Source organism: Tenrec ecaudatus, chromosome 3 (genome assembly GCF_050624435.1).
Source record: "Tenrec ecaudatus isolate mTenEca1 chromosome 3, mTenEca1.hap1, whole genome shotgun sequence".
Lineage (NCBI taxonomy): Eukaryota > Metazoa > Chordata > Mammalia > Afrosoricida > Tenrecidae > Tenrec > Tenrec ecaudatus.
Genome location: NC_134532.1, coordinates 87,095,148 through 87,167,236, shown reverse-complemented (window position 1 = coordinate 87,167,236; position 72,089 = coordinate 87,095,148).

The following is a 72,089-nucleotide window of genomic DNA, read 5'->3' as shown; positions in this document are numbered from 1 at the left end:
AGTGTGTATCTACCCAGGAACACAAAATCTGGACCGTTATCCCCTTGGGTTCCCTATAATCATTGTTTATCACTCCTTATGGATGTGAGATTACTTTTTCCCAATCATCCAGTATAGTCACCCAAACAGCTATCAGTTTCTCCTCTGAAATGTACACCCTCCTCTCCCCTGGTCTTGGCTTGATTTCCTCACAAGGTCTCTTTCCAGTCCTTTTGGGGGGACATTGATTTGCCCCAAACTTGTATCAATGATGTAGAACTTCAAGTTGATGGTCTTCTCCCATATCTCCCCTCTTTGAGGATTGGCCAAAAATTGTGAGGTCTCTTCCTTTACAATGGCTGTTGTGAGATGCATAAGAGGGAGGTGATGTATGGTCTTGGCCAGTAGGTAACCTTCTCCCCTTTTGTTTAAGAATTGGTCCCTAAGAGTTGTTTAATTGGTATATCTCTGGACTTAGTTTTCAGAAATGCATAGTATTCCATTGTGTATATGTACCACAGTTTCTTTACCCATTCTCCCACTGTTAGGCATTTGGGCTTCTTCCAGTTTCTTGCTATTTTTATTATGAATCAGAGTTAACCCAATGGCATTGGTCTTGGTTTTATGGTTTTAATAAAATAATAGCTATATACTTTTCTATGATAAAATAGACATTGTTTGACACATTTTTAAGATTTAATTAAAGAAATAACATAAAAGTTAGTAAATTTCTAAATATTGTATTTAATATTAAACCATCATTTATCTACCAAGTGTTTGAGCCGATACAAACTTATTAATCAACAAGACTTTGCCTACTCAGTTTATTGAGTAACTTAGTAGCTGTAAATACTGAATTCCATTTTCTGCTTCTTGACCATATAATATGTATTTTGGTTCTATATACATGTAACATATTACAGATAGAACTGAAATCTATGTAATTAATAGACATGGCTCTCTATAAACAAAGCAAATCACGGTCTGAGTTATTCAGGCAATAGATGCATGCCATTTTTATTTTTGAATTAAATGTAGAACTTTGAACCTACTTTTATATTAAAATGCTTTCACAAAATATTGCTGTGTATTATATAATATGGGCATTATGATAGTTAAGGTTTATTGGGCCAACCTGGCAGATAAACACATGTGGGATTACTTGAAGGGCAGAGAAATAAATGGTTCTGTGAGCCTTGCCTTTCTTGTTCTCTGGTCTCTTGCTTTCTGATGGTCAGAGTAGTGTGTGGCTAACTTAGCTAGTTCTCTGCCTCAGCTGGCAAGACTCACTTCCTGAGAGACACCCCTAAGAAGCCACATGGGCTCACCCTAACGCAGCCCTGGGTGTTGGAGAAGCATCCTGGAGACCCCTACCAGCGCTGAGATGCTTACATGCTCACTGATTCGGCTTGCCTCCTGCATTTGGCATCATTGTGTGCATTTTGTGAGTTTGAGAAGGACTTTGCATTGGTGTCAGATATATGGGCTAATGTTGGACTTATGGGCTTGGACTGAATGGAGTTGAGATGATTTCTTAATGTACAATTACCCTTTATATAAAACTCTCTCTTATATATATGAGTTTCTGTGGATTTGTTTTCTCTAGTCTACCCAGACTAGCACAGACATACATATATATAAATTTGTTATTCTAAATTTCTCATATGATACAGTAGATACCTTCAGAAAAGCAATAAATTATATAAGAAATGATTAGGATGTATTTATTATTGAAGTCCATGAGTAAGATTTTTCATGTATCCTTTGGTTTCTATTTCAGTTATTTTGAATAACTTGATAGGTTTCACACATCAGGTAACACATTTTTATTTGATATGAATAGGTTCTGGTTGACTGCTTTTAATATATGTTTTAATTTATATCTCATGAGAACATACATTTTAAAATTTAGGGTTCTGAATTTTTAGTGAATAAATTTATTTCACTTTTTCTAATTTATAAAATAATAGGAGTAGAAACTGAATTAAAGTCTCCATAAGAATGCCAGTATGTTGTCCTCTTATATAAGAGCTTGCCTTTTGTCAATGTTAAGATTTAGGTCATATCCTTGTGCACCACCAAGGTCTCCACAATGGATATTATTAATATAGGGTGTCAATAGGAGGCTGACTTTAAGGCTCGCTAAAACAAATGGTAGACTTTTAAACTTATGTTATGATATGTGTAGAAGGAAAATGGATGTCTCCACATTTTTCAAGGTTTACTAATATTACAAGGTTTAAAATATTCCTTTTTCAAGATTTATTAATTAACGTCTATTCAGAGAGTAAATGCTGTAACACATTCATTTAGGATGTTATGCTAAACAAACTTAAACATAACAAATAATTATTTTTGTGTTGAATCGGGTGTATAAATAAGAGCATAATAAACAAAAATAAACCTTCAGATGTTAAGCATGTTTTAATATTTGTAGATATTGGCGTAATTTAAAGTTTTGAAACTGAAAGGCTGATCAACAACATGGCTCATATGATATTATTCTCTTCTAATGAATTCATGGATGAAATTTATTAATACATTTTTTAATGAAGTGAAAACTTCACAATTTCAGATTCTACAATATAAAACTAATCATTGCACTTATTTTCAGTGTTTCCTATGCTCTTTTGCTATTATCTATGTAATCAATACAATTATATGAGATAGTTAAGGTTTATTGTGCCAACCTGGCCGATAAACACATGTGGGATCAATTGAAAGTTGGAGAGATAAGTGGCTCAGTAAGTCTTGCCTTTCCAGTTCTTGGATCTCCTGCTTTGTGATGGTCGGACCAGGGTGCAGCTGTCTCAGTCAGTTCCCCGCTTCAGCTTGCAAGACTCACTTCCTCCAAGACATCCCTGAGGGAAGCCACACGGACCTACCATGATGCAACTCTGGGTGCTGGAGCAGCCATGTGGAGACCCCTGCCAGCACTGAGATGCTTACACGTTCACTGATTTGGCTTCCCTCCTGCAATCGACATCATTGTGCGTGTTTTGTGAATGAATATTCTTATGGAATTATTAAATGACAATAAAGAAAATAGAGACATTAAGCTTTATTATATGTGTATTTTGCTCCATAAAATAAAATAAATAATTACATAGATAACAGCAAAAAAAGCATAGGGAACACTGAAAATCAGTGCAATGATGAATTAATTTTATATTGTGGGATCTGAAATTGTGAATTCTTCACTACATTAAAAAACATTAAGAAAGTTCATCCTTGAATGCCTAAGAAGGAACAATATCATATACACCATGATGTTGATCAGCCTGATTTCAGTTGCAAAACTTCCATTTATGAAGATATCTACATATAGAAATAAAATTCCTAGCATCTGAAGGTTTACTTTTGTACACTCAATTCAGCACATAAATAATTATTTGTCATGTTTAAGTTTGTTTAGCACAAAATCCTAATTGAATGTGTCAGTGAATGTCATTGAACTGAAGTGGACTGATATTTGACATTTTGAAACAGAAAATCATATTATTTACTATGTCAGGAATAACACAAACAAGATAAATGTCAAAAGAACATTTCAAGATCTATTTTGAAAAACAGTCCTGTCTGTGAAAGTTAATCCAATTTATATAATTATTATTCAGACTTATGCACAAAATACAAAAGCAAGTGTTGAATAAATGGAAAAAATTATAGCAACATCTTTAGTTTAAAATTGATCGAACAATTCATCAGTATACATCAATAATTATTGGTGATTAGAATACAAAAATTGAAACAAAGATGTAGGAATAGTTGGTGGAAAATATGGACCTGGCTATACTAATGAATCTGGAGATCATTTAATAAATGATCCATTTTGCCAAAATAGAACCTTTTAGTTGAAAATATGTTTTTCAACAATACAAAAGGCAAATATACATGAGGACTTCTCCTGATAAATACACAGAAATCAAATTGACCACATCTGTGAGAATAGACTATAATCAGCTCAGTATCAGCAGCTAAAATTGGGCAAGTGACTGACTGAATAACAGACCATAAATTTCTTACATGGAAGTTCAGATTCTTACATGGAAGTTCAGAATCTGAGGAAACTTAAAAAAAATCCAAAAAAACCAAAATATGAATTATAGTGTTTTCCACTTACATTTCAAGAACGTATTTGACACAGCAAACACTAGTGACAGAAGACCTAATGAGCTGTTGAATGGCATCAAGCACGTTACCCATTTGAAAAGTAAAAGGTCATTAAAAAGCGAAACAGAATGAAAAATTCAAGATGGATACCAGAAGAGAATCTGAAATGTGTTCTTTATTATACAGTCGCTAAAGCAAATGGAACACATGATGACATCAAAAAGCTCAATAGAAATTTCAAAGGGCAACTCGAGAAGACAGAGCTAAATATTATAATGAAGCATGCAAAGATTTTGAATTAGAAAAGCAAAAGGGAAATCAAGCTCAGCATACTTGAAACTGAAGGAAATCAATAAAAATTTCAAGCCATGTGTTGCAATCTAAAGATTCAATGGACAACATATTGAATGATGTAGGAAGCATAAAAACAAGATGGACAGAATACACAGAATGATGATACTATAAATAAAAAAGTCAACATTCCATCATTTTAGGAGGTAATATATGAGCAAGAGCCAATGGTGCTGAAGAAAGAAGTTCAAGCTGGACTGACAGCATTAGCCAAAAACGAGGCTTCAAGAATTAATGGACTGCCAATTGAAATAGTTCAACAAGCTGGGTTAGCACTGGAAGCACTTACTGGTCAATGCCAGGACATTTGAAAGAAAACTGCTTGGTCAAAGGGCTGGAAGAGATGCATTTTTGTAATCATCTTTGTAGTCACTAGGGTTCATTCTAACGATAGGGGAGCCAACAAATTCTCAAAATATTGATGCTATCATTAACATCGCACGCCAGTAAAATTTGCCGAAGATCCTCCAAAAAGGGTTGCAGCAGTGTATTGATGAGAAGCTGCCTAAGATTTAGGCCAGATTCAGGAGGAAATGGAACAGGGATACCATTGCTAGAAGTTGCGAATACCAGAAACATGTCAAGATATTTGACTGCGTGTATTGCAATGAACTCTGAATAAACTTGAGAAGCATGGCCATTCCAGGACACTGATTGTGCTTGTATGGAAATTGTAAATGGATCAGGAGACAGCTGTGCTAACAGAACCAAGGGAAGATTACGTGGTTTCAAATTGGGGCAGGTGTGGGTCAAAGTTGTATTCCCTCACCATATATATTCAATGTTGATGCTGAACAAGTCATCAGAAAATATGGACTATTTATATGAAGAAGAATGTGGCATCAAGATTAGAGGAAAGCTCATTAACAAGCCGAGATGTGCAGCTGAAGCAACCTTGCCTGCTGAAAGTGAAAAGGACCTGAACTACTTGTAGATGTAGGTCAAGTCCCTTCACAAGCAGGAAAATAGGTAACACCATGTTAAAGAGAGGAAAGCTTGAGGTTACCAAGGACTTTGTCTTCCTTTGGTCCAGAATCAATGCTCATGAGATCAAATATTAGTTGCATTAGACACACCTGCTGAATGAGAACTCTTCAGAGATTTGAAAAGCAAGGATGTTACTTTGTGGACTAAGGTGTGCCTGGTTGAAGGCGTGATACTTCCAATGGCTTCATGTACATGTGACAAATACACATTGGATAAGAAGACTGAAGCAGGATAGATGCTGGAAGAAAATATTCAAAGTGCCAGGGACTGCTGAAACCATAAACCAATCTGATTAGGAAGATATAAGGCCAGAGTGCTCCTTAGAATCATGTATAGTTTTGTCTTACATACTTTGGACATGTTGGGAGTGACCAGTGCTGGCGAGGGACATACTATTTGGTAAATGGAGAGGCAGTGAAAAGAGGAAGCCTTCAAAATGATGATGGACACAGTGGCTGCTACAGTGGGCTCAAAATAAGAATACTTGAGAAGATGGTTCAGGACTGGGCATCGCTTGGTTCCTTTTTTCATAGGCTGGAACTTACTAGATGGAACTTAACAAGAACACAACCTGAGGTCTCATGTACTCAGTGGCATCAGGGTTCTGCAAAAGACTTTACCAAAAATGTGAAAAAGATGTTTTCAGCTTGGAAAAGTATCTTAGGAAGATCTAAGAACCCAATAACCAAACAAACAGAAGATCTCAAACTTTCAGATCATAACAGTAAAAAGGCACATAAGTCAATAAGAATTAAAAAATAAATGTTGAATAGACACATTACTCAAAAGAACATTCAAATGAACACAAACCACGGAAAAGATCTTTCACTGTATTAACCATCAGGGGGATATAAATATAAACCACAGTAAGATACCTTGTGCAGTGCAGTGACTTATTTTAAATGGCTCATGAAGCTTTTGTCCTTGTTCCACCAAATGACCATTGTTGTGTTTGAGTAAAAAGGTAGGAAAAGAAACGGATTGCACTCAATTGTGGGTGATTGTCAATAAGATGAATTGTGACTGCTGGCGGCATGCTGGGGATAAAATGAGGCATCTCAGAAGAAGGAATGGGGTGGAGGTGTCTCCCTACCAGCAAAGGAGACTCGTTAGGACTAGAGCACATCCTGTGGACACTTCCAATCCTGGGCATTGAATGTCTTGGTCCAGGAGACCACTTTAACACCAGAAGAGTGCCAGCTGCAGAACCAAGATCCATAGCATGAGTCCATCTTGGACTTCTTGCCTACGGAACAAGTCAAGTCAGTACCATGAGGTAGGAAGCTGCCTTGTGGAGATGGGGGCTTCTAGGCACTAGAGCTGAGTGCTTTCAGGCTAAGGCTTGTGGGAAAGTGGTGTACCTTTTGTGCACTTGCTAGTCACCGTAAAAGAGCTTTGTGACATTGCCAGAGCAGGTCAGAGGGCAGCCTTGTGGTGGAGAGAGATCGAAGACCAGAGAGAAGCCTGATTTGGGAATAAGACTGTTCTGCTGAGTAACAGAATCCTGTGCACCTGGAACCTGGTTGACTTCCTTCATTGCGTATATTTTCTGTGGTTTCTGTGTGGCCATTGAAATGAATTGTTGAACCTAGTTGTAAAGCATAGAATGCCTTGGGAAGGACAAATGGATATTTCAAGCATATATGACTTCAGACATTTGGCACAGAGTGTGGGCAGAAGTTGCTGCTGATGGTGATTCTCCTCCTCCGGTCAAACTCCACTCCCATGCTCTATTTCATTGTTTTTCATACCACACCATTTCTACCAGGTAGGCTAAAGTAAGAGAAAAATGACAAATATTAGAGAGGAGTTGGGGAAAGTGAAATACTTAATGCTTATGTTATGTCCCCTAACTTGTTGCATGCATCTCAAAATTCACTGCCATTGAATACATTCTGACTCATAGCAACACTATAGGCCGAGTGAAATGTCTGCGGGTTTGTGAAACTATGGATCTTTATGAGACTAGACTGTCTCATCTCTCTCCCAAGGAGCAGCTGGCATTCTCAAACTGCTCACACAGCAGTTATCAACACAGTGCACAGTCCATTAGGCCACCAGGCCTCCTAGCGTATTACACAGTGCTGGGACTCTTAGAAGCTTAACAGTAACAATGCAGTGTACTAACACTAGTCGCTCTTTGCCTGAAGAAACAGAAATAAATACGGACAAAATGGGAGGTTGAAATGGAGTGAAGCAAATTATCTCCATGAACAACTAGGACTTGCTCAATATTCAGAAAAATCGAATATTTCCTGGAAATGATTGCTGTACGTTCTGATCAAAGAGTCTGCTGTAGAATCCTTACCACAAAGGGAAATACAAATGGGAATCACAACTTTTCATGGAGACCATATTTTCGGGACCCATGCAAGCTGGATGAATCTTTGAAAGTATTCATTCTCCGCGGTCCTCTCAAAATAAGACAATAGCTAAAGTAACTAATAAAGAATGCCACAGAAGATTTCTCTGTCGAAAAGCAAGTATGGTTCTTGGAGAGCTAAGCCACAGCTGGCACAGGCATGTTGCTTTTTACTTCTTCATATGCAGGTGAAAATCATGCATTGAATAAGGGAGACTGATAAAGAATGGTGTATTTGAATTGTGGTGCCGGCAAAAAAATATGGAGAGCTCCATCGACTGCAGAAGCAACAAGCATATCTGTTCTGAAGAAGTACAGCCTGGGGCAATGTATGGATTGTGATAAGAGTTGTATGAGCCCCTAATGAAATGATTAAAAAATACAAAAGAAATAAAAAGAAGTATAGTCTGAATGCTCCCCAGGGGGCACACATGGTGAGATTTTGTCTAGAGTGCTTAGGACGTGCCACGAGGAGAGATAAGCCCCTTCATAAGACATCGTGCTTGGTCAAGTAGAGGGGCAAGAGGAGAAAGAAAGGTACCTTCACTTGATGGCACTTAACCACAGCCATGAGAACTGGATTTTTCAAGATCTACCGATAAGAGATCAAACTGGCAACTCATAATATCAGAAAGGAAATTTAGGGGCAGTGAGTTTATATTATAGAGGAGTAATAGTTCATTTAAAAGTAGTTCAGTGAAAATGCTTTCACAATTCAAAAATTTGTTTTAAAAAGTCACTGAATTATACGTATATAATTTTTTGTATGGGTATCTTTTGCTATATATACTCTGAAGACAAAAAAAGAGAAAGAAATGATAGGGTTAAAAAAGAAATAGTTACCATCAAATCCATTCTCATTCTTGACAACTCTGCTTCAGAAGAGAACAGTGCTCCAGTGGATTATTTCATATGGCTCTTCATAGACTTCATTTGCTTCCACCGAATGATTTTTTTGATGGGTCTAGGTAGAAGGTGGAAGGAGATATTGATTAGAGTCGGTGGTTCAGCTATACGTGATTGCCCACAGGATTAACTGTGATGGTCCTCCTACTGGGTTTTCTATGACTGAGCTTTCAGAAGTTGATAGCCAGGTGTTTCTTTCAAGGTGCCCCAAGGTCAAGTTTAGTTGGTAACCTGTTTGTTAGTAGCTGAATTCTTAACAGTTTGTGACAATTACTTCAGGTGCTTATACAAGTGTGCCTTTTTAGAGTCTGGGGTTCAAAAACTATATGAATTTATATTTATTTCTGATTTGATCTGTCAGTTTGTGAAATACTTTTGTTATAACTCTCCACTATTAATTTTGGGTTTCAAAAATGTACTACATTTTGATTATCATTATGATTACATGAATACACATATGTGTGACAAGTCCTATAACTATAGATCCAAGAAAGAAATGAGTTTTCCTACAGACAGGATTTTATTTTAAAAATTTTCCATGCCCTTGAATTCAGCAAACTAAAATACTTTTTCACAGAATGAGATTATGGTGAAGAAAGCTGGTCTCTAAACCTGTTCTCCAGATGTAGGCATTCGTTTATGTCTGTAGCAAGCATGACAACTCCATGTCATGAACATAAATGAGGGAAACCAATGATAGAAATACAATAACCCAAGGTATTTTTTCTTATTTAGTTATTTTTAAATTGGGGGCTGCTCATCTGTCCTTTGTTTTGTTTGTAATGTGTGTTAAATCCCTTGAATTATATAAGTTTGGGAGATTCTTCATATGATTTCATTGAAATGCAGTAAGAAACAAAATGTAAGTTGGTATCAAGAGCAGAATGTGGTTCCTAGGAAGACATCAGAATGCAGTTTAAGGAGCAACCTAGGGTAAGAATGTCAGACTGGGGCTGGGGCTAGGCATATAGTGCCACATTCACTCCATTCCATTTCCATTAATGGAAAGACAAGCATCACAGAATATAGGAACACTTTTCTCATACATTGTTAAGGGAGCTAAAAAATCAGGAGTTTGCAATTTGGTTTTACCAGATATTTTGCTTGTAAAACATAATCTTCAGGGAAAAAAGAACTGATCATCAATAAAAATGACAGAGCATGGACACTTATCCTGCATAAATAAAAGCCTCTGGGGAATTTACCCTTTTATGTAATTGGACATAAGCATGTCCATGAAGCTAATATTCACTGTTTCATCAGATTCACAGATAGTTATAATCCCCAGATGCTTTTGGTTTGCATTTGAAATGCCTCCTTATAATTCAGTGTGTGGAACACGAGTCTATATATTAACTTACACTGCCTCTGAAACAAAACTGGTACAATCCACTTTTCTTTATTAGGAGTGCATTTGGGGCAGGGATAGAATATGAGAGCAAAGATTATGAAGTGCAGTGCTAGCTTTTCTACAAACTTAGATGTGCAATTATGAGCAGGTAAGGCTCTGTCAAGACATGAGGCATAACTATGTTGTGTTTTCTAGTTCTCGTTTAATGGTTCACTGGATATGATAACAGGGAGCCAAGTGTTGTGCTAATTAGCTGTGATGTTCTCAGTGGTACACTGACATTTTAGGGTAAGTTGTCTGATGAAGATGTCTGCCTATGACATCTATCCTGGCTTTCTGCTCAAAAAGAGAGGGAAATACTATGGCTTTTATTAGGTAACTTTAGTGCTTGATTTTGATTGTGACTGTGTATGTTTGATAATCAAGGTTATATGATTAACTTTATTCTCTTGTCCTTTTTTCTTAATTGAATTAATACTTTTATTAAAAACAAAATTCAAATCAGGACAAGGACATTTACTCTGCCAATTCCTCTTGGAAAAATTATTATTCTTTAAATTTGCTTCTAGAAGGGCTCACTGAACAGGGAGCTAAGTTTGTGAATGACTGATTAATGTGCAAGCGGGGACTCTGTAGAGAACATATTGTATTACCAACCAGATTGGAAAATGTGTGCTGAATTATTGTTATGGTAATTATCCTCTACTAAATTTATCTTGGTGTTTAAAAGTAATAATAAAAAACTTGAATAGGTAGAATCAGTACACTTAACTGCTGTAATTAATAAATTAATTTTAGAAAATGATTCATATCAGGAATGAATTATAATGGCTGGAATTAAAAACCCTCTCTACAACTTTTAACAAACTAGGTTTAAATCATTATTGAAAAGAGTACCATTCTGACTTCACTATTATTTTTTTTGTACCTTGAGCTTGACTCTTATAGCTTATTACAAATTTTAAGAAGCAATTAATAATAAGTAATACATTGATATTATAGGATGGATTAAACATACTCATTTTTAGAAAAAATCATATCACCTTGCAACAGTTATTGTGACGCAGACACACATGTGTGAGTGCAGGCACATTCAAAGGAGGTGTTCACTCTACAAATCACCTCAACACCACTAGTAAGAGACTTCAGAGCTGATCACAGAAGTTATCGGTAGGGTATACGGATTAGTAAAGTGATAACACTGCAAAAAATCTTTGCCATTATACAGTATTCTAGGTAAATTTTATTAGAACTCATAAACTCATAATTAATTATAATCAATTGCTTTGGAATCAGAATTTTATTTACAACTACTTTATTTATCTTTTATAAACCTTGCTTTGAGTGTCTAGTGTTCCATATTTCAAAAACGTGTACCATGTTTTCCAAAAATTTTTACTGCTGTGTTAGTCCAGGTAGACTAGAGAAAGAAATCCAGGGAGACTCACATGTGTATAAAAAGAACTTCATATACAAGAGCAGTTAACTATTGAGCAAACATCCCAGCCCAGTGCAGATCAAGTGGTATTAGCCCATGTGTCTGATACCAGTCTATAAAGTCCTCTCCAGACTCACAAAACACATGCAATGGCACCAAATGCAGGATGATTGCAGCCCAGTGGGTAGAAAGTCTTTGGATGAAATGGCGTAGTAAGCATCTCAGCGCTGTCAGGGGTCTCCACGTGGCTTCTCCATCTAAGGGCACTAGCATAGTTCCATGTGTATTGTCAGTAGAGTGTCTTCCAGAGAGTGAGCCAAGAGAGACAAAGAGGTGTCTTCTGGTTCCAAGGAAGAAAATACCAGAGTTCCCAGAATTCTCAAAAGAAGACATGACCACATGGAGGGCTCATTGGCTAGCTCCTGATTGACAGGCTAGACTCCACACCTACACTCTTAATTCTCTCAAGTCCCAAGTTGACATCAGATTATGTAACTACCACAACTGGGGAACTTTGAGGAGGGCTGTGAGATACACAGGTACAAGAATAGTGAACAAATGCCCAGTTGCAGCCTCAGAACCACTGTTGTCTTCTAAAGTTGCTAAAGAATCCATAATTTTAATGATACCATAAATGAGGAAAATAAAATTATATAAACACCAGCATTTAAGGAACATTATAGAACTTTACAATGTTACATTACATCATATGAATTTAATTAATTCATATATATATACATCTTAGAAGATGTAAGGCCAGAGTGCTCTTTAGAGGCAAGGATGGCAAGACTTAGACTTACATACTTAGGGCATATTTTGAGGAGAGACCAGTACCTGCAGAAGGACTTCATGACTAGTAAAATGGAGGGCAGCAAAACAAGGGAAGGCCCTCGAGGACACGGATGGACAGAGTGGCTGCAGCAGGGTCCCCGGCACTGGAACCAATGTGGGATGGTGGCAGGGCCTTCAGTGTTCCTTTTACTGTGCATAGCATGGCTATGGGCCAGAACTAACTCCAGGGCACCTGAAAAAAACAACAACATCTATGCATACATCCAACCCAAACTCAATCCACTATCATCAAGTTTATTCTGACTCATTGAGACCCTATAAAGCAGGGTAGAATTTCCAAAATTGAAATAGAATTTCCAAAATTTTCACAAAAGCATATTGCTTTCTTCCTCCTGAGGATTGGCTGGTGGATCTGAAGCATCAACATTTTAGTTACCGAATCAACACTTAATCAACAGTGACAGAGTGCCTTATAATAATTAAATATTTCCAATTGTAACACACCATAAAATCATTTCTTTCTCATTGTCATTAAGTCAACCCCCACTCGTTGTTGTTACCTGCTTGTGAATCTTTTTCTGACTCAGAGGCACTACGTACAACAAAATGAACTATCTCCCTGCGCTGCGCCATCCTCACAATGGTTCTGATAATTGAGTCCAGTGTTGCAGCCACGATATGCATCCATCTTTTCTAGGGCCTTCCTCTTTTTCACTGTCCCTCAACTTGAACAAGCATGCGATCCTTCTCCAGGGACTGGTCTCTTTTCATAACATGTCCAAAGTATATATGAGGTTTTGTCATCCTTGCCTCAAAGGAATATTCTGGCTGTATTCCAAGACAGATTTATTTGTTCTTTGGGCAATCCACAGTAATTCCAATATTCTCTGCCAACACAATAGTTGAAATGTGTTGACTTTTTTTGGTCTTCCATATTCAATGTCCAAGTTCACCTGCATTTGAGGCAATCAATGAGCCCTGGTGTTATATTAGTTATCTGATGGGCTGTGATCTACTTGGAAAACAACAGCAGCTTCACAGGAGCAATATTAGGCTTTCTACTCTCTCACACCATCTTGGAAAGCCTCTGGTTGTCCCTGTGAGACAGTGTTGACTCGATGGCAGTGAGTTTCATTTTTATTAGGGGACAATTGAAAACACCATGGTGTGGGTCAAGTATACCTTAGTCCTCAAGGTTACATACTTGCTTTTCAAAACTTTTTAAAAAAAGTCTTGGCTGCAGATGTAACTAATGCAATACGTTGTTTGATTTCTTTACTCCTGCTTCCATGAGGCTTGATCGTGGGTTAGAGCAAAACAAAATCCCTGAAAATTTGAAAATAAGATGGAAAGAACACAGAGAGTAAATGTACCAAAAAGAACTATTTGATATTCAACAATTTCTAGAGGTAGTGTATGAGCAAGAACCAATGGTACTTAAGGAAGGGGTCTAAGCTACACTGAAATGACTAGCCAAAACAAGGATCCAGAAATCAATAGAATACAAAGTGAAATAATGCAACATATGGATGAAGCATTGGAAGCATTCACTGGTCTATTCCAAGAAATTTGGAGGACAAATATTTGGCCAACCAACTGGATAAGATTCACATTTATATCTCTTCCCAAGAATGGTAATCCAATATACCGAGTAAATTATGAAAAAATATCATTGACATCACATGCAAATAAAATTTTCTTGAAAATCATCCAACAAAATTACAGCAGTATATTGACAGAGAGATGCCAGAGGTTCAGGCAAGGTTCAGAAGAGGGCATGGAACAAGGAATATCATTACTGATGTCTAATGGATGTTCGTTCAATACAGAGAATATCAGAAAGGTGTTTACTTGTGTTATATTGATTATTCCAAAGAATTTGACTGTGTGTTTCATAAGAAACTATATAGGGCTTTAGAAGAATGGGAATTCCAAAACACTTAATTGTGTTCATGGAGAATATGCATATGGATCAAGATGGGGAAACATAACAAAGGAAGGCTGCATGATTTTAAACATAAACATCTTTTGAGTATTCTGTTTTCAGACAAGATCCATCTGATGTAATTCAGGATATCCCTTATTTAGGTCCTCCTCTGAATCCTGCTCCTTGTCATTGTATTGCTACATTCATTGTGGATGATCTTCTGCAAAATTTTACCAGAGAAGAAAATGGAATATCAAGGCATAAATACCAGGAAGGAGCACATATTAAAGAAAAGTGAAATTCTTTAGTGTAGTTGTAACCAAGTAAATAATGGTCCTACTTTTATTTCTAACGAATACATATTCAAATATGGAGCCCTGATGGTGCTGCATTGCTAACCATACTGTCGGTGGTTCGAAACCACCAGCAGCTCTGAGGGAGACAGTTGAGGCTGTTTGTCTGAAAAGCAGTGGGAACCCTGCTTAAGGCCATTATGAGTCAGAATCAAATTGAATCTAGTGATATATGCTTTTTAAGAAACAAATAGACAAAGAAGCATATCTAACTTTTTTTCTTTTTCTCTTCTTCTCTTTGTTATTTCTATTTTCCTTGTCCTTGAGTAAGTGGTAGTTTCTTTTAGTTTTGCCTCTTAAAATTTGAACACATCCTCAAAACAAAACGAAAACCTGATGTGCGTTCAGCTGATTTGTAACTCAGAGCTAGTCTATAGGACAAAGTAGAACGGCACTGCAGGGTTTCCCAGGCTATACAAGCAGATTCCACTTACTGCTGCTGAATAACTGATAAGTCTGAATCCCTGAATTTTTGGTTATCAGCCTCGTACTTTAACCAATGCACCCCAGGGACCTTTCCAGCATCACAGTGACCCCTATTATCCGAGGTTGATATCTTGAAAATTTGGGTGTCAGCAAAGTTTGAATTCATTAAGAGCTTGTTTGGTATAAGAGGCGGTTGGCTGGTCCAGGTGTTGCCTGGTATGTGACTATTCAGTTCCCTGTGCCTCTGCTGACCTTGCAGCTACATACATTTCGAGACAACTCAGTTCTTTATGACCTCCTTGAGATTCTTTTGAATGTTGCATGACCTTGTGCTTATCTTAGAATGTAGTGTTTTTATTATTCAAGTGTTTAGACAGTGTGCCAAGGTAAGAAACGTTTGCATAGATCAGATGTTCAGAATGTTTTTTGAAGCAAGTGCTTTGTTCTTTGTTTTGTAACCATTCCCTTGTATGAATAGTATAGAAACCAAGCTTTGAATTTACTGGAGGCTTCAGTCCAGCAGACTGTTGTCCTCCCAGTCCCATACTTTGTATATATATGTTTCTTTTTTTTCCTTTCATCCGCACGCCTCATTTCAGATGCAGTTTGGTGCGGGGTAGCTGGACTATCGCCCAGTTTGGGGGTTCAAGTAGGAGCATGCAGCTACTCTTACACCCTTTACTGAGGTCAGTCCTCCTTCTATCAGGAAAGGTTATCCTCTCAATTGAATGCATAACTTAGGGAAGGAAGTATATTTAGGAGCGAGCTAGGAAAGGAACACACACCTAGCCAATCAGAACAGCCGAATTCACCCTGGTGATCCATGGGCTGATAGATGTCACAGCCAGATATCCCTCTCACCCCAAAGTGTGAATTACTTAATGAAAATATAAATATGCTGAATACTGATTTAACTTTCCTTTTAAAATATTCTCCTTAAGGGAGACCTACTTATTTTTCATCTTGAGAAAATAAAAAACTAAAGAAGGGAATTAAATGCTGAAGAGAAACATAATTATAAGTATCATGTTCAAACTACCACAGATATTAACTTACTGCCATCATGTCAATTTGATGCTGACACTCTAGGGCGCAGTGGAACTGTCCCTTTGAGTTCCAGAGGCTGTAGAATTTTCCCAAAGCAACCCATCTCATCTTCCTCCCAAGGAATGGCTGGTGGATTCCTGCTGCTGCTGCTGCTGTGGGTAGCAACCCAACTCACAGACCACCATGACGACAGGCTCTCGTACTTTAATTTAAAATAGTGAAGCATACTTTATTTATTAACATTTCTAACTAGGAATAGGTGCTAATTTTCCTCAGTGATAAAAAGAGGGATAAAAATAAAACTTAACCTCTATTTCAGAAAATTTCAGTTAACTTTAACTATTATTTTATTTCTTAGTAACATGGGTTTTCAACATTTTCCATAATTTTGTTTTTTATTTTGTTCGAATTAAGATTTATCGCAGGCATGTTATGTCATTGGGGATCACCTTCTTGAATTCGTGTTAGATGTTTTCCTGGTTTTTGGTATATAAAACCCAGGCTTGATGCACCTGTGGGGACAACAAATAACATAAGACTTTCTGGAGGGTGGGTACCATGGTAGTGGTGGGGGGAGGGGTAAAGAGAAGACAATGTCAAGGAATTCAGTAAGGAAGACAATGTTTGGAAACTAGTTTTGGTAGCAATTATGCAATATTGTTTCAAGTGAATAATACGGTATATGTATTAGTTTCCATGTCATCAGTCCTTTTGTGTTTCAGAGTGGAACTGCAGTCTGTGGCTTCCGTGGCCGTGACATTTTAGGCGCAGATCACCATACCTCTCTCCAAGAACCAATGGGCAAGTTGGGACCTCGAACATCTAGGTTTGTAGCCAAGCCTTTAACCATTTGTTCCACACAGCCAGAAATAATTGATTATTAAATTAAACCTAATGAAGGATACAGAAATAGAAAGCTATAACCAATTTAGAAGTTGGGGAGCTGAGGATTGAAAACACTTCTGAATGGATGTTGTCTCCATTCTAGTTTAGACTGAAATTAAACTCTTAAGAAATCACATTAAACTATTGAGAAATTAAAGTAGTAATCAAAGCAACAAACATTGAGAATTTTGAGAGATTAGGGAAAGTATTATTCTAAAATCTTCCAACCAAATGCCACAGATAAATGATGCTTAAAATTGAGAAAACTATACTAAATATTTGAATGATAGATATAAATTTACAAAGGACTCTATTAGAATACCTAACCATCAGAAAGGCCCATGCTACCAATATTAGAATATGAACACATTGATACAACACATTATAAAAAATTAAAAGAAAGTAGGACAGTTAATAAATATCAAATAATGTATACACAATATTGTAACATTTAGCCAAGTAAAATATATAATTAATACAAAAGTGATCTGAGCTATAAATACAGATGTGATCATACATTTATTATAATAAAATAGAGCTATCAATTTGGAATTTTAATAAAACTAAACATAAGGTATCAATAGGAATTGTTAGGCAGATTCTGTTATTATTGGTGCTGTGTGATATAGAGTAGGCTCCAATCTAAAGTGCCTGAATGAACAGCTGACCAAAGCACTGCAAGGTGCGCCACCATCCAGAAAAATGCTCCTTTGCCTGAGCTCATTAATTGACACAGCCACTGTCAATCCATCTCACTGAGGGCCTTTTACTCCCCCCCCACCCCCCAACCATCCAACCGTGCCTCCACTTTACCAAACATGATGTCCTTCTCCAGAAACTGAACCATCCTAATAATATTTCCAAAGTGCAGAAGAGGAAGTCTTCTCATCCTTGTCTCTAAGGAGCACTTTGGCCTTGCTTCTTCCATGACAGATCAGTTTGTCATTTTAGCAGGCCTTTGTACTTTCAATAGTCTTCTCCAACATCACGATTGAAATGCATCTGCTTTTCTAAGGTCTTCCTTAGTCAATGTCCAACTTTCATTGCATGCACTTGATGCAATGGAGAACACCATGGCTGGGGTCAGGTTCACCTTAGACCTCAAAGTAGCACACTTGCTCTTCAATAGTCTAAATAGGTATTGTGCAGCAGATTTAAGTAATGTGTCTTTTGATCTCTTGACTGATGCTTCCACGAGTATTGATTGTCAATCCTAGTAAGACAAAATCCTTGACAACTTCAATCTTTTCTCCATTCACCAGGATGATACCTATTGGTTCAGTTTGAGAATTTTGGTTGTTCTTTCATTGGGTTGGAATCTATACTGAAGTCTATAGTCTTTCATCTGTATCAGCAAATGTTTCAATTCCTTCTCACTTTCAGCAAGCACGATTGTGCCATTTGCAAATTGCCAGCTGTTAATAAATCTTCCTATAATCCTGGTGCTACATTCTTCTGCTTATAATACAGCTTCTTTGATTATCTGCTAGGCATAAAGGTTGTACAAGTTTGTTGAGAGGATACAACCCTGATACACACCTTTCCTGATTTTAAACCAGGAAGTATTCCCCTGTTCTGTTCACATGAGTGCCTCTTGATGCACGTATAAGTTCCGAATGAGCACAATGTTGTATTTTGGAATTCCCATTCTTCTCAACATTATTCACAGTTTAGTATAGTCCTCACAGTTGAATGACTTTGCGAGGTCAGTGCAAGACAAGTAATTATCTTTTGACTGTTTTCTGCTTTGAGCCAAGATCCATCTGAAATCAACAATGCTATCGCTTGTTCAACATCCTTTTCTGGATCTAGCTTGAACTTCTGGAAATACCATGTCAATGTAGTGCTGCAACTCTAGTTGGATGATCATAAGCAAAATTTTACTTGTGGGTGGTATCCATGATATCGTTCTAAGTGTGAGCATTCTCTTCGGTCACCTTTGGGATGTCTACAAATAGGGATCTTTTCCATTCAATTGGCGAAGTAACTCTATTCCTAATTTCCTAGCATAGGCCAGTGAGTGATTCTTGAGTCCTGGAGCCTTGTTTTTAGGTAATGCATTCAGTGCAGTTTGAACTTCTTCCTTTAGCACCGCTGATTATTGATCATATGCTACCTCCCCAAAAGGTACGCTGTTAGCTAGTTCTTTTTGGTACAGTTTCTCTGTGTATTCTTTGAATCTTCTCTTGATGGTTCCTGTATATTTTTCTATAGCATCTTGGAAATTGCAATTCTAGGCTTGATTTTTTCCTTGGATTATTTCAATTTCAGATCTGCTGAGGCTGGTCTTCCCTTTTGGTTTTCTAATTCTACGTCTTTGCACATTTCGTTGTAATATTTGACCTGGCATTATGGAGCTTCCCTTTGTAAGTTTCCATTCAGCTCCTTGATCTGATCCCATTAAAAAAATTATTTGCTTTAGCTAGTATACAATTTAGAGCAAATTTCAGACTCTCTTGTTACACTCACTTTGATATTTCCTTTGTTTCCTGTATTCTTAATTACCTTTTAGTTTCCTCGTGAATGATGGCCTTGATATCCTCCCACTCTTCATCAGGTCTTCCATCTTTAATGTTCAGTGCATCAAATCTGGTTCTGGGATCTTCTCAAAATTCAGGTGGAATACACTCGTGGTTGTGTTTTGACTCATTTAGATGTGTCCTAATTTTCTTCAGCTTTATCCTGAGCTTACATATGAAAAATTGTTGGTCTGTTCCACAGTAAGTCCCAGGTCTGATTTAGCTACTGATATTGAGCTTCTCTATCTTGTCTTGCCACATATGTAGTCAATTTGATTTCGATGTATTCCATCTGGGGAAGGCCTTTTGTGTTGATGAAAAAAGGTGTTTGTTATGAACAACTCATTGGTTTTGCAATATTCTATCATGCAATCCCTAGCTTCATTTCGATTACCAAGTCCATAGTTTCCAACTACTATTACTTCCTTATGGTTTCAACATTTGCATTCCAACCACAAATCACTCTGAATGCATCTTGATAGCATATTTAATCAATTTCCAATTGAATCCTTGGTAGAAGTTTTCACTTTCATCATCACTAGCTTTTGTGACTTGTGCATAGTTTTATTGATTGACTCTCCCTGAAGGCAGAGAGATATAATCCCATCACAGACAACATTGTAGTTCATGGTGGAATTATCAAGATCCTTTCTGACAATGAATTTGACACCATTCTACGTTGTCTGCTTCTTTGTTGTATTGTGGTGGCTTGCTAGTTGCTGTGATGCTGGAAGCTATATCGCTGTTCTTTCAAATGCTAGCTGGGACACCCGAAGTGAACAGGTTTCTGTGGAGCTTCCAGAATAGTTGCAGAACAATGAAACAGTACTCCTCACTTTAGGGAAAGAATTCCCTTAAAACTTTATGCATAGCTTAAGTGGAGAGAAAATGCTTTGAAAATGATTAGGGCAAAGAATGTACAGATGTGCTTTATACAATTGATGTATGTATATGTATGGATTGTGATAAGAGTTGTATGAACCCCTAATAAAATGTTTTAAAAAAAAGATGGAAACAATCTAAATTCTCATCTGTGGAAGAATAATAAACTGTTTTTTAAAAAAACTTTATGCACAGCTTTGAAATAGTTTCACAACTGAAAGCCTGAACAAAGGAAGCAGAACATTGTAAGAAATACTGCTGGTAGTTGGGCACTGAGGTCTGGGGGCACTCAAACTGTGCCTGAAAAGGTGCTGATTTTGAAGGAGATAGACCAGGGAGGCTAAAGTTGAGGAAAGCCTGTGGGAGGGGAGTCTTCCTTAGCTATCTTTGTATGAAGATTGGGCATGCCTCAAGGTAAAGAAATGAGAATATGCAAAGTATGAATTTAGGAAAGCTAGAAGTTAATTTTAGAATGTACTCCCACGTTCCCAGGTTCTAGACACTACACTTTGTTTTGACTGTTTTCAATATATCATTTGTCTGGATTTCATATTGTTCCCTTGGATGCTATAATTTGAATGGTGCAGTTGATCTTGTCATGAACACAGGATGTGACAATATAATTATATTATGGTAACCAGGATGTGATCATCACTTTTGGTATTGTTTCTTTTATTATAAGAAATGTATCTTGTAATGCATGCTTAGTCTTCTTGAAGTTACAATTAATCCATTAATTTAGCCTTCTGCTTCTGTTCGTGATTGCTTGAACCCTAGACTGCTGATAAACAAGTTTTGGAGCCTTACATATGGATGGAAATGTGGATTCAGGGCAGCAATCAAAGAATCACTTTTGTATAGAATAAAGCTGTCTATTTGTTCCAAAGTTAGGCCAACATTTTGTATGGTCAGTCTTTCTCATTTTAGACAGTTTAGTATTTAATCTCAGCATAGTTTGCATGTCCCTAATGCTTTCCAATGAGGGATCTTGTTGAAAAAAATAGGTAAACATGTGACTGCTAACCAAAAGTTTGGCAGTTGGAAACCATTTAGTGGCTCCATAGGAGAAATCCTGGCAATTAATCATAGCCCAGCGTAGGATGTGCGGTGGGTCTTAATCAATGGCAATGTGGCTGGGAGGAAATACTGAAACCTGAATGAAGGCCAAACATGATAGTGGCACAAGAGGAAAGTAAAATGAAATAGAAGAAAGAACTAGGGAGCAAAGGATGTTTATCAAAGTCTAAACACAGGCATATACATATGTAACTATATTTTATATAACAATAGGGAAATCTATCTATGTACATATTAATATGCTAAATATTAATGAAGCAGATGAACATTGTGCCTCTATTCAACTATTCCCTCAATGAAAGAACCTTTTGTTCTAAAATGTGGCATTCTGTGATGCTCACATTCCATACATAATCGCTGATAACAAAATAGGTGCATAAGCAAATGTGATGAAGAAAGCTCATGGTCCCCAGTTATCAACAAAGATATAGCATCTTCTGAGGCATACCTAAACATTAAGGAGGTCTTTTGCAGCAGTTTGGTGAAATGCAATATTTTATTTTATTGCTGGACTGCTGGATCATTCAAGATCCAAGAAAAATGAAATCCTTCCCACTTTCAATATTATGACGACTTTTTAGTTTGATCTACTTGTGATGAATTTGACTATCTTTACCCTGAAATGTAATCCATCCCGAAGGCTTTATTTTTGTTCTTCCTCAAGTCACCTTTGCTTTCTGCAAAAAAAGTAATGCCCTCTAAATATCACCAGCTGTTAATGAGTCTGTCTTCAAGCCTGATGCTGGATTCTTTTACATGTAGTTCAGTTCGTCAAATTATTTGCTCTGCATAAAAATTCAACAAGTATGGCAAAAGGATACAAACCTGATACATATCTTCTCTAGTTTTAAGCTATTCAGTATCTTCTTATTCCTTCAAATGATGACCTACTGCTCTATATACAAGTTATGCATAATAAAATTAAGAGTACTGGAATTCCCATTCTTGGCAATATTATTCAAACTTTGTTATGATCCCCCCAGTTGAATGTCTTTCTATATTCAATAAAGTGCAACTATACATTTTTCTCATATTCTGTGGATTCAGACAACATCCATGATGAAAACAATTATATTCATCCTCTACTTCCTCTTTGGGTTCTGGCTTGTATTTATTGCAACTACTTTTGAATAATCTTATGCAAAATTTTATTTGTATGTGATTTTAATGGTATTGTTTGATATTATGAATTCTGTTAGGTAAAATCTCTTTGGAATGAGCACAAGTAGTTTTCCAGGCTACTGACCATATACCTGTCTTCTAGATTTCTTGAAATAGATAAATGTGCTTCTAATTCTGCACTAGTTCATTGAAACATTTCATTTGGTATTCCATCAATTCTGGGAAACTATGAATAATCGCAATCAAATTTACCCAAAGCAAACTCTTCTAAATTTATTTTGTGATTATTCAATTATAAGTCCGTAACCACTTATATTTGATATTTATTTTTTTAATTTCTTGTTTCCCGAATATAGAAATGCATGCAATTTTTACATATTGGTTCTGTGTAGAGTTGCAGTGACGCAACTTTGATCAATTAAAAACTGCAGTTTTATGTTGTATGAAAATTCCCATGTAACACTGCCATTGAGTCAATTCTGACTCATAGTGACCTTGTAGGACAAGGTAGAACTGGCCCTGTGCTTTTCTCTGAGCTGCTGGTGGCTGTAAACGGCCCACTATGCAACCAGCACCCCGATGTACTTTCCATGTATAATGCTATAATAGCAAAAGATTAAGTGGCTTCTTTCTAAATCCCATTGTAGAAATAGATGGTAACCTTGCTTGCCAAAATGAAGACAGCTTCAATCACTTACTAATAGAAGCCAAATGCTATAGCCCTTAGCATGAATTTTCCCCAAACTTAGGAAACAAAATATTTCACAACTGGATGAATAAGCAACATGACAAATGGAGAAAAATTAACTTACCAGCAATTTTATTTGACTTGAGTCAATAATCAATGTCTATAGAAACAGCTGTCAATTAAATTTCATGTTACAGTGGGAAAATCTTCAGCAAGAGACTTCTTTCAAGAGTTAAAAGATGAATTTTATGATGGAGGTGTGGCTGACTCCCATCCAGGTTTTTGGTTTTTTTAATTAATTGCCTCATATCCTTGTGGAAACATGACAATTAAAAAATGTTTAAAGAGAACAAACACATTTGGATATTGAATATATCTTGTACCAACAGAAAAAATGAACTCTGTATTAGAAGAAACACATCTATAATGTTCTTTAGAAGCTATGGGCGTGAAACTACTCGGAAAGACAAATCACTAGAAAAGAAAATTACGTTAGGTTAAAGTTTAGGGAAATGTGAGAAACCCTTAATGAGACTGATTGGCATACTAGCAGCAATAAAAGTACTGGATTATGCCAAAGATCCTGAAAAGAGCACAGAACTGGATAAGGCTTTCAGGAGAAAGAGCGGGGGGTTTCTCCACCTGTCAAGAGTTACAATCTCAGAAACCCACATGAGCTGTATCCTAGCGGGTCACTGTAACTTCCAATAGCAATCTGCTTGATTTGGTTTGGGGGAATGCTTCATTTGATTATATCGAAGATCATCCTGAGTGAATCATTGCCTACGTGAGGCTAACTAAAAACCTATTTGCTGATTTTCTCAGGGATGTTAATATTATTTTTGTCTGGTAATCAAAGGTGTGTTCCCCAAATCTGCCAGTGGAATCTGATATTTCTATAGAACAGGGAGGCAGTCCACAAACCCCCTCTTACTTTGTCAATCCTTTCTATTATCCTTTGCCTCGTCGACAGAGGGTGGCATTAAAATCCTCTTTTCAGATCTTAAGTCTCCCAGAGTTAAGTCCCCAGAGTGGATTCTCAATTCTCTGTGTTTTCCTCCTTTTCTGCATTTCTCTTGTTTAGTCCTAGCTGTTTTAACTATCAAAAATGACAACCTCCATTTCTAGCAAATCATGAGACAACCACTTTCAGTTGAACTCTATTTCCTATTCAATGTACTAGAAATGTCTTCAAGACCAGAGCGAGTGTGAGTTATGTGTCCTCACTCTGCAGACATCACAGTTCCTCGAGCTCTGTCTGTGCCTTTATTCAGAAGTTACTTTAAGTTCTTCACATTGGGAGGGCATATATCTATATTACTTCCTAGTGATGAAATGAATCTATTCTTGTATGTTCAGGCATTAGGCTTTATATATTGAATACACCTATAGATTAGATACTAAGGACATATAGGTATATTGAGATATGGCATAAATATATTGAGTATATGTATTAGATACTAAAGATAAGTATGTAGTTTGAGAGAAAAAAATAAAGGACTTGCTGTAAAATAAATTTCAAGATTATAAAGTTAACACATGCAGTGTAGTAGATATAATCAAAGTATCTGATATATTTAATTACATGGTTAAATTTTCAGGAGTTTAGAGTATAGTAAAAATAAAATTACTATATAATATAGAAATCAATTATGTATTTGTGCATGATAAATCATTTATAATCATGCTTCAGATACATTTCTTATTTAAAATGCATTCATTTGTCATGATTTTTATGAACAGATTTACATATTTACTAGATTTTTTCATTGTCCTATACATTGAATTATTTTGAAATATTTCTGAAAAGTGAAAAATAAGAGAAACAAAAGTAGAATTAAGTTATAGCAGTTTACATTCTGAAAGTGTGCACTACTTTTATTTTTATGTTAGTCAACCAAATAATATATGCTAATTATAATTCACTAATCATTTTACCGAAGGAAATGAAGCTGTTAAAATAATCAAAATAACAAAAAAAAAGTAGAAGAAGAAGTACTGTGTTTACACTGACTTTTTTTTGCCAGCAGAAATTTGACAGAAGAACGTGTTCTGGGCCATCAATCAAGGTTGTCTACAATGGCATCAATCACCTCCTGGGCTAGGTTGTTTGTCTTCTCATCATCTTTCAGGCTTAGATATGTTAAAATGTTCTGCCAAGATGCACTTCATGTAAATGAACCATATGTTAGAAGTTTACATGATGCCAAGGTGTTTCATAATACTCATCTAAGGTAGAAAACTTCTCTGACTAGGCTTATATTTAATGCTGTAGAAAAATGAACATTCAATAAACCTACTATAGGACCAATATAAATACTCAATGTTCGAAAATGGCACATAGTATTTATATTTTATTAATGAATAATTTTCTTAGGTATGAATTTTCAGAGGACAGGTGTGCTAATGATTTATTTTATTCTTAACTTTCAGAGGGCAGGCAGGGTAGGAGGTGGAGGAGTTACATTAGATGCATGTTACCTCTATTGGTTTTCCCTCCAGGTAAGTTTTATGTCTTTTCCATATTTATCATTAGATAACTTGATTTCATCCTTGTTATTGTTATCAAGCAATGATTGTTTCCAGACTTACATATACCCTATTAAATATTTTATTATTCATTTTAATTTACATGTTAGAGTTTTTATATATGATTAAAGAAGGAATATTGGGAATTATCTTCTTGGAACATATGTGACACCATCATTCCTTTCTGGTAACAGCATGAATTACTTTAATACACAGTAATGTAACATTTTTAGGAATAATTCACTGTATTGTGTTATAAGAAGTTTATAGATTTAACTGGAAGATCATATCATGAAACAATAGTTTCATGTTTTGTACTTTTGTTTAATGTTGTTTACTATGATGTGAATTCATTTTGACTTGCATGTGTGTGTGTGTGTGTGTGTGTGTATTTTAAATAAAGAAACTTTTAAATGTTTGCAAAAAATTCAACTACCTGTCCATTTTCTTTTTTCCATAGTATTTTTGAAGCTGACATATAGATATAACAACTATGTGATGTATTAATCTTTGAATCTTTGTAGATTGCTATAATGAGTATCCTCGTGCTGTTATTTCCACTTTCTGAGAAAAAAGTTTGGACAATTTTATATCAAATATTAAAAAATGATAAATAAAATAAATACATTGAAACTAGTAATAAAATACATCTAAAATAACAGAAAAATATTCATAGTAAAAGCAAAAAAAGTAAAAAGGCCACTTCTTTTCTTAATGACCTTTTGCTTTTTTATAATGTATTATGTTCTTGATGTTATCCACAAGTTTTCAGATCTTCTATAATTACTGTAAAATGTGTCATATCTGTTCTTGAGATGTTCTCCAAAGTCAAGGTCACACTACTTTGGTGTGCATCGGGATTTTATTCTTTTATCACACTTACTCAATTAACATGTTGAACAAATAATCTGTGAAGCTGGAATATATGAAGAAGTCTGTAACATGAGGTGTGGAGGAAGTATTCTTACCAAGTTGTGGTATGCAGCTGGTGCAACTCTGTGTACTGACAGCCAGGGGGATTTACAGCCCTTGCTGGTGAAAATCAAAGACTGTTGTGATTTTCAAAAATAATCACAATTCGATATGAAGAAAGACAAAATCCTCTATTGTGAAGACTAAGGTAAAACTAACCTATCCATGTTAATTTCAATTCACTCTTATGCATGTGAACTTTGATCAATGAGTAAGAAAGATTGAAGAAGAATTAGTGGATTTTAATTACAGTGTTGATGAAAACTACTGAAAACACCCTGGACTTGGACTGTCAGAAAAACAAAGTTGTAGTTGAAGAAGTACAGACATTATATAAGCAAGGGTAGCAAGACTTTGGATCACATGGTTCACATGTTTGGACATGTTATCAAGACAGTCTGGTATGTGAAAACAACATCATGCTTGGAGAAGTAGACAGTCGGTAAAAAAAGTGAGACTGTGAATGAGATGGGTGTCACAGTGGCTTCAACAAGGGAGAATGGCTCAAAACTGGCCAGTATGTCATCACTTATGCATAGGTCACTAAGGAGTTGGAGCCAATTATGGAAATTAACAACTAGAACTATTACATTGAGCATATTTTAATAGAGTGGCTGGATAATTTTCACAAATGTTTCTATTAAATGGATTTGGCACTTAGATAAAAAGAGATTTGCCTACTAAAGAACAAAAAGACAAAAAAAAGAGAAAGAAAATTTGCCAAAAGGGTTCAATAGATGTCTCAGATATTTCATTAAATGGAATATGCAAATATCTAAATGACCAAGAAAAATATGGCAAATTGGAAGGGCAACGGAAAAAGGGAAGGAAGACCGTCAAGATTTATTTGTGGACTTATATATATTTGTATATATTTATATACATGTATTTCTGTGTATGTATATACAAAGAAATATATTCCTATCAAGAAATGTCTGACACATTTGTAAAAGCGCATAAATGCAGATGAGTTCAAGTCCGCGAGTCAGATGTTAGGATGGAGGCTTTTGCTGACTTGACTGGTCTCTGGGGTTGGGTTGACAGGAAGCAGGAACATGAAGTAAGCAAACACATCTGTGGAGAGAGAGGTGTTTGCATCCAGGGCCAGCAGGTCAGATCATAGATCTAATATCTCCCCGGGTCAGCAGACAATATGGTGGGCCATTGACCATCATCCAAAGAACCAGAAATTGAAGAGTTAGATGTAGGCTACTGACCAGCAAGAAGCCGCCCTTCTGAGGCAACATTATCAGGGGTTTGACTGACATAAGGGGTTGCAATCCATTCATCTTCCCACAACTGCTTGAATGCTCACAGCTGATCCCATCACAGCATTGGTTACATACTATTAGAGCACTTCATGGGGAAGGTGTCAACCTCCCAATTTCTGAGAACCATGGACCATCCAAGTTGACACAAACCCGCACTATCACAATCTGTGCTGTTGTTTTTATTTAGGTGCCAGGGAGTAGGTTCAGACTCACAGATACACTGCATATTACAGAAGGAAACACCACCCAATGCTGGGTTATTCTCACAACTGTTGTTATTTTTAAGCCCATTGTTGTAGCCATTGTTTCAATCCATCTCCTTGAAGGTCTACCTTTTCTCGGATCTGACTAGTTCAGCAAGTATGTTGACCATCTCCAAGGTTTGGTGGGTTCACATTGCATTCTCAAATGATGTGAAATGAAGTATCACCCTCTTTGCTTCTACAGAGAATTCTGACTATGCTTATTCCAAGATAAGTGTATTCATTCTTCTCTTGCTCGATGGAATGTTTATTCTAAATTTGCCAGAATCATAGTTAAAAGAAATGTATATTTCAGTCTTTCTTATTTATGGAGCACTCCATAAATGTCTGAAATTGCTGAAAGCACAATGGCTCATGTGAGGCACACCTTACTGCTGAAAGTAACCGGTTTGCCTTTTAACATTTTAAGAAGTTCTTGTGCAACTGATTTCTCCAATGCTTTTACCAATGTTTTCTTTAATATTGTCTCTCTGAGTGCTGATTGTGGATCTGAGAAAAATGACATCCTTGAAAATTTCAGACTTTTGTGAGTTTATCATGATGCTGCTTAGAGGTTCAGTTTTAAGCACGCTTGTATTCTTTAGAGTAATTTGTAATCCATACTGTCACCATCTTTGATGTTCATCAGCATGTCCTTCAAATCTTCCTAGTTTCCAGAAAACTAAGTAGTATCATGCATATATTAAAGGTTATTAGGGACAGTCCTAATAGTTCTTTCTTCTTCATATGTTCCAGCTTCTCAAATTGTTTTATTAGAATAGTTTCATAAAGTATGATGAAAGGATACACCTTTCCTGATTTTAAGTTACACAGTACTCTTTTGTTCTGTTCAGTTGACTCTATCTTGATCTGTGCACAGGTTTCACTTCAGCATATATAACTGCTCTGGAATTCCCATTATTTGGGATAGTTTCTTATAACCCACTCAGTCAAATATCTTTGTGTAGTCAATAAAACACAAGTCAACAACTTTTGGGTATTCTTTGCTTTCATCAAAGATCCCCATGATGTCAATAATAATACCCCTTGTTCCATAGCCATTTTTGAACCCACCTTGAATTTCAGGGAGTCCCCTGTAAGTATACTTCTCTAGAAATTTAAAAATTACATTTAGTAAAAATTTGCTTGCATGTAACAGCAATCACACCATTTAATATTTTTCTGCACTCTGCTCAGTCACCTTTCTTGAGAATCAACACAAATATGGGTTTCTTTCAGTCAGTTGTCAAGGTGACTGGCTTCCAAATATCTTGATATAGTGAGTGAGTGCTTCCAAGTTTTATCAACTTTTTCAATAATTTTGATTGGTTTGCCACCAATTCCTGGAGCCGTGTTTTTAGCTGATGTCTTCTGTGCAGCTTGGTCTTCTTCTTTTTTTTTAAACTACCCATTATTGAGTCAATGTTACATGTGAAATGGTTGGGTGTCCAAAAATTCATTTTGGTACAATCCCTTGGCATATTCCTTCCATCTTTAATTGATGCTACTTGAATTGTTCAGTACTTTGCTTAAACTTTTAATGTTAAAATTTATGGTTTAAATTATTTTTTTATTTTAAAGCTATTTTTTTCTTTCTAGGTTTTGCACATTTCATTATAATTTTTATTTCATCTGCTTCAATTGCGGTTTGGAATTTTCTATGCAGTTCTTTTATTTCATCATTTCTTTTATTCACATTACCAAATCCATGCTCAAGAGTAAACTTCAAAATCTCTTCTGATATCTACTATGATATTTTCTTTTTTTCTTGACTTTATTAATGGCCCATTGTTCCTTTCACATAAGATATTCTTTATATCATGTCTCATCTCATCAGTTCTTCAGACATTAGAGTTCAATGTTTTAAATCTATATGATAGATGATTTTCAAATTTGGTTGGAATGTACTAAAGGTCATAGTTTGGCTTGGTGGAGAGTTGTTAATTCCCTTCACCTTCCACCTGAACTTATAAATGAGCAAAGGTCGGTTCCAACGTTTGTCCCTCACATTATGTTGATTGGAGATAGCGAGCTTCTCCTTCATCTCATTCCACAAATGCAAACTGCTTAATTCCTGCATATCCCATTTGGCTAGGTCAGTGTGTTGAGTTACCAATGAAGAAAAGTACTTGTATCTTGTCAAATTGCCTCATTCAATTTCTAGCTTCTTTCCTATTATTAAGGCCATATTTTCCAACATTTGATCCTTCCTATTTGTTGCCAACTTTCCTATCAAATCACCAGTAATTAACAATTCATCTCATTTGCATGTTTGATCAATTTCAGACTGAAGAATTTAAAAGTACTTTTAAATTTCTTTATCATTAGCTTTAATGTTTAACACATAAATTAGAATAATTTATCTGCTGAAATCCCTTCTTTGTGTATAGATATTTTAGTCCTACTACAGACAACATTGTACTCCAAGATAGATTTGAAATGTTCATTTTGATGATGAATGCAAGTTCTTCTCGAATTTGTCATTCTTGCTAAAATACACCATATGATTATCACACTCAAAATGATTAATTCTAGTCCATTTCAGCTCACTCATGTGTAGGATATTGATCTTTATTTGTTCCATTTATTTATTTATGACAAAAGTTGTTTGATGGCCATATTTACAACAATAACAGAAGAGAGAATTTGCTGAAGTTGCTTATGTACAATTAAATCTCTCATGGGATTTTTGTTTCTTGGTTTGGAAATTTGGGGTCTTGGGAAGTTCCAGTTAATTGGCCTACTAACCCATTTGGTGCTTCTGTTCTACCTCCTAGTTCACTGCCTTGTGCCTGAGGGCTGAAACATTTGCAAATTCTCACAGGAAGCACAGCTGGTCTTCATTCACATATATCAACCACTTTCATTTTTTTTAGCTTCCTGATGTTCATATTTCATCTTATAAACATAATTGGTTGTGTGCAGCTACTTCCTCTCATTTTGAGTCACACCCCACCACCAATCGAATGTTCCTGAAGCTCTCATTCGTCCACATCACCAAGGTTGACTCCACTCTGAGGCTGCCGTCTTCTCCAGTCACATGGCGGTGAGTACTTTCCAAACACAGGTGCTTATCACCGGGCTCTGTGTTTACAAACATCTTCCTGCTCTCATTCATAGGGTTTCAGTTGTGAATCTCTTAGACATGGATAGCTAATTATTGATTTGTAGTTCGTTCTTAATCTGGAAGCTCCCCGGATATCTGTTCTCCATGGATGACCCCTCTCTGAAATATCAATTCCAGTAGATTGCCTCCAGCATCACAGCAACAGCGAGCTGTCACAGTAAAGCAAACTGAGGATTGGTGGTGCTTATCCTTTGTAGAACTTAATTAAAGATGAACTATTGATTTCACTGATTTTCTCTTTTACTAATAGACATTTTATCCCTCTGCAAGCATTATCTCTCTTGAATGGTTTTTATAATCACTTGCTAGATCAAATGTCATCATCTAATTTGAGAAGTTTAGGATCATTTTTATTTGAATAATCTATTTACCTTTTTATCTTATTCTCTGATATAAAATTTGAAGGTTCTTGTGTTGTTTTTGGCCAGCGTAGCATGTTAATAGAAGGGATTCAAAGAAACCTCTTAGTTTTCTAAGAACAATATATGGGAGATCGGCTGCTCTTTGTGTAATTAGTGTTGAATAAGTTGTCCCTGGGTTAAGTTGCACTTCATGAGAAATTGAAATGTATGGTCTTTAGGGAGCTGCAAACAAGGTTAGACACCACAGAGATGACACTGAAGATTTTTGTTTTTACATCTATGTAGCTTTTGGTGGTGGTATTTCTGGTTTTAGACACATGGTTTTGTATCTTTTCCTTTTTGGGTAAACTTTGAAGAAGTATATTAGATATGACAAAAATTTTATATAAAAAGAACAGAAAAGCAGATTAAACAAAGAAACTCTGAGCTGTTCTGCTGTCTGATGAGTTGATGAATTTTCATTTATTTTCTCCTTATTTCATTTCTAATACAATCACAATTTTATTTATTAACATTTACCATAAATTTGTTTATATGTAATTCAAGGAATCACTAAACATTTAATTTGGATACTATTTGAATGTATCCTATAACTTCTGCTTTAAGGAATTATACAACGGCCCCATTACTCAAATAGAGCTGAGGATCAAAGTGCTAGTTCTAACCGAAAGGGGATAAATGCACATTATCAGCCTTATACTAAAAGATTTCAGGTAAGTTAATCTTAGAAATATTTCTATTCTGTTTTCCTTTGTTGACTTCACTCTGTGTCTCTGTCATAGTCTATCTTTACCTTCACCTCTTTCTTTCTGCCTTTATACTCAGGCATTCTTTTTGGCTTGAATAGATTTATGAAGGAATTGTTTGTTTCCAGTGAGTTTATTGCTTGTAGAAAAAAAATTAAATTTTGAAAGGAACTGTAGTTTTTTTTTTCAGCCCAGTTTGACAAGTCCATTTTACTTCAAATTGAGAAGAAATGATTCATACATTTTCTCAGTTTCTCAGAACTAGTCTACCTGCTTAGCAGAAACTCAGCTTCAGGGCATCAATTTGCTAGCGGAAATTTTTTCACTGCAAGCAACATTTATTACACAGTAAAAGTTACAGTTATGGAAACAGCCAGCACACTCTGTGACTATTACTACCATGACCTTTACCTGATAATGAAACAATTAACATTTATTGAGAGCTTATTGGTGTAAATGTTCATTCGCTTGAAAACCAGCTGATGATTTGGAGTTCCAAGTCCCCTCAGAGGAAGCTTGGAAATAAATCCTGAGAATTTGCCTCCCCAAATCCAACCATTTAAATCATAGAAAGCACAGGTCGACTCTGCCCCAGGTACAGGCTTCATGAGTTTGAGGGAACACACGAGCAGGTGGCAGCGGTATCACCGATTAAGTATTTTGAAAGCAGGATTAATGGATAAATTCATTTCTCTCTCATTACAAAACTCGGAAGTAAAAGCCATCCACATGGTTTTTAGATGCACTAACATCAAGTATGTTATTGAGATCTAAACCTGCCAAATGTCACTTGCAAAAGTACAGTATAAAATTTTTTATTATAATTATTTAACAGGTTAAGTAGTCTACTTAATACCTGTGAGTTTGACATTTCAAATAAGTGTCATGGTATGTATGATTAAATCAAAGATCTCCAGTTTCAATCTTCTTGACCATACAAAGAGTCCATAATTTCTCATTGGAGAAAGACAAGGTGCTTTTGAAATAAGGTAGAAGGGCATGTGAACAGAAAGGCAGACGTTGGGAATTAAGCAGCCACATACCAAAGAATGCCAAGAGCTACCAGAAAGTTGGAAGAGATAAAGAACAAATCTCTTCTAGGCCCCTGCAGGGGGCTGTCAACATTTTGAATTCAGACTCTGGATTTAGGACTGTGATAGAATAAATGTGTACACTTTTATCCTCCTCAGTCTGTAGTGATGTTTACAGCATCCTAAAGGATTAATACAATTACTGATATCCCAAGTAAAATAGTAGCAGCATAATAAACTACTGGACTCAAAGGACAATTATTTTTAAGAACAAAGTGTTTATTCTATATACATCTAAAGTAAAAAAACAAACTTGTTGCTATGGTGCAAATTTTGTTTTATGGTGATACTAAAGGACATAGTAGAATTAGACCGTGGTGTTTTCCAGGCGCCATGATGTTTGTTAAAGTGGGCTGTCACTCTTCATTTAGAGAAGCTGGGGTTTCACCTCCTATCTCTTAGTTAGCAGCCAAGCACGTCCCCACTGTTCAACCAATTGTCCATTCTATACACACTAGGATGTCAAGGGCTGCAAATATATTTATTCATTATTTTAAAGAAAAACATAAAAATAAGGTATGTGTATATAGATTACTTACTGTGAGCTTAAGTTATGTTCAAAACACTTTAAAGTGAATCTCCTCCATTTATTTCTGGAATAGCTAGTTAACCCTACTTTATTTCTTTCTAGATTAAAAAAAAGATATAATATGAGCCTACTTCATTTTTTTTGTGAGAATCAACTGTCAAGCTGGACTCTAAAGTACATTATGTCATAATAATATTATTGTAAACACTATATATGTTTGTACACTGAATTGTGATATTCATCACACATACTTCGGACATGTTTTCAGCAGAGACCAGTTCCTTTGTGCTTGCTAAAGCAGAAGGGCAGTGAAAAAAAGGAAAGCCTTTAATAAGATGGATTGACCCACTGCTTCAACAATTGGCTCCAAGGTAACAATTATGAGCCTAACTCAGGCCAGGTAGTGATCCACTGTGTTGTACGCAGAGTCATCATGAGTCAGAACTGACTTGATGGCACCTAATAACATATTTTGATCACAGTTGGATTCTGGAAAGAATTTTGATTGCACTTAACATTCAACTTTGCTTAAAACACTCACATTTTTTCTTTCTTCAAAATGTCTAGGCTAGATGCCATTGTGTCAGCTTGGACACACACTGGCACAACAGTTTGCTTGAAGCAATGTTGCAGTCACTGCCCCAGTAATTCTAGTCAGAGCTCTGTCTTGTATTCAGACCCTCTTCATCACCATGCATGATGCTTGCTCCAGGGATTGGTCCCCTGATGATGTATCCAATGCAATATAGACTAAGTCTTGCCACCCTGGTTATTTAATATGTGAGGATGTATCATTGACTCCCAAGCCAGAATCCTGCTTAAAATATAAATACCAGATCCATTCCTGTTCAAATCAGGGGTAAAATAAGGATCCCCACTATTTGTATGATTAAGGTGTTAACATTATAAGAGGAGGTTCTTAAAACACATAACCATCTCTTTTTTTTTTCCACTTAAAAAAAAAAAGAGGACCTGATGCAAAGGGCTTAAGTGGAGAGCAAATGCTTTGTGAATGATTTGGGCAGGGAATGTGCGGATGTGCTTTATACAATTGATGTATGTATATGTATGGATTGTGATAAGAGTTGTATGAGTCCCTAATAAAATGTAAAAAAAAGAAAAGAGGAGGAAAAAAAAGAAAATGATTAGGGCAAAGAATGTACAGATGTGCTTTATACAATTGATGTATGTATATGTATGGATTGTGATAAGAGTTGTATGAGCCCCTAATAAAATGTTTTTAAAAAACACATAACAACAATTTAAAAAATCTATAAATAGGTGAGTAAAATTTATTTCAATTTTAATGCTAAGTTGTATGTTTTCATGTTATACACACACACTCACATTATTATTGCTTGATACTCAGTTGGCTTGTGATTGGACTCTAGGCACAAAGAAATGAAATACTTCATGGACCTGCGTCATCACCATAAATAGCAGCATATATGTCCATTGTGATCTCTAAAGGCTTAAAAGACTGAATTTTGGAAATATGTTGCCAAGACTTCCTCCTGAAACTCCCTTAGCTTGACATCTGTTGAAGATGATAGCAAAAACAAAACGAAACCGAAAAAACTGAGAAAAGAGAAGGAGAGCAAGAGAAAGAGCAGTCACGGCGTCACATGAGGTGATTGGCCTGGAAAGGAATGGGGTCTCCTATACGGGGTCTCATATATGGAAGAAGAGAGTGCTACCAGTGATTATCTATAGCATGATGCATAATTAAATACAAATCCCCATTCACTGCCACGGAGTCAAGGCTGGCTTATGAGGACGCCCTGTGGGGTTTCCAATACTGTAACTCTTTACAGGTGTCAAACGCCCAATCTTTGTCCTGCAGAGCTGCTGCCAGTTAACTGTTGGTCATGGGGATTGCAGCACATCCCTTAACTACTTGACTTCCAGGACATCAAACATTTAAATTATAATTCATAAATTATAGGACAAATAATCATATAATAAAAATTATATTATGTAATATTAAATTGTATATATTGTAAATGATGGACGTCAAATTATATATTAAATATATAATGTAACATACAAATTATATGACATATATTTATATATTATAAAATATATAAAGTATATATATTGTAATTTACAATATGTGTTATGTATTATATGTACTGCTGTTGAGTTAATTCCAACATATATTGCCTATACATTCCTATGCCCATATATATAGGTATGTGTGCCCATAAAAGAAGAGAGAGAGAGAGAGAGAGAGAGAGAGAGATGTTCGTATTTCCCATTTTTATCTTCAGCCTTGCCAGCTTAGTACAAGCAGAACAGGGCACTTGTCAGAATGTTAGCATTCTTGTCATTACAAGATGAGATGAACCATGAACATAGTTTGAGAGCTTAAGTATGACTAAATGGATTATATATTATTAATGAGATTGTACTGCCAGGCCCTTTTCCTGGTTGCCATGGAAATGAGACCCTCTCCTCATAATAACGACATTTTAATTAAAATATGTGCATGAAAATGTGTAAAGAAGAAGTAGAGATAGAAAAATAGATAGTTTAACTCCATTTAAAGTAAGAAAATCTGGAAAGACCAGGGGAGGTATTTGTACAGTAGAATAAAAGATTAAATCAGATGAAAACATTGGGTTTTTAATAAATGAGGTAAAATAAATAAATGGTCTTATTTCCATGTTAAATAAGAGATACTTTGTTGATCCAGAGTCGCTGGGGAATCTGTGGGTTCTGGACACCTACTCTAGTGTCTACCGACAATTCCTATGTGTCTGCATTGTCATCTTGCTTTAGTGACACCATGCAAACAAATAGCACAGATGATAATGTTATATTACCTGATCAAAATATGACTGAAGCCTTTAAGTATATTCATAATTCTCATTACTTATTTATTAACTAACTGCCGGTTGAGTTAAGGGACACATAACAGCTATTCCTAATTTAAAATTAGTCTAAATTGTCAAAAGATACCTGACCCTTTGCTGTGGCTTATTCAAGTCCAATGATTTTGCTAGATTACAGGATTGTGCTACTTAGCCTAAATTTTAAAATCCAGTACTGATAAGTCAATTCTGACTCACAGGGAACCTAAGCAGGGCTTCAGAGATGGCAACTCTCTACTGGAAGAGGCAGCCCCAACTTTCTGCCTTCTAGCAGCTATTAGGTTTGTACTGCTGACCTTGCTGTAGCAGCCTAACACAGAACACACAGTACCGACACAGCTCCTAGCTAAATTGTCTACTTCATCAAAGTTTGATACAGATTATCATCACTAGATTTGCGCATACTAGATGAAATCATTAAAAGATAAAATCTTAATTAGCAAGAATATTATCAAAAATTCACCCTGGTTAACTTTTTTCTTTATTGTATAAAAGCAATGATGAAAACGAAATCATGCTTTCTGTATATTTTGAGGATATTTGGAGTCATACACATAAATTCATGAATTTTGTGCACTAGATATATTAAATATATTATTCTCTATTAAAGTAGAATTAGGAAAGTTAGTTTGATTTATTTCCTTATATTCATTTTAGAGGTAGCAGCTTGATTAGTGTCATGGGAACTGCGTTGGCTAGATCTCTTTAAGTTCTCGGGATCTCCATGACAAATAAAATGCTTCATCACACACATGCCCCACCAAACATGTCACCTCCTCCACAGGCAGCCACTGGACTGCTCAGCCTCACCAGTGTCCTTAGCAGCACGATGCCTTGGACGAGGATGAACGTCTGTGGCTTTAGCTCTCCTGAATTGTCTGTAGCCTCTATCCTCTGCTTGAATTGAAAGATACCATGCTTTCTTCGGATGTTTTCTTTCTCTTTTTTTCCCCATTCATGTGACTTACATTTCCTAGTTAGCTAAGCAGCCTGCACTACTCCTGCTATTTTTAAGTAGAGTTTTCCTAGCTATTACGTATTTTTCCCATAGAAGATAAACCAAAACAAGCAAACAAATTCACTGCCATCGCAACCATGCCCAATCATAGTGTCTCTACAGGACATGGTAGAACTGCCCCGGTGGGTTTCTGAGCCCTTAACTGTTTACTGGAATGAAAAGACTCCCAGTGTAAGGACACTTAGCATATGTAGTCTATGTCTGCTAGAGAGTCAGGCTTCAGCCTAAATTATTGAAGATAGAAAAGCCACCAATAGTACCCGTTATTTATATTGACTATAATGTGAGCTTAAAATTACAATATAGCTTGAAAAATCAAGGTAGAGCTATATATCTGATAAGATATTTTATTCTATTTTTATTTTTAAAATATACGCAATATATACCTTATCATGAAAAATAATCCTTTTAGGAATATACTATTTTGATGATTAATGAAAATTCAGATAATTTACACCAAAAATAAGTCTTATTTCATAGTCTTCAAATTTGTATATTTTATTATACAGTTTTCAGCATATGACATAAATATTTTTCTGGATAAGAAAGATTTCTATTACTAGAAATAAAGTGATTATTTTCCCAATTATATCATAAAAGGAATTCCTGGAGTTTCTCATTGAAAGAGACATACTATTTTCAGTTTAACTTTTTCTAGATATTGCAGGTGATCCAAAATATTCCAACTCAACTGGAAAACAGAGTAACTTAACAGACATAGTGCTTATTATAGTTACAGTATTAGATACTAATAGTTCTTTACATTTCTGAATATAGAAGCAGTAAAATCAATATGTTTTAGTACTCTATGAAATCATAGCTAAAATCAGAATCATTACTTTTAACATGACCTTTTGTTAGATATGCATGTAATGCCATCTCACAAATTCCAAATAGGCAGAGTAGAGTACATAACTTATTTGTTATGTGAGCAATGTATATTTGTATTAATATGAAGTGCATGATAAAAATTATTTTATAGAATAAATACAAGTATAGCAAGTTATGGTTTAGTTTATATTTTTTTATAAATAGATTTATTGGGTCCTAAAATACAATAACATAAAATTCAATAGTTCAATCATATGAAGATGTGTTGTACAATCCTTACCACAATAAATTTATAATATTTTTGGATTTTGTTATTAGCCCTCTCTGCCCACCCCTCCCTCACATAAACCCTTTAATCCAGTTATCGTCTCTATAGAGTCACCCATTCTGAATTTCATATATTGAAAAACATATTAAAACACAAAATGAAGAATCAGAAAAAGCAAACAACAATAAAACAAAACAGATAAACTTCAGGAGGAAAGAAAACAGAAAATATTAAAAATGAGCAACTTTAAAATGGGTCCAAAGGGAGATCAAATTATATGGTGTTAGATTATAACCTGGTTATATCTATCACAATCCACTTTCCAATGAATTGTATATGATGCCAAGGCGATTGACATCCCTGGTGTATGTTCAGAGGGAATTCACCAGAAGCTTCATCCACATATATTTCCTCGTTACTTTACTTTTCCAACTGCTGATACTTTTAAATGTGTAAAAAGGGGATCAAATGAGATGCTGCATGTGAACCATTCAAATCAGATGTTGCAGTGGAATCTAGTGTAACCCTCTCTACTTTACTTTCTCTCTAATAACCAGGCTAGTCACATCCTTGACTATGGCTGGTCAGAGGGAAATCGCCAGAGGCTTAATATCTATGTAGATCCTGCAAATGGATTTGGGGTTCCATGGTCAGCCATCGCCTTCTGCAAATTGGAAGTTCACAATTTAATCTCTGATACCATTCCCTCCTTCAATTTGGGTTATATTATTTATAATCCTTGGCTCACACTGGCTGGTATGCTGCTTCCATGTGGAATTAGTTGACCCCTCACTTAAGTGGCTACTTATCTGAAGACAAGCCTTCAATGTCTCAAACAATATTCTTTCTGATAGTCGGGCATAATCCAATTTCTCCACCATATTTAGCAATAGCACCAATATATTCAGTAATATTCTCATGAGGGTGCATATCAAGTAGAGCCATGTCATAAGAACTAATTGTTCTTATTTTGGGGACTAGATTAAGCACAGATCCAAAATTCATTTCTGTATCCATGATTTATGTATGCCTCTGGTTCACCTTAAAGACATTTTTTGTCTTTTTATGTTAGAAAACATTATCATTTTCCTGGAGCATACATTTATTCTGTTAATAATATCATTAATGTGGCCAATTGTAAAAGATATAAAACCTAGTTGAGTAAGGGGGTTATAAAGTTAGCCTGACTACAAATCACATTATATGAATTATTGGCTTGTACAGATTAAATTCACTTGTTTTGTTCCCAAAATTGCCTCTTCATCCATGTGCAAGTTCTGTATGAGCACAATGTTCTGGAATTCCCACTCTTTTAAAGTTATCAATATTTTGTTATGATCCATAGTGTTGAATATATTTTAATAGTCAATGAAACACAGGTAAGTTTCTTTCTAGTACCTTTGCTTTCAGTCAGGATTCATCTAACATTGTTCCTATTACTTTTCTGAATGTAGGCAGAGCCTCTGGCAACTCCCTATCAATGTACTACTGATTATCCATTGTTGGTTAATCATTGGCAAAATGTTGCTTGCATATGGTATCAGTGGTATTGTTTTATAGTTTGAGCATTCTGTTTGATCATCTTTCTTTGGAATTAGTACAAATGCGTATCTCTGCCAGTCAGTTGATCAAGTAGCTGTCTTCCAACTTCCCTGGCATAGGAAAAGGCGCTTCTAATGCTTTGTCAGCTGTTGAATCCTTTCAATTGATATTCCATAAATTCTTGGAGCCTTGTTTTTGGCTAATGCTTTTAGTGTGGCTTAGACTTCCTTTAGCATCATTGGTTCTTGCTAATATGCTACCTCTTAATGTGGTTGAATACTGATATTTCATTTGGGTAAAGTGACTCTGTAGTCTTCCTATATTCTGTTGATGCTTCCTACATCATTCAATAATTTTCCATATAATCTTTAATATTGCAATTAAGCTTGCTTGTTTTTCAGTTTAGGATATTTTGAACATGTTCTTCCTTTTTTTTGTTTTTCTAAGTCCACTACTTGTTTGTCAGGTTGTTATTATTATTGTGGCTTGAGTGTTGTGTGATACTGGAAGGTATGTCATTGGTATTTTAAATAGTGTCACCCAAAATGAACAGGTTTCAGCAAAGCTTCCAGACTAAGAACAGGGTATGGAGAAGGGGTAGGTTGCTCACTTCAGAAGAATAAGCCACTGAAAATCATAGGTCTATCATTGAATCACAGCAGTGTTCCAGAGTAGTATACTGAGAGATAGAGCCAGATTAGTCCTTGATATAATATTGCTCTTCTCACCTAATAAAGCTAAAAGATAAGAATGCTGCTGAGTGGATTCCAAGTCAAAGCAGCTCTACAGAGCAGAGGAGAACTTCTCTATAGAATCTATAAATTGTAAATCCTTATGGAAGCTGGCTACCCTATTTGTCAACATTGTTGCTGATAGGATTGAACTGACTATCTTTTGGTTAGCAGTTCACTGTTTAAGCACAGCACCACTAGAGATCCTAAAAGGAAGCCACACCTTGAGCAAATGGTTTACATATTTCTTACCTGCTTTCTAGAAGAGTGAAAATGCACTGCTCAAGGAAGTTATATTTATTATATCTGGCATTGATAAAAATTACTAAGTCAGCAAAGATACAGAAATATAGACCACTATTGATGTGAAAAATCTATTAATAAAGAACTTAGAAGGGGTACAGATGACTGAGTTAGTATTAAAACACCTGAAGCTATTATTAACATGTACTATATATTTTTCAATAGAAAGATGAGAATGATAAAAAAGAGAGAGCTATACTCAGACACATATTGAACTTTTAGAGATGAATAACACAATGCTACAGAATATAAAATGTGTTTGTAATAAGTAATATCAGATTATATAGTGAATTTTTAAAAAGTAAACTAGAAGGCATTGTAATATAAATTATCTCAAGTGACACAAAAAGAAGAAAAAACTCTGGAAAAACAGAATATCAGCTAGCCATGGAATTAAGTGATAGATGTGAATTCAATATGTGTCAAAAAGAGGAGGCAGAGAAATATTTGAAGAATAAAATGTGTGCAATAATGTTTCAATTCAATAAAAAATAATAAACCCATAGATCTAATAAGCTAAATTTAACCTTAAACAGAAGAAACCCACAGAAAATTATGCCAACGTGTTTTAAAATAGTACTAAAGATAAATATCTTAAAGGGAAACAGGACATATATTATGAATAGAGTAACAAAGACAGGAAAATTATGAATGAGAATAGAGTAACATTTCAGCCAGGGATAGGAACCCCAATATGGAGGGGCCAAACATGCCCAAAAGAAGGTGAATATATCTCTACCATACTCATCAAGCAGCATTCATATTATTCCTAATGGTGCATACCCTTACTCTGCATATAGACTTGCTTTCTCTGAACTGAATGCTTGTATCAAAATACCATTTGTGGACTTACAGACTGTTCAGTCCACAGATGGTTATATCGCTCGCTCCACCCCACATGGATCCACACTTGTAGGATTGACTGGTCTCACCATGCTCCCCCTAGTTCTGAAGCTGCTGCTTCAATTAAAAAAATGATGCAAAGGCCTTCTAAAGACACAACTAGGTCTAGGGTATTGATATGCTTTAAACCAGCTGACATGTGATCCATTGATTTGGGGTCTTGTCGGCCTTCTCAACTGTGTGAGTAGTTTACTTGAAATATATATCTCTTTTCATTTATGTGCATCATATATGTACATACCTTTCAATGTTACTGAAAATAGGATCTATGAGAACAAGCAATGAGTTTGAGTTGAGGGCAAACTCACTTATGACACAGCTGAAAGGAGTACCTTATCCTTAAAGTAAATTGTGCATTAGATAGTTCATGGGACAAAATGGCAGACATAATGCTAAATATTTCATTAGTGTTGACCTAGGAAATCTTCCCTGGATGAGAATTTACTTGCTATCCAACACTGACCCAACACGGCCACCAAAACCCCATAGACTGAGTTTGTTAAAGTTTATTGTGCCAACCTGGTTGATAAGCACATGTGGGGTTAATTGCAGGGCAGAGAGATAAATGGCTCAGTGAGCCTCACCTTTCTAGTTCTCGGGTGGGTCTCTTGCGTTGTGATGGTCAAACCAGGGTGCATCTGCCAGTTCCCTGCTTCAGTTGGCAAGGCTCAATTCCTACAGACATCCTCAAGGAGACGCCACATGGAGTTTCCCTGATGCAGCCCTGGGTGCTGGAGCAGTCATGTGGAGATCCCTGCCAGCGCTGAGATGCTTCCATGTTCACTGATTTGGCTTTCCTCCTGTAGTCGGCATCATTGCGTCTGTTTTTTGAGATGGAGGGGGACTTTGTGGTTTGGTGTTGGACATGTGGGTTAAGGTTGGACTTGTGGGCTTGGGCAGCACTGGGTTCAGATGTTTTCTTGATGTGCACTTAAACTTTATATAAAACTCTGTCTTATCCATGAGTTTCTATGGATTTGTTTCTCTAAAGTACCAACACTAACACATTATGGTACCTTGGACCTTGGGAGTGGAGTATTGGAGAAACAGATCATAAGATAGAGAGTAGATGTTTGTTTGACCTCTCCTTCATTGTAGTTTTTTTCTTTTTCCAGCCAGAGGTCAGATAATGCCACACTATTTACTCAATTGTTTCCTGAGGGAAATATGGAAAGTAGGAAAATAGAAGGTTTGTAAGCCCACTCGCATTCAGCCATTAAAATTTGATCTTTAGTTGGGTTTCCGCCACATATGCAAAGAAAGATATGCTCCACCCAGGGCTTTGGAGTACTCAGGAACCAGTAGTGTTTGTCAAAAGCTTGAAAACAATCTGGAACCATGAAGAAGACTCCTCTCTGGGACTGAATATTAAAGGGAGCTTGTGAGCAGGCTGAAATGCTTGCCAGGTGGCCACCTGAATCTACTTGTTGAGTGGAAGTGGGAGAAATGCAGCAATAAATAGAAGGATTGAGTTTCGCAACTGACATCTGTGGTCTTCGTTTGTTGAGTATTGGGGAGAACCCATGGTCTAAAGGCAAGGCAACCAATAGGCATCCTGAGAAGGCTGAGTGACGCAGCCCACATTGAGTTGACCAGGACCCGACCAGATGGAGATTTTTGATCCTGTGAACTGGTGCATATTGTTGCTGACTTGATGGATGGCCTGTCCGGATTTGACTGCTGATGGATGCAGCCTTCACAAGGTTCCAACTGGAATGAAGACTCTTCATGTTGAAAAATATGATTGTCTTCTCAGAGAACCAGGTTGATGTAAGTAGGAAGTATATAAATTGAATACCCCAAAAGAGGGGGATAAAGACATGAAGTGGTTGGCTTACAAACTTTCATAGGTGGGAGAACATTCACAGGATTATAGGATTAAGGTGTAAATGTTACTTAATTGCAATTGTTAGACTAAAGAATGATGTACAGGTGCCAAGTTGGCAAGGGGTAGATTGAATTAGTTAAAGTTTATTGTGCCAACCTGGTTGATACACATGTGTGGTTAATTGAAAGGCAGAGAGATAAATGGCTCCGTGAGCCTCGCCTTTCTAGTTCTCAGGTGGGTCTCTTGCTTTGTGATAGTCAGACCAAGATGAGCTGCTAGTTCCCTGCTTCAGCTACAAGGCTCACTTCCTGCAAGACATCCCTGAGAAGAAGCCAAATGGACCTACCCTGATGCAGCTGGGTGCTGGATCAGCCATGTGGAGACCCCTGTCAGTGCTGAGGTGCTTATACTTTCACTGATTTGGGTTTCCTCCTGCAATCAGTATCATTGTGTGTGTTTTGTGAGATGGAGGAGGACTTTGTAGATTGATTTTGGGCATATGGGATAATGTTGGATTTGTGAGCTTGGGCAGCACTGGGTTGGTATGCTTTCTTGATATGCATTTAACCTTTATATAAAATTCTTCTTATACATGACTTTCTGTGGATTTGTTTCTCCAAAATATCCGGACAAATGCATAGAACAAAAACCAAACTCACCTCCATCAACTCAATTTCAACTCATAGAGACCATATAGGACATGGTGAAACTGTTCTATTGGTTTCTGAAACAGTAACTTTTTGGGGGGACTAGAAAGCCTCGTTCTTCTCCTGGGGTGAGACTATTGATTTTGAACTACTTATTTTGTATTTAGCTTCTCAACGTGTAACCACTATTTGCAGATAAATAGTCAACCAGTGTTTCCACAGAGCTGGTGCATGCTGAGTTAAAGTTATTGTAAATGCAAACCAAGGTTTAAGTCCTGATGAGTAAAACTGACATCATGCAACATAAGTAAAACTGACATCATGCAACATACGAAGAGAGTATCACACATGTTGGTGTGCTTCTTCCATGTGGGTTTATTTAGCAACCTCACTTAGATTTTTAGAAACAAGCCATTAAGACTCCAGAAACTATTCTGATAAGTGAGCACCTAATTTCTAATTTCTTCACCACACTTTGCTATAGCACCCATCTATCCTCTGTGTTTCCTTCATGAGGGTGAGCTTAAGCAGGACCATGACAAAGCACTAATTGTTCTTAGACTAGAGCTAGATTTAAGTGAAAGCTCCAAATCCATCATCCATGGTACAAGAATTATAAATTATGTAATCCAATCGAGTAGAGGGAATAGTATCAGATATTAAATTGCCAGATTTTGGCTATCTTGCAGGGGTAGCCCAAAATACATTTGCAAGTTCTACACAGGGAATAGGCCTCTGGTGATGACTTTCCTCTAACCATATTTGAGGGTAAGAATAACCTGGGTATCATATAAGTCTGACACAAACAGTTAAAACTTTGGGCTTTATCTGTTTTTGAATATTCTGTGTGTACTTTTTTTCAAACTGGGCTTTACCTCTGTTGTATTTTGTCATCTTTGGTAGCCTCCTGGACTCTCTGTTATATGTGTTTCTATGGTTTGGTAAATGAAACCCACCCAGTACAGGTGAATATATAGTGATAACAACTAGAATAAGGGATCCTATTGGGTATGGTAGAAGAGATGAGGGTCAAGGGAGAGCTGATATTAAATAAATTAAGAAGGAATAAAATGCTTTAAAATTTATTTTGATAGCAATTATAAAATACTGCTTAATGCGATTGAATTATGGAATGGTTTGATGTCAGGATTAGTGCCTAATAAACTCTTTTGGGGAAAAAATTAAAGAAGAGGGCATTGTGGAAAATTCTGGATATGCGGATCTCTTGCATCCTTAGAAATGACTCACTAAACCCTTGTCATCAAGTTGGACCCTATAGGACTGGGTGGACCTGGTTTCCAAGACTGTAACTCTTTACCAGAGTAGAAGCCAAGTCTTTCTCCCAAGGAGAGACTGGTCATTTCTAACTGTTGACCTTGCAGCTAACAGCTAGGCTCATGACCACTACACTGCCTATCTTACAGGGGTTATAAAAACATCAAGAATGATTAATACTAGTGGTAACTTGTGAGAAATGGGCTATTATTTGACATGTTCTCATACTGAGACTTTAAAACATTTTAGACTGAAAGACAAAAATGGCATATGTTACTTTGAAGACTAAAATCTAATAATGGATGAGTTTGAACACTCTTTCCAAATATATACTTTGGGTTCATGTTCCATCCAGAAATACTTGCATGTATCCCTAGCCTACAAAACATTGAAAGTTAAAATGGAACAAATTTCTCTGACCTTGAGATAGAAAAGCATATGGCTCTCCATAGTTAGACAAATTATAACTCTCATATATGTTTATGTATATATGTGTGCATGCATAAATATAAAGAATACCTATTTGTTTTATGGTAGCTATTTTTCTTCTAAGGATATTACATCTTTTAACATGTCTCTGAGGATGCTAATTGTATAGTACTTTAAAACATCTTTCTCCTAGCATTAACTCTGTTTACTCTGTGTCAGTTTCTATATTTTAGAATGTATTTTATGCTGCTTGTGTTCCAGATTGTTGTGGTGAGTTCTGGATGTTGGTTCAGTCACCTAATACTTCACCTGTGTTTGCTTCCACCTGGCATCATACTGGACATCAGCCAAGAGCACCCCGAAGTGCTTTTGTTGCCACCTTACACTCTTCATACTATCTGCCCACCTACCTCATATGTGATTCTTCCACAACTCTGTTCCCATTCATTGGATTGTCTTCATATCCTCTGTTTCCTTTCATTGGATTGCCTTCTTTTCCTCTGTTCCCATTCATTGGATTGTCTTCATTCCCTCTGTTTCCATCCATTGGATTGCCTTCATTTCCTCATGCATTCCACATTGCCTTGTTGGGGAGATTTAAGGCAGATAGTGTTTGAGTGCTGTGCTCATCCCACTGTCTTGACCTGGAAGCTTAAGAATAGTTTACAAGCGTTCTTTGCATCATAGAAATCATAAAGATCTCGCATGAAAGAACAAAATAAATAAATAAAACAGAGTGCCAACAAAATATTGCTGAGTTGGTATAGTTGCTGTGAGATTTCATAGACTTTGCTTTATATGTGACATTAAGAAGTAAACTTTTGAAACGAAGAATGACACAGAAGCGATATTGGGCAGTAGTTTCACTCTCAAAACAAATATATCTAAAGTCATAAATTATTTAAAAGACTGCTGAGAAAACAGAAATGAAAATTGTTTCTAAAATCGTATTTTTTATTTATTGCAAAAACTAACATATTAAAATGTTAAAGCCTCAGGTAAAGTCAGAGCTATGTAAAGTGTACTAATCCATATACATAGTTAAATATTAGTAAATCTTTTTTATTACAATGGCTTTTAAAAAGTAATTGTAGGGACTTCTAAATTGGTTATGGATTTTCTTCTATTTTTATTTAGACACTGAACACATGCTGATATGAAATTAGATTAATAGATACTATTTCTTAATTAGCTGAGGAAACATCCACATTTTCTTTTCCTGGAAGCTTGAGAGAGTAAGCAATAACATTTATTACTCTTTGAGAGCCACTTAGGTCCTGCACAGCTACTTTCCGTCTCTTTCCCTGGTCTTCAATCTCCATTTCATTTATTTCTCTGAAAGGGAGAAGTGGATATGGAAGAAGAAATGAACAAGTAAGATAGGAAAATTTTAAAACATGTTGCTGGGGGGCTCAGCATAAAAATATTATGGCAGTGTTATCAAACTCTACCAGTCAGCATGCACAGCATTGTAAAATATTGCCAATTCAGAATGGGAAGAGTTCAGATGAGAATTCATCCCAATCTCTCTCTCTCTCTCTCTCTCTCTCTCTCTCTCTCTCTCTCTCTCTCTCTCTCTCTCTCTCTCTCTCTCTCTCCATGGCCTGCTCTATGCTGGTACTCAAAAACACACATATATATTTTAGTCTGATGGCATTTTCTGTCACTTTGCCAGTAATACTAAGAAAACATTTAATGTTACTGCTCTAGTTTTTTCCAGACACACAAAGTCTCTAGATCAGTATTAAGAAATCAAGACCAAGGAAATTAAACACCTTTAGATTGGAAAAGGTTATTTCTGTGAGTAATTTAATTTTGTCTCCATCATGCTATTGCACAATTTCATTGCAGCTAAGGTTAAAATGATGCGATAGAACAATGCAGCCCAGTAGGACTCATTAATAGAGTTCCCAAGATGGCACGTTTGCAGCAGCAGACTGCCACACTTTCCTGAGGCGGGCTCAAAGTGCCAGTCTTTCGAGGGCATTCCCTGTGCCAACAGGACGGCACCCATCCTATGTGGAACACGGGGCCTATAGCGTGCATGCTAAGAGAACAGCAGTTGTCTTCGCTTCAGTTTTCAATATCATTTGCAAATGAACTGCATCTTTTAGTGTCCTTTCTATCCCAGCCTGCACGCACATGAAACATTTAAGAAGTGCAATGAATTAGAAACACTTCCAGTCTTTTGATGTAAATTATTACGGGTCATAGAATTTTTTTTTAATTTTAACAATTTATTAGGGGCTCATATAATTCTTATCACAGTTCATACATATACATACATCAATTGTATAAAGCACATCTGTACAGTCTTTGCCCTAATCATTTTTTTCTCCTCTTTTCTTTTTTTACATTTTATTAGGGACTCATACAACTCTTATCACCATCCATACATATACATACATCAATTGTATAAAGCACATCCATACATTCCCTGCCCCAATCATTCTCAAGGCATTTGCTCTCCACTTAAGCCCCTTGCATCAGGTCCTCTTTTTTTTCCCCCTCCCTCCCCTTTCCCCCCTCCCTCATGTGCCCTTGGTAATTTATACCTCATTATTTTGTCATATCTTGCCCTATCCGGAGTCTCCCTTCCCACCTTCTCTGCTGTCCCTCTCCCAGGGAAGAGGTCACATGTGGATCCTTGTAATCAGTTCCACCTTTCCAACCCACTCACCCTCCACTCTCCCAGCATCGTCCCTCACACCCTTGGTCCTGAAGGTATCATCCACCCTGGATTCCCTGTACCTCCAGCCCTCATATGTACCAGTGTACAGCCTCTGTCCTATCCAGCCCTGCAAGGTAGAATTCGGATCATGGTAGTTGGGGGGAGGAAGCATCCAGGATCTGGGAGAAAGCTGTGTTCTTCATCGGTACTACCTCGCACCCTAATTAACCCATCTCCTCTCCTAAACGCCTCTATGAGGGGATCTCCATTGGCCGACACTTGGGCCTTGGGTCTCCACTCTGCACTTCCCCCTTCATTTATTATGGTATATATATATATACATATACACATATATACACATACATACACACACTTATATCGTTGTTTTTGGTTTTTTTTGCATAATGCCTTATACCTGGTCCCTTGGCACCTCGTGATCGCACTGGCCGGTGTGCTTCTTCCATGTGGGCTTTTTTGCTTCTGAGCTAGATGGCCGCTTGTTCACCTTCAAGCCTTTAAGACCCCAGACACTATCTCTTTGATAGCCGGGCACCATCAGCTTTCTTCACCACATTTGCTTATGCACCCATTTGTCTTCAGCGATCCTATCATGGAGGTGTGCAGTCAATGATATGATTTTTTGTTCTTTGATGCCTGGTAACTGATCCCTTTGGGACCACTCGATCACACAGGCTAGTGTGTTCTTCCATGTGGACTTTGTTGCTTCTGAGCTAGATGGCCACTTGGTTATCTTCAAGCCTTTAAGACCCCAGTCACTATCTCTTTTGATAGCCGGGCACCATCAGCTTTCTTCACCACATTTACTTGTTCACCCACTTTGGCTCCAGCCGTTGTGTCGGGAGAGTGAGCATCATAGAGTTCCAATTTAATAAAAGAAGGTATTCATGCATTGAGGGAGTGTTTGAGTAGAGGCCCAAGGTCCTTCCGCCACCTTAATACTTGACCTATAAATATACACATAGATCTATTTCCCCATCCTCCTATATATGTTTGCATGTACATGTCTTTGTCTAGAATTTTTACAGTAATTTTTTGTGAAAATAATATGTTCTGAGTAAAATTAAACATGGTATAGATAAGCAGAAAAATGGCCATTTATGTCAACCTTAACTTTAGAATCTTTGCATGCGTCCGTTATGACACAAATTACTTAAGAAGCTTATAGAAGAAAGACTTCTAATTGGTTGATGTGATGGTAATGGTTTTTCCCTTGGGTTATCCAAGTTACTCCATTGTATTAACACTTGGTATTAAAAGCAGAAGAGAGAGGCATAAGAGGCTAAAATAGTCTCATGTGTGAAGGGTTGACTTGGAAGTTGGACAAAAGGAATACAAATCAAGGGAAGACGGGCAATCTCTATAATCAGGAAAAGCATTCTCCCCTACATCTTCAAGAAAGGAACGTAATCCTACTGACATCTAGATTTGTAACTCGGTGATAACCAGGGATACGTTTGACTTCTAGAAATAACGTTCGTGCTGTTTTAAGCCACAATTGTGTGATAATGTGTTACAAGAGCAAAATGAAACTAGTACCCATGACATTTAGAGCTCATAGAATGTCTGGGAATCTATAACCACAATCAGGGAGACCTGGTGGTGTAGTGGTTGTGGATTGAGTCAGAAAGCTCGGCAATTCTAAAGCACAGGAGAAACACCAGACTTTCTACTCCCACCACCAGTTAAAGTCGGCACCTCACAGGGGCAGTGCTACTGGAGGGTGGTTAAGAGTCAGCCTCTACTGGATGGCAGTGAGATTGCTTTATCTTTGAACAGTAGGTTTGGACTGATCTTCCTTGCACTCACTATAAGCAGTTCCAAACTCTGTAACTCAGATGAGGAAGATTTGACTTTCTGAAACCTAGAAGGCCATGGTCTCATTCTCTGAGACCAAGCAGGTTTTGTTGGTTACACATAACATCCCCCACCCTCCAGAGACAATGGTCCTATCATTTGAGATTGGAGCTTTGCTTTTTTTTTTTTCCTTTTTAAATTTTATTTTATTCAGGGCTCTTACAGCTCTTATCACAATTCATACATATATCCATTTTGTCAAACACATCTTTACATATGTTGTCATCATCATTTTCAAAACATTTTCTTTTTATTTGAGCCCCTGGCATCAACTCCTTATTTCCCCCCTCCCTCCTCCACCCTCCCTACCTCTCCCACGCCCCCTTGATAATTTATAAATTATTCATTTTTAAAAATTTCTTTTCATGTCTTATACCAACTGCTGTCTCATTTCATCCACTTTTCTGCTATCTGTCCCCCTGGGATGGGTGCCATACGTGGATCATTGTGATCGGTTTCCCCTTACTAACCCCCACCCACTCTTACTCAATAAAAGACCAACAAATGAAGTCATGCTCATCTTCGGTAAGAAGAAGCTGAATGTATTCATATTAGCAGGAAACAGGTATACTGAATGGGGCAGAAGATGTTGGTGGTAAACACGGTGGTTGAAGTGCAGGGCATTCTCTTCATTTCTGTTTTCTCAGTGAAGTCGGCAGCAGTTGTTAGTGTGATCGGTGGTGAGATGAAAAGCATGGGGTTTGGGAAAGACTGCCATAATACTTCAAGCAATGCCCAGCAGTTTGTAGTTGCCAATATCATCTTCTGACTTTTATCACTGCCATTTTTTTTCTCACTGTTACATATACATACGTGTGTGCATGGATACATATTCATCAATATTACATATATAAATGGGAAATCAGAGTATCTCTAAAATAATGCTTTATGCAAAAATAAAAGCTGTAATAATAGGAATTACACATGGAAGGGCAAATACCAGGGTAAGACAGTGTGGATAATATTATCTCTTTGGAATTCTCCCCATTTAGCAAATAAATGTATTCTTTTTTAGCTGCTCAGTACCTTCCTTGGCCATCTAAAACTGTTTTTTCAGTAATTAGTCCAACTAACTACACACAAGTAGTAGGCAAAATTCCATAATTGAAAACATATTCAAAATAAATCCAAATTTCTTTTTTAAAAAGATATATATGACTCTAAAAGAAGCTAGAAACACAATTACTGTAACAAATTATATTTAGGATTTTATTAATATCAACTCGATTTACAAAGTGCTATAGTCGCTCTAAATAAAAACTTGGGACTATGTATTTACAAATGCAAATATAACCATATTTTTGTGTAATGACTTAAAATATCACACTTAATTTTCCTGTGCCCTTGTAGAATATCAGCCAGAAACTTTTTTATTCCTTTTTCCACCCTCCTACAATGGATATAAACCAATTTTCCTCAGCTTTAACACTTTTTACTTCAAAATTTTTTTCATGTGTCTAGAGAATATAGACATGATGGACAATGGTGTCAGTTAATAGAATTGAGTAAATTGTATATTCTTGGCCTTCTAGATTTGTTCTTTACTGTACCCTACATTTAAGTAAAGGTAGCAGTAAGGCATTCATAATCATTTCTCAGATATTCTTCTCTCATTGTATATATGATATTCTGGATTTTTGGCTAAGTACAGCATTAATAAATTTAACATTTTAAAATATTATATTAACACAGAAAAACACTATTAGTAACTATCTTGTGAGTTTTAGAAAAGAGAGCTTGCTTCTTACAAGATTTTATCACATGAAAATATCTGACTTTCTTTTATTTTTTAAAACCTTTTTAGGAGCTCTTACAGATATTATTACAATCCAAAATTCCATTAGATCAAGCATAATTGTACAATGTTGGCATCATCATTTTCAATACATTTTCTTTCTTCTTGAACTCCTTGATATTACCTCCCATTTATCCCCTCCCTCTCCCACCCTACTAACCTCTTGAACCCTTAATATATTATTACTACTGGGGTGGGGGGGTTGCCATAACTTACACCATCCCACATATGCATTCAACTAAAATTCTGATGTCCGTTCTTCTCGAGTGAGGTTATATAGTCATCATTAATATCATCAGTTCCCCCTTCCCCCCTCTCCCCACCTCTATTCCCATATCTTCAGGGAGGCATTACTCCCCTTACTGTTTCTCAGAGGTTTATCAATCTTGAATTTTCTGCATCTAAACATCTTGATTGCACCAATGTGCATGCATGCACAGGTCTATCAAGATTAGTGAAGTAAAACTAACGACATAATAGTGGGAGGAGGAAACTTTAAAGAACCAGAGGGTAGTTAGATGCTTCATCAGTGCTACACTACATCCTGGATAGAGCTTCCCTTCCATATGGCCCTTCTGTGAGGGGCTGTACAATGATCTTCCAGGCGGGCTTTGTGTCACCACCTTGCCTATGTTCCTGCATGTCCTTTGATTGTGTGATTTTGAACTTCTTAGACCCTGATCGCGTCGATATCTGATGATCACACAGGTGACATGCTGCTTCTATGTGGACTTTGTTGTTTCCCCACTTGATGGCCACTAATTTAACTTTGAGCATTAAGACCCTAGATGCTATATCTTTTAATAATTGGGTACCATCAGTTTTCTTCCCACATTTGTTTATGCACCCATTTTGTCTTCAGCAATCATGTCGAGAAGATGAGTATCATACATTACCACATTATTAGAACAACTATTCTAGTACTGAGGTAGGATTTAGGTAGAGATCCAAAGTCCATCTGCTTCCTTATTATATTTACTTCTATTTACTCACCTAGATAAATGCGCCGATTTATATATATTTATATATTTACATATATACATATAAGTATTTAAACATATCTTTATAATTTTTATTTCGTTATTACTTCCTCTATTTCTTTTTTCTTTCGCTCTGCCCCACTATCATGTTCACCCATCATTTGCATCTCTTTTTTACTGTCTGGTATATTTCAATTGTTCAATCATCAGAATGACACTATGCCCTCCTCCCTGCAGGTTTTAGATCCTTTGCTATTCCCTTGTCCCCGACGTATTGACTCCCTGTCCTTCACTCCCCAACTCCTCCTTTCCCATGTCTCACACCTTCCCTGTCTCCCCAACCACCATCGCTCTCTCCTTAAGATTGCTTGTAAACATCAAAAAGAATGGAAAACAACAACAACAAATGTATTAATAGTTCCAGGTCTACTTGATGATCTTTGTGAATATCCTCCATCCAGTTCACATGCTGTGCCAAGCACTGTCCCCGTCCCCTACTAAGTTAGAGTCTACTTTCAGAATTCCTCTGGGATTTCATGACTTCGTCCCCATTGCTGATCTGTTGTTCTCCCCTATGTGACTAAGTCAGACCGGCCACACTCCCCTCACTGTATCTTCAGTACTGACCTGTCTAGTGCTTTGCTGTAGGGAGGGGACATCAGGTCTCAGACTGGGGCCAGCTCTGCAGTCCTCTTTGTGAACTAGTTGCTCCGAGCAGGAACATTACCCTGAGTACTTGGTGTGTCAGAATGAAGTATACTCTCTCTCCCACCTTGGCTATTTCCATGTGGATGAACAGGTCGGCTGCTCTCCCTGAACTGTATCTTCAGCACTGTCTTCTGTATCACCATTACCTAGAGAGGGGGACATCATAACTTGGGCTTGGGTCATGCTTGCAGTCTTCTCTGTTAAAGTGCTGCTCTGTGCAGGTACGTTGCCCTCAAGGATTGGTGCACCAGAATGAGGTCAGTTATCTTGCTCGTTTTCCGGGGGGGGGACATGAATAATACCATTCCCATGGATGGATTAGTGCCCTGATGCCCCAAAGCCATCACTTTTTCTTCACTCTTCTCTGTGGGCCTTTAAGGAATGAGGGAGGGGAAAATGATGACTTTCAGCCCTGGAACTAGCTGCACCTTTAAAAATATATATATTTTTCTTTCTATTTGTTTTTGATGCGCTGTGCATCCTTGAGTTCGGTCTGACTCTGCCAGAACTTATTCAGGAATATATGCAATATGATCTTTCCCCTCTATACAGGTTGTACTGTTTGGAATTACTTCAGAGGATCCATGTTGCACTTGTCCTTTTGTATTTGGCAAACTTCACTTTACATGAGAGAGTATGTGTCATTTTGTCATCACTCCTTTTTGGGAATATGTAATACTCCATTTTTGTGCTTATATCACAGTTTTTAATCCATTTGTCTATCGATGGAAATTTAGACTGCTTCCAATTATTTCAATTGTGAACTGTGCTGCTATGAACATAGGAGAGCAGATGCCTGGTTGAGGTCTGTTTCTTAGCTCGTCTGGGTGTATGCCCAGGATAGGGGTTGCTGGGTCATAAGGCAACTTGATTTCCACCTGTTGCAGGTATTGCGCAATCGCTTTCCGCAGCAGTGGCTGTACGTATCTATACGACCATCAGCAGTGGATGAGAGTTCCATCTGACAACACACTTTCAACATTTGTTGCTTTCTGCATTATTGAATTGGGATATTTTTGAGGGCCTTCAGTGATATCTCATAGCTGTTTTAATTTTCATTTCCCAAATGACTATCAGGAACATTTTTTTCATATGTTTATTATCTATTTGAGTTTCTTCACTTGTGAATATTCTGTTTCAGGTCTTTTGCCCACCTCCTTAGTGGGCTATTTATTTATTTGTCTGTTTTTTAATTTATTTATCTATTTATTTATTTATCTTGTTGTAGAGTGGTGAGATAGATAGGATAGGTAGATTTTAGTAATGAGCTTTTGTCTGATATGTCATTGCTAAATATCTTTGCCCAGGGTGTGGAATCATTTATTACTCTCTTGATGAAGTCTTTTGATAAACACAAGATTTATATTCAGTATGTCCTGAAGGTTTATTTTAGCTTCCTCTGTGTGTACCATTCCCTTTGTCTGGTACCTTATGTATTACCATCACCAAAGTTCTTGGTTTGTACTAATTTTATCATTGATGGTCCTAATAGTTTGTGGTTTTACCTCGAGGTCTGTAATCCATCTTGGATTTGTTCTAGGTGTGGAGTGAAGTAAGGCCATGTTTCATTTTCTAAAGGTAGATAAACAATTATTCCAGCACCATTTGTTAAAGAGGCCATCCACTTCCCATTTGCTGCTCTGGAGGCCCTTATCAAACATGAGTTGCCTCTATACTGCTGATTTCTTGTTTCTGGGTTTTCTGTTCCTTTCCATTGTTCTGAGTATCTGTCAGTACACCAGGACTATGTTGTTTTGACAACTTGACTCTGTAGTAAGTTATAAAGTCAGGTAATATAATACCTCTCACTACTTCTTGAGGAGTTGTTTGCTGATTCTGGGCTTCTTCCCTTATCCTATGAAGTTGGTAGTCAGTTTTTCCATTTTTTTGAAAAAAGATGCTGATATTTGTATTGTGATTCCATTGAACTTACATAGGGCCTTGAGTACCATTGACATCTTTATTGAGTCTTCCAATCCATGAGCATAGGGTATTCTTCCATGGCTGAAGATAAGGCATGACTCTAAATATCTCAATTTCTGCTTGACTATTTTGAAGGGTACTACTTTCTTGATGTCCATTTTTGTGATCTTATCCAAATGTATATAGAAATCCAATTGACTCCTGATTTTTGATCTTGTATCCTGCCACTCAACCAAATTCTTCTCTTGCTTGCAGCACTTCTATTAGGTCAATATCATGTCATCTTCAAACAACGATAATTTCATTTCTCCTTTCCCCACGAATACTTTTAATATCCTTTTGTTGCCTTAAGTTATTAGTTAGGACCTCCAGAATGATGTTGAATAAAAGTGGGGCCAGGGGAGTGCTTGTGTGGGCCCAGTTTTCAGTGAAATTATTTTTGTCTTCTCTCAATTGACTATAAGGATGGGTATAGGTTTTTTTTTAAAATATAATTTGTATTATATTGAGGTACTTTCCTTCAAGTCCTATCTTCTTGAGTGTCTTAATTAGGAATGGGTGTTGTATGTTGTCATATGTTTTTCTGCATTAATTGATAAAATCATGTTCTTGTCCATTTGCTTGTCAATGTGATAGATAATGTTAATGGATGTTTGGATGTGAAACCATCCCTGCATCCCTGGAATAAACCCCACTTGGTCATGGTGAATTATTCATTTTATGTACTTTTATATTCTCTGGCCAAATTTGTGTTGTGGATTTTTGCATAGGTGTTCATTAGACATACTGGTGTGTAGTTCGGTACTTTTGTTGGACCCTTGCATGCTTTTGGTATCAGTGTTACGCTAGCTTCATAGAATGAGTCTGAGAAGTTGATGTCTTTTTCTATGCTATGAAAGAGCTTGTGTAGAATTGGTGTTAGCTCTTCCCTGAATGCTTGGTAGAGTTCTCTTGTGAAGCTGTCTTGGCTGGGAGTTTTTTCAGTTGGAAGTTCTTTGATAATCGCATCTATTTCTTCCATTGCTATGGGTCTATTCAGGTTCTTGACATCTATCTGGGATAATCTGAGAAGGGATAGTTTTTCAAAGTATTTGTCCATGTCTTCGAAGTTGTATTCATTTGAGTACAGACCTTCATAGTACTGTATAATTAATCTTTACATTTCATGAAGGTCAATTGTAATTTCCTGGTTCATTCCTCATTCTGGCAATTGATTCTTGCTTATTCCTTTCTTTGGTTAGGTTTGCCAAAGGTTTGTCAATTTTGTTAATTTTTAGAAGAATCAGCTTTTTACTGCATTGTTTTTTTACAGTATTTTCTTATTTTTCCATTAGTTTATCTCTGCCCTGGTTTTTATTATTTCTTCTCTTTGGCTAGTAGAGGGATTATTCTGTTAATTCTAATTGCTGGAGGTTTTGTGACAGCATATCGACCATAGTCTCTCTCCCAGTTTCATATGGGCATTAATCGCTATCGAGCATCCTCTGATGACTGCCTTTGCTGTGTCCCACAGGTTTTGATACATTGTGCTCTCATTCTCATTGGTTTCTAAGAACTTCCAAATTCCACTTCTTATTGGGGCCAGTACTCACTCATTTTAAAGTAGACAGTTTTTCATTCTCCAATTGTTTTCCCTTTAAAAAAATCTATCTTTAATTGATTTCCAATTTTATTGCATAGTGGTCAGAGAAGGAAGTTTAAGTGACCTCTATATGTTTGAATTTACTCAGGCTCAACTTGTGATCCATTGTGTGGTCAATTTTCAAATACAGTCCATGCGCACTTGAGAAGAATGTGATTTTTTTTTCATCTAGGTGCAGAGCTCTTAGTAGGTCTATCAGGTCAAGTTGCCCAATTGTAGAGTTTAGTTCTGTAGCCTCCTTGTTGAGAGCTTTCTCCCATTGCTCTATCTTTCTTGGAGAGTGGTGTACTGAAGTCGCCAACTAGATCATTGAACCTGTGGTTTCACTTTTCATCTTTTGAAGAATTTGATTGACAAATTTTGTAGGTCTTTCATTGGGTACATATATATTTATTATACTTGTTGGCTATTGATCTACTGATCACTTGAGCATTATATAGTGTCCATCCTTATTTCTTTGTTTTGACTTTCACCTTGAGGTAACTTTTTTCAGATATTAAATTTGCAACTCCTGATTTTTTTAAATTTACATTTACCTGGTAACTTTTCACCAATCTTTGATTCGGCAAGCTTACGGTTTGTTTCTTACAGGCAACAGATTGTGGGGTTATGTTTTATAATCCACTCTACTAGGTTTTGTCTTTAATTGTTGAGTTCAGATCATTCATGTTCAGAGATATTACATTCAATTGTGGATTCTTTGTTGTCATCTCATATTTTGTGTTAGGTATTTTCCTAGCTCCCTCCTTGTCAGTGTGTTATGTACTTGTGTGAGGGATTCACCATTGAATCAACATTGTTTTGTTTTTGTATTTTGGTGTTTTGACTTCTGGATGAAGTTGAACTATGTAGTGGTCTCCTATTTATGCTTGGTAAATGTTGATCTTCTTTTTAAAGTAGGTTGGGAAGAATTATTTGTTGTGCTGGGTTTCCTTTAAGTTATTCTATGAGTTTTTCCTTGTCTAGGAAAACACTTATCTCTCTGTCTATTTTGATGAATAGTTTGGCATGATAGAGAATTCTTATTTTCATATTATTATTTTTCAAGTTTTTGAAGATGCTACTCCACTCTCTTCTCTTCTTCTTTGTGTCTGCTGGTATGTCTGAGCATAACTTATCTGAGTACTCATATCACTGACTGCCTTTTTTTTCTCTAGCTGCTCTTTTGATTTTCTCCTTTTCCTCAACGTTGGATTATTTGACTACTGTATTCCTATGTGAAATCCTCCTGGAATTCAGTCTTATTGGTGTCCTCTGTTTCCTGGATGATTTTATTATTCTCATTCGTTAAGTTGGGGAAGTTTTGTTTCAGGAACTCCCTAGGTATTTTGGCTGTAGATATCTGTGTGATATCTTATTATGGTATCCAGAATACTCAAAATGTGCTCCTCTTTATAGCATCACTCATTGTTATATTTTCTTCAGCTTCTTAGATTATCTTGTTTGATAGCCTATCCTGTTTGTTGACATTTGCCTGGCTCTCTTTGAAATAGATGGCTGATACCATTCTCCACCACTTGTAGACTATTATTAAAAGAACAAGGTCTCTTACCTTGTTCTTTGATTCTGTTGTCTCATCCGTTGACTCTTGTATATCCTTTTTATATGTGGACTATGTTTGCTACCATTTCATCATTTTTCTGTATGGATTCCTTCATAACCTTGATGACTCTGTGGAGCACCCTGGAGGTTTCTTTTTGTGGCAATGCAATATCTGCTTCTTCTACAAGCGATGTTAATTTCAGGTATTCCTCTGACATTGGCTTTTGTTTCTCGTGCTTTCTTGGAGAGGTTCCCGCTGCAGGTTGTCTGCATATTGTTTTGGTGGAGCTTGGTGCCAAATTTCCAAGAGTCAGGGACCTTGAGTTCTCTCTCAGGGAGGACTAGTAAGACTGATTCCCAGGGATAATTGTAGTCAGATGCACCCAAGGATCAGGCTGCTTCTCTATCTCACCATAGGTTCACTTTCTTTCTACACAACTGGAATTACCTGGTTGGAGGGCAGATCAGGGGTAGTTGGAGGCAGTGAGGATGGCACTATGCAAGTGGTAGTGCCCATGGCACATTGGAGAAATGCAGAAGCAGGCAGAGGTTCTCACATCTGTGAAAAGTGCCCTGGAAGACAGGTGGGGATGCCCACAATGGTGGGGTGCACCCTGGTGGGCAGCTCTGGTGGGGTAAAACCAACCTCTGAGTCAGCCCAGAATCAGCTGCAGCAGTGGCCGGGTTAAAATAACCAGAGCCAGCACAGGGCTAGCCTAGGTTGTGGCAGGGTGAAAATAAAACCCCTAGCCTGCTGAGGCAGGTACATGGTTAAAACAAAGTCTGAGCTGGCTGCAACTGCCACAGGGCTACAGCAACGCCCCAAGCGGGTTGCTGTAGTAGCAAGCCAAAAGCCTACAGCTCTTTTAAACCTAGTGGACCTGTATCTTCTTATCTTTATGATGTTAGTCCTGTGACATGCAGAATAGAGTATCCCTCTTAGTGGCTCTCCTGCAGTGATTTCTACAGATTCCCTCATTTGTGTAATATCTGACCTCCGTTCCCACTCCCTTTTATCTAAATACTTACATGTTCCACCTTCAACGATTCCATCTAAAATCCACACAGTCAAGTATAATGTCCTTTAATTGGAGAAAGGTGCATATGAGAGATTTCCACGACCATAAATGTTCCCTGTGGAACATACGTTGGCTCCTCAAATATGCATGATTGTTTATCCTTTTGTAGAATTATCTATCAACCAGGCTTAGGCAGTCGTTACTCTAAATTCATTCCTCAGTGAGATGATCTTCAGCACACATGGAGATGGTTAGAGAGGGAGTTCCTTCCTAGAAGGTTCTGCAGAAGTCTGAGCTTCTACTGCTCCTGAAAGCTCTGGTCACCCTTTGACGCTAATGCAAAAGAATATTGGCTCTATCTTCGTCGATAAGCCTTCCTACTACCTATATCTCCATTAGCTAGTAGTACCTCTTTCTACCCTAATGTGGAGACATTGCATTTACTTTCCCGTGAGAAAAAAGAACATTATTTAGGCCATTCTTCAGTTTCCATTCCAATAACTTTGTAATCCCTAGGGGGTTTTGTTTGTTTGTTTTCTAAACAACTTTGGAGACTTTTTTCTTAGTATCAAGAGCTAAGAAAAATGTTGATTGTTTTATTGTACTTTATCCTTGTAAGGATAATAGTGAGTCCCCACAATATATTGTAATTATTTCGACATCATTTTCTAAAATTTCAAGTTCCATGTTGATAAGAATTCCCCAGGAGACTTCATAAACATATGGCTTCATATCTCTGTCCCTGGAGATTCCAATTAAGTAGCACTAGGTTATCCAGGGGGCATTTATGCTTAAGTTCTCCAAGGGAAAAGTTTAAAACACAAAAAGAAGAAATCCAATGAAGAAAAGCAGAGAATCTTAACTATTTACAGTTGAATGAAAGGGAAGTATATACACCCAGGAGACATTATGCAGCTGAACTTTCAAATTACTTTTTGGAAGGCTTAATCTAATGGAAAAGGACCATGGTATGTTCCTCTGTTTCACTGTTTATTGAATGTGACAGCTGGCAGATTGGTTAAACTCTGTGAATCTTAGTTATCTTGTCTATAATATGGGGTAAATAAAACTTTTATTGGAGAGTTTTTATAACTGTTCTATGAATCAACATGGGAAAAGCACTTAATAGGAAGAATAAAATCTAGTGAGCATTTAATAATTGCTTTTTTCTCTTCTTTCTTATCTATTTGCTTAATGAAGAGTTTCTGTGTATATTAAACGGTTCTTTATTGATTCTTCATTCAATATTCCCATGACTCTACCAATCTAAAACAAACCAATATCAAATTATTGTGTATTAAAGGAAAACTCTATGCTGAAATCAAATGCTTTTTGAAAGAATAGTGATCTTTTCAGCATAAGTCAATTAAGATAAAATTCCAGATATTAAATGAATGTTGGTGCCACTCTCGGTTACATCGGGCTGCTAATCCAGCAGTTTGTCTGTGAGAAAATGGTGAGACTGTCTGCTCCCATAAAGAGAACACTCTCATAAACACTATTTAGGGTGGCCATGAGACAGGATGGACTTGATGGCAGGAGAGCAGTGTTTATATATAAACACTTTTCACATAGTGTCAGTATATACAATTTGAAATGAATTTAATCTTACATGTGAAAATTACCCAAACATATGAGGTCAGTATAAAAATATATTGCTATTAGGGTTCTATACCATACATGTGTGAGTGTGTTACAAATGGGATTGAAACATGTCTTTGTGAGGATTCGATGACTGCAAACAAGTTTTTGCAAAATATATATATATAATCTTTATGTCATTTGGGTGACTTTCAACAAAGGTCATGATAGTGGCTTCCAGGGCATCTTCCCACTAGTTAAATTCACAGGGGTAAGTTCAAAAGCTTATGGAAACATTGGGGGAGGATTCAAATGGCGTGTTCTTTGCACTTTGCTCAAAGAACTCAGAACAACTGATTAGCAGATGGCATTGCTGTTTTCATGAGTCAGTGAGTTGGCCCCTACTGAGAGGAACTTGGTGTGCAGGAGAATGAACACCACCAGGCCCTGAATCATACTCACAATCTTGTTTATGTTTGAGGCCACTGTGGTAGCCACCGTGTCACTCCATCCCCTGAAGGGTTTTTCTCTTTTTTGATAACAGCATATTTTACCAATAATTATGTCTTTATTCAGAGACTAGTCCCTCCTGATAACATGTCCAAAGTATTCCAGAAAAAAAGAGTCTCACCATTCCTGCTTCTAGGAACATTCTGGGAGTACTTCTTCTAAGACAGATATGTTCATTCTCTTCAACGTCTGTGGTATATGTGTTATTGTTTGGCAACGCCATAATTCAAATTCATCGATTCTTCTGAGGTCTTCTTCATTCATTGTTCATTGTTGGAATGCATGCAAGGTGTTGAAAATACCAAGACTTTGGTCAGGCACAACTTAATGCTCAAAGTGACCTCTCAATACATTTATAAGATAGTCTTTTGAAGTCTATTTGGCCAATGTAATGCATCTTTTTTTAATCATTTTATTAGTGCCTCATACAACTCTCATCACAATCCATACATACATCAATTGTGTAAAGTACATTTGTATATTAATTTCCCTCATCATTTTCAAAACATATGCTCTCCATTTAAGCCCCTAGCATCAACTCTTTATTTTTCCCCTCCATCCCACTCGCCCTCCCTCATGAACCCTTGATAATTTATAGATTATTATTTTGTAATGTCTTGCCTTGTCTGATGTCTCCCTTCACCCATTTTTCTGTTGTCTGTCCCCTAGGGAGGAGGTTACATGTAGATCCTTATAATCGCTTCCCCCTTTTCAAACTACCCTCCCTCTACCCTCCCATAGCAACACTCACACCACTGGTCCTGAGGGGATCATCCTCCCTGGATTCCCTGTGTTTCCAGTTCGCATCTGTCCCAGTGTATATTCTCTGGTCTTGAAAGGTAGGATTCGGATCATGATAGTAGCGGGGTGGGGTGGGGTGGGGTGGTACGAAGCATTTAGGAACTAGAAGAAAGTTGTATTTTTCATCATTGCTACATCGCACCTTGACTGGCTCGTCTCCTCCTATGACCCTTCTGTAAGGGAATTTCCAGTGGCCTACAAATGGGCATTGTGTCTCCACTCAACAATCCCCCCCCCCCTCATTCACTATGGTAAGGTATCAAAAGATATAGCATCTGGGGTCAAAGACTTGAAGGTAAACAAGCAGCCATCTAGCTCAGACAAAACAAAGTCCTCATGGAAGAAGCACACCAGCCTGTGCGATCACGAGATGTAGAAGGGATCAGGTATCAGGCATCATCAGAACAAAAATCTTACCATAATGCATCTTTTGACGGCTTGAATGCTGACACCATGGTTTTGATTGCCGTTGTTGCTGTTATGTATCTTCAAGTTATGTATCTTCAGACTCACAGCAACTCTTTGAAAATAGAATGAAACCCATCCTAAAGTCTCCTCAAAATGGGTTTATTTTAGCCCGTTGCCACAGTCATTGTGCCAATCCATCCTTTTGTGGGGTTTCCTTTATTTATTTATTTATTTATTTATTTATTTATTTATTTGTTTGTTTGTTTATTTGTTTAGAAATGGAAAGGATTCCTAGTGGTGTAGTAGTCATGCATTGGGCTGTGACCTGCGTATTCAGCAGCTTGAAAACACCAGCAGCTTTGCAGAAGAAAGACAGGGATCTCTATTTCCTTACGATTTACAGTGGAGGAAACCCACCGGGGGTCATTATGCATCAGCATTGACTCAATGGCAGTGGGTATAGTAACCAAGCATGATGCCCTTATCCAGGAACTGGTCTTTCCTGACAACATAGCTAAAGGATTTACTATGAAATTTCACCATCTTTGCCTCTAAGGAGAATTCTGGCAGTACTATTTTTAAGACATATCTATTTATTCTTTCGGCAGTCCCTGGTACTTCCAATATTCACCAGCACCACCATTCAAATGTGTACATTCATCTTTGGTCTTCCTTATTCAACTTTTCTTGTTCAAAATTCACATGCAAGAAGATGATTGGAAATTGTATTGTTTGGATCATGCATTACCTAGTCTTCAACGGACTATCCTTACCTTAAAGAAGTTTTATGTAGCACATTTACCCAGTACAGTGGGTTCCTTGATCTCTTGACTGCTGCTTCCATGACTATTGATTGTGGATCCAAGCAAGGAAAAATTCTTGACCGCTTCTACATTTTCTCCATTTACCTTGATGTTAACTATGGGTTCAGTTATGAGGATTTGGGTTTTCTTTATATTGAGCTATAGTCCATACCAAAAGATACGATCTTTGGTTTTCATCAGCAATTTATTCAAGCTCTCCTCAATTTCAACAAGTAATGTTGTATCATTTGCATATTGAAGGTTGTTAATAAACCCTCCTATTGTGCTGCTACATTCTTCACATAATCTAACTCATCTAATTATATGTTCAGAATACATAATGAATAAGAATGAGAGTACAATTAATGCACAAAATTTCTGATTTTAAACAATGCAGAATTCCCTTGTTCTGTTTACACAACTATCTGTTGATTCATGTACAAGTTCTTCATGATCACAATAAAGTATTATTAAATTCCCATTCTTCTTAAAGCCGACCCTAGTTTGTTATGGGGCATCAGAAGAGGATATAGAGAATACAGAGTCTTTTTACCAAAAGTAGTAATTCAACATATTCTACTCTTTCAAGAGGTAGCATATGAGCAAAAACCAAAGGTATTACAGGAAGTAAAGCTTCACTGAAAGCATTGTCTAAAAATAAGGCTCCTAGTATTTATTAAAGACTAATTGAACGGTTTCAAGAAGTTAATGAAGCAGTGGAAGAACTTGCTTATCTATGCCAAGAAATTTGAAGACAATTACTTGGTGAACTTTCAGGAAGGTTGTATCATGTTCATATTGTAATTTATTAATGAGTCTTCCACCAATCCTGGTGTTCATATATCCGTTTTCTCAAATTATTGCTCAGTATATTGATTGAACATTATATTAAATGGCTGATATATACCTTTCCTTATTTTCTTTTAAATAGTTTTATTGACACATAATTCACATATCATGCAATTTAATAGTTCAATAATATTAAGAAAAGTAGAACAATCACTACCACAATCAATTTTAGAACATTTTCTTCTTTCATTAGCTCCTAATTTCTGCCCAATTTTCCCTGCCATGTCCCCAAGAATTAACTAAACTAGCACCTGTCTCTTTAGGTTTACTCTCCTATATTTTATATATAGAAAAACTTTCAAAATATACTAACTAAAATAGCAATGTAAAAAATATAAATATCTCAATTGAAAAGAAAGTAGAAAATATAAAAAGTAGAACAAATTTAAAATCAGTCAAGGTGAAATCAAATGATAAAATGTTAAGTTTTAGCCTAACTGCATGTGTAATAAATCCACTTTCCAATGCACTATGTATGATAGTAGAAGTATGTATCCTTGGTATGTGGTCAGAGGGGATTTATCAGAGGCTTACTCCATGTCAATTACACTAAATTATTTTTAAACTGAAAGCACTTTGAAATGATCATAAAGGAAATCAAATGATAAAATAGTTCATTTTAACCCAAAATATCTACAATAGGATCATTATGAGTCCGAATTACCTAGATGGCAGTGAGGTTGATAGTATGTGTATGTATGTTTACATATCTGTAACAATTCACTTATAATGCTCAATCTGATAATATGTTATTTGTATCCTTCAACCAGGGTCAGAGGGGATTCACCTGAGTCTTAATCTATTTGTGGGCCCCAAATGGATTTTTGATCTTCACTTCAGTCCATGTGATGACATTCTCTCCTTTAGTTTTGGATTATTACTATTTATAATCATCGGATCATATAAGCTGGTGTGTTTCTTCCATGTAGGTTTAGTTAATGCCTCAGTTAGATGACTGCTTGTTTGAAGACAAGCTTTTAAGACCCAAGACACTATTATTTCTGATATTTGGACAATATCTAAATTCTTCTCCAGACTTTGCTAGAGCACCCATATTTTCAGTTACCTTTTAATGAGGTCAACATCAAGCAGGGTCATATCCTAAAGACTAAAATTTCTTTGATTGGGCCTAGAATTAAGTGTGATCCCAAATCCATTCATGCATCTATGGTCTATATAGTCTCTGGTTGTTTTAGATAAATCATTGTCATTTAATATTAGATAACATAGTCAGTTATTTCCCTGGGAAATAAATAATCCTATTGATACTGTCATTCATTTAGCTTATGGTATAGCTTTTAAAACACAATTTGTAAAAGAGATTCCAAAAGTATAGGCTGGCTGTGAACTGCAATACATGAATTGTTAACTTGTACCAATTAAACTTTTAAAAAAATCATTTTATTAGGGGCTCATACAACTCTTATCACAATCCATACATGCATCAATTGTGTAAAGCACATCTGGAACCAATTTAACATTTTTAGTGACTAAACACTATTTATACAAACATTGGGAGTTGGTGGGAGGGCACATCTTTCCATAATGTTCCATGCAGTATGCACTTGCTCTGTCCTTCATGGGCACAGTTAATGTTCTGAAATTTCAATTATTCTCAATGTTATGCAGAGCTTGTTATTATCCACCCAGTTAATGTAAATAAAGCAAAGGTCCATGCCTGTCTTGTATTGTCTGCTTTCAGCCAATATCTGTTTGTCATAAGGAATGCTATCCCATGGCATATATCCTCTTCTACACATGACTTAAATTTCTTTCATTTTCCTGTCTTTTGAGATCCTAAATGAATATTTTCAAAGTGATTCCTCATTCAGCAACTTTTAAAATAGCTTCTCTATTGCCAGCATTGTGTTGGTTCTGGAAATTGAGAAATGATACAAATAATAAAATACATATAATCATTTTTGGAAGATTAAAAAAATAAAAAAAAACCTGTTATAAAAGTGATTAATGATAGAGACAATCTAGCTGTACATAAGATATGAAAACGGTAACAAGGTATTAAATCCTTAACTACGGTGGTTTCCGGTCCCTGGGTTCCACTGAGGGAAACATTCTTCAGAATCCTGCCAGTGTGTCAAATATTATAGAGAGGATCTTCTATAGCTGATTTGCTCTGAAATAGAATTTTCTGCTACTATCAAAGAATTCTTGTCCCCTAAAGAAAATCCAACAAATGTCAAGTGTTTCAGGATTGGGCAGCTGGGCCTGTAGATTTTGATCGTCTACTCCACATGCTAGAGCAAATTGAGGGTACACAAAGGTGGATTAATGGTCAAAAATGAAAATGTGACAACTGGAATGATTTTAAATAGTAATTGAACATTTGGGGTGACACTTGGTAGGAGCTTGACTATTTTTTTATTCCAAATTTGTTGTACTCTTTCATATTATATTGGCTGATGGACTAAATTACATCAATTATATTGAGAAAATATTAAGCCTTCACAACAATTTACCTTGGCATAGATTTTTCTCTAAAACTTAACAATGAGTTAAGGACTTAGAGAGAAAGATTAATTTAAATCTACGCAGAAAAATAAAATAGGACAGTTACAATTACAATCTCCAGGTTTGAAAATAGATTCAAACTGTAGACTGTGAATAGACCTATAGGTCCCTAGTCAAGAATTCCTGACATTGGCAAATGTCATACCATTAGTGCTCTGCAGGTAAAAAGAGAGGGCTTTCTACTGAGATATAGAGTTAAGGTCTCAGAAACCAATGGGTGCAGAGCTATCCAATCCTATAGAGTTGCTATGAGTCAGCATCAGCTAAATGGCAATGAGCTTTATATTTTGGTGTGGAGTGGGGGGAGATTGTCTGTAAGCCATTTGAATACCATCTATAATGGTGACTGACTGTATAGGTATTTTAAATGCATAGCTTCCAGCATTATATCAACATGAAAACCACTACCCTATAGAAACCGATGGAAGAGCATATACATACTGATATATATGTATATATATGTGTGTGTGTGTATATATGTATACATATATATATATATATACACACACACAAAGCACTTGTCTGTCAGTATTTTTCATACTGTGATGGCATGTGTGTTCCTGTGATCCTAGAATCCATGACATTGATAGTTCAAATGCCCAGCAGGGTCACTCAAAGTGAATAGGTTTGAGTGGAGCTTCCAGATTAAGAACAAACAGCAAAGAAGAAATTGGCTCTCCACTTCCTAAGAAGAAGTTACCGAACCCTTATGCATACCTTGAAACATTGTCATATACTGAAGGCCTAATGAATAGAGCAGAATATATACAAATAATGTCCCTCAGGTCTGAGGGGCCTCAACATGTGACTGAAGCTGAGCTGGTTTCTCAGAGTGAAGTTGACCGTGGTAATGCGAGTTGAGTAAGGACTGAGGGAATGGAGCTTTCTAGATCTTCATTTGGTGATGGGGCATGACTCAATACAAGGATAAACATGTGCAACAATGTGCTAACGATTGGAACATGGAACCTGTGAAGCATAAAACTAGTGAAATTGAAAGTGGAATCAAGTGAAATGGAAGACATGAAAACAATATCCTAGGCATTAGAGAGCTGAAATATCCATTTTGAATCCGGAAATTATGATTTACTATGATGGTATTACACAATCAAGAGGAATGGTGTGGCTTCATTGTCAAAACAAAAAAATGAAAAATCAATCATGAAATACAACGCTCTCTGTGATTGATTATATTTATCTGTCTTCAAGGAAATCCAGCTAATGAAATTATTATTCAAATTTATGCACCAAACACCACATCTAGTGATGAAGAAATAGAAGAATTCTACATAATCTTCAGTCTGAAATCGATCAAGCATGCGATCAAGATAAGTTGATAACTATTGGTGACTGGAATGCAGAGTTGGCAGCAAAGAGGAAGACTGTCCTCCTGCAGTTGCCATTGGATGTGTTTTGTGAGATGGAGAAAGACTTTGTAGATCGGTCTTGGACATATGGGCAAATGTTGAACTTAAGGGTTTGGACAGTCCTGAGTTAGTATGATTTCTTAATGTACATTTACCTTTATATAAAACTCTCTCTCTTATATACATATGAGTTTCTGTGGATTTGTTTCTCTAGTCTACCCAGGCTAAGATATTTACTGTACCTAAAAGATCTAGCTGACATTCCACCATTTCAGTAGGTACCATATGAGCAAGAGCCAATGGTGCTGAAGCAGAAGTTAAAGGCATACTAATTTAAAAAAAAATAAGGCTGCATGAATTTATGGAATACCAGTGGAAGTGTTTTAACAAGCTGATGAACACTGGAAATACTGGTCCATGCCAGGAAATTTGGAAGACCTGACCAGTTAACTGGAGGAGATCTATACTTGTACCCATTCCAAAGAAGAGTGACCTAGTAGAAGACTCAAAGTGTAGAATGATATCACATATATCATTCAGCATGCCAGTAAAAATTTACTGAAGATCATACATTAGTGGTTGCGACAGTCTACTGACGGAAATGCCAGAAGTCCAGGCTGGAAACGGAAGACATGGAACTAGTGATATTGTTGCTGATGACTTGAATCTCACCTCAAACACAGAACACAGGAAAGATGTTTACTTGTGTTTTATTAGCTATGCCGAGGCATTCGAACTGTGTGGATAATAACAAATAATGGATGAGCTTGAGAAGAACTGGAGTCGAGAATATGTAATTATGCTCATGTGGAATTTACACATGAATCAAGGGGCAGTTGTGTTAAGGAAACAAAGGATCACTGCCTGGTTTCAGTTCAAGAAAGGTGTGTGCCAGGGTTGTGTCCTCTCGTCCTACTTATTCAATCTGTATGCTGCATATATTATCAGAGGGGTTGCTTATTTGAGGAAAACTATGATATTGGAAGTGGAGGAAGGATTATTAACAACCTTCAATGTGCAAATGGGACAGTCTTGATTGCTGAAAGCCTGGAGGTATGGAGGCACTTGCTACTGAGATCAAGGATTGCAGCCTTCAATATGGATTATTAAACCAGATCCAAATCCTCACATTTGACCACTAAGTACCATCATGATAAATGGGCAAAGCCGAAGTTTACAAGGGCATAGTCTTGCTTGGATCCTCAATAAATTCTCATGAAAGCAGCAGTCAAAATGTCAAAAGATAAGTTGCATTAGTTAAATCTGTTGCGTAAGACCTCTATAATACATTGAAGAGCAAGGATGTGACTTCGTGGATTAAGGCTTGCCTGACCCAAGCTACCTTATTTTTCCTCCCATCTTATTGCCTCACATGCATGTGAAACTTGAACATTGACTAAAGGTGACTTGGTGCATTTGATTCACGGTGCGAGAAAGAATACTGAAATCATCGTGGTTTGTTAAAAGGACAATTAAATCTGCCTTGGAACAAGGATGGCCAAAATGCTCTTTGGAGACAAGGACACTTCATCTTTGGCCATGTTGGTGGGTGATGCCAGTTCCTGGAGAAGGACATTAAGCTTGGTAGAGGACATTAAGTTCAGCATGGAAAGAAAGGAAGGTCCTGATGAATACTGCGACTGCAACAATGGGCTCAAGCACAGGAATAATTGCGAGGATGGTGCAGGGCCAGGCACTTTGTTGTTTATAAGGCCATTATGTGGTGGGACCAATTTATGGTACATACCCAAACTGTATTTGTATCATCTGTAACTATCTCTAGGTCTATATGTGTATGTATGTATGTATGTATGTATGTATGTATATATCACAAAACAATTGCTGTTGTGTTGATTTTCAACTGATTAACAAAAACCAAATGCACTGCATTGAGAGACTCTTCTGACCTTATAATGCAGGCTAAAACTATCCACAGGATTTTCAATTTTGTAATTTTTAGATAAGTAAACCACCATGGCTTGCCCTTCATAGGGAGCTGGGAGGACTTGTTCTGACAGTAGAACTCTAATGCACAGCACCACCATGACATGATTCTTCCTTGTCTTTCCATAAAACAAAACTCATTGTCACTAAGTCAATTCTGTCTCATAGTAATCCTTTAAGGTAGAGTAAAACTGACCCTGCGGGGTTTGAATAACATTTCTACTTACAGAAGTAGAAGCTTCCCACCACCCCCAACACACACCCATAGAGCTACTGGTGATTTTGAAACACTGACCTACTACACTACCAGGATAGAACTGAACTATTAAAAGGAATGTTTATGGAGTTACCCAGTATTAAAAGCTTCTACCCAGGAGAAGGACATCGTGCTGGGTAAAGCAGATGGGCAGCCAAAGAGAG